Source organism: Scleropages formosus, chromosome 14 (assembly GCF_900964775.1).
Source record: "Scleropages formosus chromosome 14, fSclFor1.1, whole genome shotgun sequence".
In the NCBI taxonomy this organism is placed as follows: domain Eukaryota; kingdom Metazoa; phylum Chordata; class Actinopteri; order Osteoglossiformes; family Osteoglossidae; genus Scleropages; species Scleropages formosus.
Window position 1 is genome coordinate 5,749,824 of NC_041819.1, and position 54,353 is coordinate 5,804,176.

General features: G+C 41.3%; 5 protein-coding genes across 5 annotated transcripts; all 5 read left to right on the forward strand.

Moving 5' to 3' along the window:
* Positions 1 to 10,998: 10,998 nt before the first annotated feature.
* On the forward strand, positions 10,999 to 24,728 carry LOC108920420 (FERM and PDZ domain-containing protein 4-like). The gene is made up of 15 exons (XM_018729160.2): positions 10,999 to 11,153; positions 12,154 to 12,256; positions 12,913 to 12,958; positions 15,404 to 15,508; positions 16,456 to 16,563; positions 17,366 to 17,497; positions 18,098 to 18,217; positions 18,512 to 18,648; positions 19,185 to 19,311; positions 20,072 to 20,161; positions 20,356 to 20,535; positions 20,973 to 21,111; positions 21,279 to 22,274; positions 22,740 to 23,996; positions 24,652 to 24,728. Exons 1-15 carry the CDS (start codon positions 11,075 to 11,077, stop codon positions 24,654 to 24,656), a joined length of 3,624 nt encoding a protein of 1,207 aa, XP_018584676.1. The 5' UTR covers positions 10,999 to 11,074; the 3' UTR covers positions 24,657 to 24,728.
* On the forward strand, positions 24,652 to 25,993 carry LOC108920421 (FERM and PDZ domain-containing protein 3-like). Its single transcript, XM_018729163.1, has one exon. The coding sequence runs from the start codon at positions 24,785 to 24,787 to the stop codon at positions 25,919 to 25,921; it is 1,137 nt and encodes a 378-aa protein (XP_018584679.1). The 5' UTR covers positions 24,652 to 24,784; the 3' UTR covers positions 25,922 to 25,993.
* A 3,776-nt stretch (positions 25,994 to 29,769) lies between these two features.
* On the forward strand, positions 29,770 to 34,978 carry LOC108920492 (ribose-phosphate pyrophosphokinase 2-like). The gene is made up of 7 exons (XM_018729268.2): positions 29,770 to 30,078; positions 31,395 to 31,578; positions 32,276 to 32,374; positions 32,542 to 32,666; positions 33,505 to 33,675; positions 34,013 to 34,172; positions 34,444 to 34,978. The coding sequence occupies exons 1-7, from the start codon at positions 29,957 to 29,959 to the stop codon at positions 34,534 to 34,536; spliced, it is 954 nt and encodes a 317-aa protein (XP_018584784.1). The 5' UTR covers positions 29,770 to 29,956; the 3' UTR covers positions 34,537 to 34,978.
* A 1,436-nt stretch (positions 34,979 to 36,414) lies between these two features.
* On the forward strand, positions 36,415 to 39,940 carry LOC108920458 (toll-like receptor 7). Its single transcript, XM_029258147.1, has 2 exons — positions 36,415 to 36,420; positions 36,764 to 39,940. Exons 1-2 carry the CDS (start codon positions 36,415 to 36,417, stop codon positions 39,938 to 39,940), a joined length of 3,183 nt encoding a protein of 1,060 aa, XP_029113980.1.
* An 8,031-nt stretch (positions 39,941 to 47,971) lies between these two features.
* On the forward strand, positions 47,972 to 49,462 carry LOC108920507 (thymosin beta-11-like). Its single transcript, XM_018729288.2, has 3 exons — positions 47,972 to 48,048; positions 48,938 to 49,050; positions 49,264 to 49,462. Exons 2-3 carry the CDS (start codon positions 48,951 to 48,953, stop codon positions 49,296 to 49,298), a joined length of 135 nt encoding a protein of 44 aa, XP_018584804.1. The 5' UTR covers positions 47,972 to 48,048; positions 48,938 to 48,950; the 3' UTR covers positions 49,299 to 49,462.
* The last annotated feature ends 4,891 nt before the right edge of the window (positions 49,463 to 54,353 follow it).

The window sequence follows — 54,353 nt, forward strand, 5'->3', positions numbered from 1 at the left end:
TTACGCCCTGTGCTGCCAGATTAGGCACCGGCTCACTTTGACCCTGCTGGGGATGAGCGGCTTCAGCCAATGTGTGTGTGTGTGTATATACACACACACCGATATAACATACTGAGGCTGATACAAGAATAATAGACTACTTATGAATTGCTTAAGAAAGCAGAATGGAGAACCTGTGAAAGAGTTATTGAAGTCCGATGCAATGTCTGCCGTCTAAAACGCGGTACTCAACCCCGGCCACAGAGGCCTGCAGGATGAACAGACTTTTGCTCAGTCTGAGCTGCAAATTGCTTTACTGCTACATTATTTGGTGACCTCACCGGGAGTTGCTAGAGACAATCAGGTGCTAACGCAATCTCTAAAACACATAGGATCAGGGCTCGGCACCCGTGATCTCAAGCGTTGCCACATTCTTCTGTTGTTCCAGCTCTGAAGTGCTATGTTACCATTAGCAGTTGAGCGTTAAACACACATTGCATCTATCTCATCGAATCCATCCACTCGCAGCACTATTTCAGGGCTTTCAGCTTTCATCTGGGCAACACAAACAGCGACAAGTGCTCCGCTGTGGAACGTTGGTGTGCACGTAATGCACAAAAGCCTAAAAGAAACAGCGGCATGTTCGGATTTGGCAGAACATCCTTCCAGGCTTGCGGGAGCAGCTGGCTTGCCACTTGAAATTTATAAGGTCTGCTGTTCATTGTTAGTATCACTATGCCAGTCTGTGCCAGCCAGGCACATCTATCAATGGGAATTCTGCCTCAGAGTAACTGAGAGCAAGCAGCTATAAGATTATCACTCACATTTATGTGAACGTTTCCTACAGCGAGTCACACTCATGCTAGAAATGAGTTATACACTACATACTATATAACATAATCTGAAATATGTCTCTTAACATACATGCGTTTCTACCTGAGGAGCACATAAAATGGCCATTTTTGCAACTGCCCACATGTGCCTTTCACCAGGGGCATATCTGCTTGTTGGGTTTCGGGGACAACAAAAGTATTACGAATATTACTTAATGGAGTTATGCACAAGTACTTGGGGGGATATTAAACTTGCGTGAACATTGAGGCAGACGCATCCCGCCGCTGTCCCTCTGATGTTACCCCTGTCCTTTTAACTTGGACCCCACAGAGTAGGTTTAGTGCTTGATGAGCAATTGTTTCTGTCCATGTCACCCCCTTTGTAGTTTGAGAGGTTGGAGATGGATGTTTGTTTTGTATTTTCATCGAGGATGAGCTGTGCTTTCTGCATTTTCAGTTTCTACCAGGAAGGGACTCCTAGGCTGCCAGCCTTCGGTGCTGCCATAGCAACAGATCCTACAAGGAGGTGAAACTCTTTGATTTCCAGTGTGATTGTTGGTTGTCCATGTTTATTTCCAGAATTACCACTTCAGGACAAAATTGTTCTTGGTCTACAATTATATATGGTTTTGCTTATACTATTTTAATTTTGACTATTTATGGTTCGAACATCTGAAATAATGGCATTGCTGCATTGTGTGTAACGGGACTGGCACTGCTGTGGATATCTGGCCATCGAGATACAGACTTCATTGGCTGATGCCAACTGATTGGGGTTTTTTTCATACAACAAGGAATGGAATCAGCTTCCTTCCAAATACTTTAAAAAATGCTTGTAATACACAGGAGAAATGGGGGGGGGGGGAAAAATGAATAAATCAAAGGCAAAATCTTTACTGAATTATTCACTCAAAGAAAGATATCCAGGAAGTTAATTCTACAGAAAGAGTTCTCAAATCAGAATAAATTGCTTAAGTCAAATTATCTGTGCATATGAGGGTAAACCACTTATGTCTGACAATAGCTGGAATATAATTTGCCAAACAATGAGTGAAAGGTCTCTGTATTTTTACTATGACAGAGCTCTAGCATGATACACAATCGGGACAATCGATTTGGCAGGGTGGATAACGGTTTGCCAAAGGGAGTGCAGGCAAGTTGCAGTTGAATCCAATCATGTCACTTCTGCCACCAGTAAAAGTTATTTTCACGCAGAGCTCTCTGTAGAGGGAAGTCGTGATAATTTGAAATATGCATATGATTTTGAGGAACAGTTTCCCATGCGAGTTTAATGGCATAAAATCAGGTCCGGTCCAAGTTAAATTTTGATGCATTCTGCTTTCAAATCCTCTTACTCCACAATCTCTGGTGATTTGTTTTCTTCATGTTGATGAGGATTAAGAGATAAAGTTGAAGGCTTTAGTCGGAATCTGCCAGGAACTTTCATGCTGCCAGGGTCTTTCGTTTAAAGTAAATTAGACTATTGAATAGAGACAGTGAATGAATGACAGTTACAGTGTCGGGTTCCAAATTCACTGTGATTATACAACAGGCAGCAGAGCTATTGACTCTGTGACAATTTATATTTAATTGGGTCTCTACCAGAAATGCGTTTATTTTATAGTCAAAAGAGTTTTGACACAGAAAGAAGACGCGCATTCGTAGGATCAGCTCTTAACCTTTTATTCACTATTTTTAAAGACATTTTATATTTACCGAAGCTTAGTCAATTAGTTGCATAATTTTTTGCTTTTTCCTCTAATATTCTAGTTGTACTTGTTCTTGTACCTACCTACATTTATGTGCTCTATCTGAAGATTTCTCTTTTACTGTATTTGTAAACCTGTGAAAGCACTTTCAGTCTGTCGTCATTATAGGGTTCTGTATAAGATTATTGTATAGCACTGAGCTGTTTAGCGTGCACTTCGGCTGCCGAAGTTTTTTTGTACTATGGAGTTCGTTGCTGAGGTGCAGTTCTCGCCACTTTCTCGATCATTTCAAGACTTTCAGTACATGCTCCCACACACAGCATATATTATACATATGAGGCCAAATGGTCCACAAAGGGTTATACTGATGTCTGCCCAAATGCAGGTGAAATTTAAATAATAACTAGAAAGCCCCAATAAGTAGATAAACCAGCCTTTGAAGTGACAGCAGATGGTAAAGTCAGTGCACCAACTCTGTACAGCCCATTAGAACACAGATTTTGGGTGACATGTATTTTTATGTAAACGGAAAAGCACGGTTACTTCTGCACAGGAGGATCAGAGGCTGATTTTGTGTTTCAAGGGGCAGCCTGCTCCTGAACTGCTCCCACAGCTCAAGATGGGAGCCTCCTCTGTGTGTGTGAAGGTGTGCGTGAAGGTGTGCCTGGAGCAGCTGACTCTCGCTCCACGGTGGTGCAGTTGCTGTATATTCTTCGACAAATACAGCTAGGCTTAAGCTGTAACTGCCTGGGGGGATTTATGTGGGCGGCAAAGGGAAGGGATAGTAAATATATTTTCGGCTTTCTTATACTGAGGACATCAGCTGCCTTTTTGTTGAAATACATTCCTTGCTCCTAAATGACTGGCGTGCACTGTGCTTGTTAGTCTATCTTGTATGACCAAGTCTTAATGCAAAATGCTGATCTCGTGCTCAGTTTTGTTTCCTCGTACGAAGCAGAGTGTAGTCTCATGGGTAGCAGTGTGCACGTCCAGCTCACACTGCTCGTACACGCTGGATACATTTTGTTTGTGTGCGATGCTATGCCTTCGCCATCTTACAAGGCTTTCACGCCGAATTCAAATCCTTCAGCTCACACGGATGTGGGCGATGAGAAAAGAACAATTAAGGAAAGATAATTTGACTTTGGTTCATTGCGCATACAAGACTGTGCAGAAAAGAGGAAAACAAAGTATCACGAGTTCCTGGCCAGCTGCATAGACAGTGCGCTGCGTGATCATTTGTGGACCTGACTGTATCCAGCCTAAGGATTAAGGTCACAATCAGTGACTTAATACATTGAACAGAATTGAACTGAACTCATTCTGGCATTACAGATGTTACTGATCTGAGTGATATTAGAAAGAGGTCCATGCACACTTTAATCTTTAAGATGAAACGAAAGGATAATACCTTAATTGAGGTGTTCTTGGTCTGCTCCTCTTCCAGTATTCCTGAGACAGAGTGACTAACATTGATTTGATCGAGTCGTCCCCTGGGATGGGGAACTTTCTAAGGAACTTGCTAACCAATTTCATGAGTCTAAAATCACTGGAGTGAGTACTGACAATTATGTCTGAGCTTCCAGATAACGTAATTAATTTAACTTATACCGAGTGATTAAACTGTGGTTAAGAGGTTTTGTGTGAAGCTTTTACAAAGAGACAGTGAACTGTTATGCAGTGATTTTGGACAGCTGAAACAATTCACTTCTGCAGCATTTTTTTTCCCAGCACACAGTGACTCATTCAGCTAATATAAGGCCATGGTTTCCATTTCTGCAGAATCAACAGAAAAGCGGATTTAATTAAAATACTTGGTCTTTTTAACCATTATCATGCATGCACCTGCTCACCAGTTTCATTGGTCCAAAAGAACTCTCTGTCATAATTTCTCCTTGTTAGTTGTATTATGTATTATAAAAGTGTGTACACAAGCAAACGAAATCATTTAAGACATATTAAATAAGCACAGATGGGCACTTCTTGCCGCATCGTCACGCTATTTAAATACTTTTGATGGACACTCTAATCCAAAGCACAATTACATAAGTTCTTCCTGAAACATTTTTTCACGCGGCCTTTCAATATGGCTCTTTTCTTGTACGATATATTAAATATGCCTTGTTAATATATATTTATTTAGAGTTACTTGATAACATAAACTGCGAATAAATAACTTCTGGCTGGATGCTGGTTTGAAGAAAGATGATGGGAAAGATGTTCTGGTGGTGGGGATGTGCTCATATAAATGGAGGAGTCTTTGTTGATTTAAGTTTATGTCTCAGATGTCACGGACCTTCTTTGCACCCAAGTAATGGTTCCGTCACCTGTGGCGTCCCTTTCTTGCCTTCCAGCCACAAGACCAAATCGTCAGGTTGGCCACCTCCTTTGCAGGGACCCCCCTATGGATGGGAGATGCCCTCTGGCAGGGAAGGCAGGGATGGTTTTGGCAGGTAAGTGGGATGGGGAGTTGTGGTGGTGAGGGTGGTGAGGGTGGTGAACGTGGTGAGGGTGGTGAGCGGGCGGCTCCTTGCGAAAGCCTTGAGGGGTCTCTCAGATGTATTCCGCGCGCGATTCTTCTCCCACACTCCGCCATCTGTGCGTGCGGCATGCTGATTCCCTCTCCCTTCGGCTGCCGAGCGCAGCCGCGGTGCCCCCCCCACCTCCAAACGCTCGCACGCACGCCGTATTCGGCTGTGGAGAGCTGAGGCAGAGGAGCAGGGCTACTGCTGCCTCTGAGAACGACGGCACAGGGACGCCTTTGATCTCAGCGAGACCGGCAGGCGGCTTTCCGAGATGACGGGGCGGCCGGGGATGTCGGCGCACTCGCCCATCAGTCAGTGTCGCCTTTCCTGAGAGAGCAGAGAAGACCAGGTAAAGGTGGGGAGGGGGGTGGAGGGAGGCTCACGCTCTGTCCTAGCCGCTACCGCCAACGCCGTCCTCCTCGTTTTTAATGTCTTGGTGCGCGCTTACAGAGGGATCCCTATGTAACAAGTGAGCCCTCAGCCCTGCGCCGCTCCATCTGCAGGGATTCGATTCGTCTCACTGCTGTTTCCTGTGCCTGCCCAGCGGTGATGTGCAAGTGCATTCATTCTGCTTCTAAAAATATTGACAGCGAGATAAGAAATCGCACACGCTCCTATTTATTCCCTACTTTTTTCCTTGAGTGCCATGCATTCGTGCTATTGTTTTCCTCTCAGTGTGTTTAGTCCTGGATGGCATTTGCCACAGTGAAAATTGGGAATCATGGTCTTGGTTCTACGGTGTTTGCTTTGGGTTTTTCTACAGCGTTCATGTGTGACCAGTGTGTTCAAATGGTGGGTGGATGGACTGACTTCATGAGTCGCAAAATGGGAAGAGCTCCGGGGTACCAGGCAGATGACAGTAATGCGTTACTGAGAGGAAAACGTTCGAAATTCTAAACATTTTTTTTCAGCAAGAGCCACAATTTTCTACTTGCACCTTACCATGCTGTTGTGTCATATGATGCAACACTGGCAGCTTGTACTGGCAATCCAGAATCAAGTTGAACAGGTGTTTTTTTTTTTTACCTTTCATACGGTGGTGTGGGGGTTGAAATGAGCAGTATGGCAATGCTGCTCACATTTACTGTCCTCGCAAGCTACAGCAGATGAGAGTTTGCACTCAAATCAGCTGAGGCAAGTGACAGTGTGTATCAGGGAGTGGGGTGAAGTTGTGTTCCCCCAAAAGCATTGACTCATGATGACATCACACAGTTCCCGGGTTTCCCTGGACTACAGTTCCTCTGGTGGTTTCTTATTCATACATCTTACACAATGCATGATTCTTCTGGAAATGAGGAGGTTGTGGCTCATAACTTGTAAATTGCTGTAGGTGTGATTATAGTAGGAGTGGCTCCACGACTATGACTCTCTCAAACTGCATAGGCCTCCTGAAACTCAGAAATTATTTTTTTCTTTTTTTTTTTTGCCTTGCATGAAGACTCGACTAGAGAATTGTGTGTAATGCTAATGATTTTTTCCTTCATTTAATTGTAAGTATGTGCAGTGATAAAGGGATTCTGGAAGTGGGATTGGTGTGTATTTCTCACTCTGTCTTATTGAATTGCAAAAGAAGGAAGGGGAGGGTGGGGGGAGAATCTAATTTGAGTTTGTAAGGTGGTGTATGTTAAATGCCATTTGAAAGCTTTAAGGGCAAGGCATCTTCTGAAGAAGGTTTTAGTGAGAACATGATGAAAAGGTTTCACGGGATTGAGCAATGCCCAGAGTGGTGGGAGGTTTAGCGTACCAGAGCTTGTGGAGGAATATTAATAAGAGCAGAGAAAGGAACAGCATTTAGCAGTACACAAGCTCTCAGGCTCTCTTTAGTTGGGTTAACAAAATAGACCAGAGCTGAGCAAGGAGCTATAGTGAGGGACACCAGTTGAGTCACGCAACAATGGCAGAGCATCCATAGTGAGTTTTTTCCTGGGGGTCAGAGGTCCGAGCTGACCCAGGTTGACTAAAGGAGATGGATGTAGAAATATTAAAGGAAAAAAATATTCTTGTTTGTTCTAAACAATAAAAAACTGTTGTCCACTTCTTACCAATTTAATTATTTTAGGTACTTGGCTAATGCTTTTATGACAAGTAAATAATGATATTTCAGCTAAATTTTCAAGTTGATATTTGCTCTCGATAACAATTCAGTTAAGTAGTCAACTGTCAAATGCAACAGCAGGACAACTTCTTTGATTTGAACATGAGTTTTAGTCCTTTTTTACATTACTGTGCTATTTTCTGTAGCTGTACGTTGACAAGTGTTTTTTTGTCAGTCACAAGCATTGTTATGAAAAAAGATTGATAGGTAGGTTGTAAAAAGGTTCCTGTTCTTACATAACATTTGCAGAGACCGCATTCAAATCTTTATTTCTATTTGGAAATGGTACTGTTGGAAATCGAAATTTACAGACATGCTACAGCAATACTTCCATGATGCTGAGATCCACAACATAGCCGTCACCATGACAACAGTGGGCCAGCAGTAAAGACAGTTCCCTGTGTCCCATCTAATATCGCAGCATGCTTGACATAATCATTGCTGATGTAATATAGCCAAGGATGGAAATGTATTCATCACAATGGCCAAAGGCCTCAGTAAAAATGAAGTTAAGTGAAACTGTATTTTTTCTTCATGTGATCTGGGATGTAGGAAAAGTTGCTCAAAATGGGGAGCCATTATTATCTAATGCTGGTCATTAGGAGCTGTCAGAGGCAGGGTTGTCGTCTGCTTGGGAGGGTGGCCATCTATGGCAGGTGGCCGGCCCTGGAGATGGGGGGGCTTCCTGGATGCAGGAGGCCATATGCTTTTTCACTCCACACAATCTGTTGTGCATTTTTGGTGAGTTAGAGCACAAAGTGAAAAGAGCAGCACTCTGCTGGTCATTCAGAGACCACAAACTGAATATGTATCAACATTATCCTCAGGTTGCTGCTAATCGTGTGTCGGTCTCTCCATACATGTGCATGTAGTGAGCAGGACAGCACAGCATGCGTGATTAAAAGAGCCGACAAAATATGTTTGATTCCATATTGATTTATATGCACGTGTCTGTTGCTTTCTGCCTGAGATGGTTTTAAAACTGCTTTATTAAAACCATCTTTTAAATTGGTATATATAGGTTTAACATAGATATAGCACCCTACATGCTCTTGAAAGAATAATTGTATCTTTTCACCATGCAATGGAACATGTGTCAGGGGTTATGGTGAATTACACACTGCCTCCACCACCCAGACCTGCAATTAGCCAGCAGTGTGGGCAAGGCTGGGGAATAGGCAGCAGCAGAGAAGCACGAGAAAATACATGGGGAAAAAATACGAGAATAAGAACTGTAAAATTGTTTGTAAACGCTTCTTTGTCTGACCACAAACTGTTCTTATGAAGGGCATTCGGAATCAATAAAACTGCAGGAAAAGGTAAAAAAGAATGGCTCTTTACGAGTATTTTTCGAGATATATTAGTCTACATATATGTCGCATTTGCGTTGCATCAATACAAACATAACTGGAAAGAGAAGAGGATTCATTTAAAGTTTAAATACCCAAACATTTATTCATCCAGAGGGAATGACGTAAGTAAGTCTATTGGGCGTCTTGTGCATGATGATATTTCTCATTAATTAATGAATTAATTACATAAATCAAATATTTACTAACTGACTCTAATGCTATTTGTTGTTTTTTTAGCCCTTTGACATACTGTATTTTATTAAATTTTTTTGTTTTTGATACAATACACTAATTCGAAGACACAGCATACAGAATGCAGTGAGATATGGTGTGTTCGTGTTCTACTTGCTTCTTAAACTCACATATGGCCGAAGAGGCAAAGATGTAATGTGCATTCGGTGCATGAAATAGGAATGAGAAGAAGACACTGATAGCATTTGCTTTGACTAACATAGCACATTAGTAATTAGCGCTCGTGTTGTTATATAAAAACAGTCAAGTCTGCGTCAGAACAGGGCGAGCGATGCTGCAGTTCTGAAAGGTTTCTGAAAAGAGACACTGGGGGGGGGGGTGGTAATAATGGAAAAATAAACAAGGTCTGAAGGGGTGCTTTTTAATGATCAGAAGACAATGTGGAGGTGGGAAGAGACGTGTGTGTGTGTGTGTCTGGGCTGAGGGATGAAACTCAGACGGGCGATCTGTGTTCTGTACTCCATCAGAGGCAGAGGTCTGCAAGGGTACATGGGGGGTGTTATATTGTCAAAGTGTCAGAATGCAGGAGCATTGATAAGTACTTCCAAAGAGGACTGATTATTTGGTTATTGAGGACAAAGAATATTCCTGCGCCAGTAACTGCCTTTTTGTGGCACGAAAGGATGAGCTGGTTGTCATGGGTGACAGGCAGGTTTCAGAGGTAGTGGTATTAATGGCCTCAGAAGACAGGACACTGCCACATCATCAAAGACAGGGAAGTCAGGGCAGGTTAACTGCGCAGCACAGATATAGATGTCATGCGGACAGTGTCAGCACAGCCCTGATGTAAGCGGGATACGGGAAAGGGATACAGGAAGGAGGAAGCCTCTCGTATATAACACTGGTGAATAGCGCCGATATGTAATTTTTTAAATATGTGTTTGGATTGCAAAATGCTTCATAGGGCTTTGAATGAAAATGTACATTTGACAAAGTTAACTGAAGCTATTACTGATAGTAAAATTGTGGGACATTATTATCTATTGGGGGGGGCGCGGTGGCGCGGTGGCGCGGTGGCGCAGTGGGTTGGACCGGGTCCTGCTCTCTGGTGGGTCTGGGGTTCGAGTCCCACTTGGGGTGCCTTGCGACAGACTGGCGTCCTGTCCTAGGTGTGTCCCCTCCCCCTCCAGCCTTACGCCCTGTGTTGCCTGGGTAGGCTCTGGCTCCCCGTGACCCCAAATGGGACAAGTGGTTCAGAAAGTGTATGTGTGTGTGTGTGTGTGTGTGTGTGTGTGTGTGTGTGTGTGTGTGTTATCTATTATAAATGGCTTTGCTGTAGAAAACCTTACACATTTTAAAAAGTGTGAACATGCCTCTCATCTGCACAGCAATAAAAGACAAATCCCGTCTCATCAATTCCATCGCTGCTGAGCACTTTCTTGTCATCTGGTGGGATACACTGTAAAATCCTGAACTGTGTTATATCTGAAACATTTGATACACAATGCAAAGTACTCCAGGCAGTCTGATAGACATGAACAACAAAAAGGACAATGATGGGGGGAGCACAGTAATGTCAGGAAGATGGCTAGGCCAGAGTTACAGCATTGCAAACCCAGTTGCTTCCAGATGTGGCCATTTTGCAGTAGTTCAGCTGCGATGACATCACAAACTGAGGGCAGGGGGTTGCACAGTGTTTAGAGCTGCTGCTTTACCATTGGAAGATCTGAGTTTGAATTTCACCTCCATCGTTTGTACTCTTGAGCAGGATACTTAATCTGAAATTATTCAGATAGCGTTGCTAGTAGCGCTACTGTCTCACAGCACCTGGGTGGTGCAAGGGGACATGGGTTCGATCCACACTCAGTCAGTGTGGAGTTTGCATGTTCTCCCCATGTCAGTGTGGGTTTTCTCCGGTTGCTCTGGTTTCCTCCCACAGTCCAAAGACATGCTGTTCAGGTTCCCCTATAGTGTGTGAGTGACAGAGAGAGTGTGTTTCACTGATGTATGGATGAGTGACCCATAGTGAGTAGTGTATCTAGCAGTGTAAGTCACCACGGTGAATAAGGTGTGTGGGCTAATAACAGTATATAGAGTTCATTGGAAGTCGCTTTGGATAAAAGCATCTGCTAAATAAATAAAATGTGAGTTCTCCAGTAAAAACTACCCAGCTGTATAAATGCATAAATAATTATAATTTCTTAATGCAATAACATAAAATTGCCAGTTGCTTTGAAGAAAAGAGTGACCCACGTAGAGGGAAATCAACTGAAGATGTCACATTTTGCTGTCTGATCTTTCTCACAGTAACGTGTCACAGAGCAATTCATTGGAGGAGATCCGACTGGATGGGGGCCCAGTAGTCCCTCCTGCACCCCGCAAGGTGGAGATGAGACGGGACCCTGTCCTGGGGTTCGGCTTCGTGGCAGGCAGCGAGAAACCTGTGGTGGTCCGCTCTGTCACTCCTGGTATTGCCACCACCTTTGATCTTTGCACCACTCATAAATGGCAAAGTTAACTCTGATTTCCACATTACTGTGAAAAACACGTTTTTGCTTTGTATTGCACCTTATAATTTTTCACCCGTTCACATTCAATTATCTCAAATTTCAGTGATGGAAAGAATGAGATTTGTAAAGGCCACATGTAACTCTTTGATGTTTTAGATTGTAAATTTTCATTGCCAGCAGCATTCCATTTTCATAGGTCTTATGGATGTAGAATGTAATTTTTTTTTTTTCCCTTCTATCACCAAAAGGCCTCCCAGAAGGAAAAAAGAAAAACAAAAATCAATATTGCAGTATGTTATGCAATTTCAAGACAAAGTAATTAAATAAGAAACTACACCAGAGTCGTAAATAAAATAAAGACCAATTGTTGTTTTGGATGTAAAGAGTGTGGTCCAAGTTATAGACTTCGCTTTTTATCGGGTCCAACGTCTCCCGCTCTGCCTTATTCCCTGCTATACCAAGTACAGAGCCTACACTGCACAACAGACAGTGTGAAACAAACCTAACTTGACATGGATCATTAAAGAATGAGAAAAAAAGTAAAAAAAAAAAAAAAATCATTTCCATACTCTATGTGTGTGAATTTTCAATAACAATGGACCGCTTATATTTTTTCCCATGGGCCAACAGTGCACTCTGCAATACTACTGTATGTCTGCTCTGAATCAGTCCGCATTCATTTAATCTCGTGTATGCACTGAAAGGTATGATTCACTTCTTTAGGACTTCAAAGGTAGCTCTCAAAAATCAGGCTAGCACACGAGTTGGTGACTAACAAATTCTGTTCAGACAGTGATGCAAAGGAGACCACAATAAAATCCCCTCCAAGCGGGAAATGTGAGGCAAGGATTTTTGTTTGAACTCGGGGATTTGTTTTCACTTTTCTTTCTGTTGTGTATATGTGTGGGTGTGCAAAATACATGGACAGCCCTTACTCCGATTCTCTGTCTCTCTCCAGGGGGTCCCTCTGAGGGCAAGCTCATCCCAGGAGACCAGATCATCATGATAAACGATGAGGCAGTCAGTGCGGCCCCCCGAGAGAGGGTCATTGATCTTGTCAGGTAGCTAATCATATCCTGGCATATCCTGACTGGATCACTGACTTAGCTACTGATAATAGCTATCTACAAGTAGCTTATACTTTCGAAGGCTCCATGGACAAAAGAACTCCAACAATACCGGAAACAACATATCAATATCTGGAAAACCATATGAATTATTACACATTCAAGGCTTGTGAAGGAGGTTTCAAAAAAGCATGTCAAAAAGTGGATGGTTTTATCAATATAATAGAATCTTAGGCCGATATTTTTTTTAATAAAGCCTTGAACTATGACATGTAGACAATGCTATGGATGTTGCGTGTTGGAGGCTGGGTTGCATTTCTGTCCCTCAGGCCCTGTGAGCAATCTGCTCCGCCCCACCATAATCACAGCAATAAACACCGCTGGCGAGATGAAGCTCTTAACCATATAGCATGAATAGAGCTGACAGTGCTCATGAATACACATTTCTCCACAATGACATGTCTGCTGTAATTATTCGCCTTAGGACTTACTGTATGTTATACAGTACATATAGATTCTTAATTGAAATTTTTGAGTAAGTCCTATCTCATGAGATTTCCTTTGACATGCTGAGCAGTTGCAGCCTTACTTTAGTTCCCAGTTATTTTTTATGGTAAAAGGGTTATTTTTGCTTGATATGTCCTCTGCAGAAGCTGTAAGGAATCCATCATGCTGACAGTGGTTCAACCGTATCCAGTAAGTACACATTATATCATATAACAAGAGGTACGTCTGAAAACTCACCTCTTCCAGATTCACTTCGCCCATGATCTCTTAAGTTCATGTAAGGTATTAATGTTCATGCACTATAACTTTAAGATCAGGCTCGGATCAATCTTTTCTACTGCTACTCCTGTAATGTAAATGTTTCTCTCAAAAAAAAAAAAAAAACTGTACTTAAGAATCACACATCTGCAACTATGTCTCTTTCTCCTAATGTAATGCGCAAATTGTATCTATGAGATGCGCATCACTTTGGAGAAAAGCATCTGCTAATTGAATACATGTAAATGTAATGTAAATAACGCTGGTTTTCAATGGTTTGAAACTGTCTGTACGAAAACCCACAGGCAGCAAAGTTCAGAATCACTCTAGACTGACCTCTGCCTCCCTCCAAGACACCCCCAGCTCAGATAAAACCAAATCATTTGTGCTTTTTGATGTTAACTGTAAAGTTCCAGCAATCTAGAGTTTCCAGCAGCTTCCTATATCTTATGCTAAATTAGATTTTTTAACTGTCATGTGTCAAGTAAATTGCTTGTCCTGTAACAATCTTTCAGTAAAACACAAAAAAGTATGTTGCAGATGCACAGATCCAGCATAAAGACAAGCCTGGAAAACTACACATGAATATTTAAATAAAAATATTCAATTAATGCATAAAATAATATTTTTTCCATGCTATTTGCATCATATTGAGGCTTGTCGTTTTAATTGCCAACTTCAATGCCTTCTTCTTCTTCTGTTATCCATCGTTACACATGCAACTGCAAGCAATTACCGCTCAAAAGAGCAGCCTGCACTTCGTACATGAGACTCCTGTTCATCTGTCCCACTTCAGCTGCGATTATTTACACTCATACTTTCTCCACATGTCTCGGAAGCATCAGGAAAATATGTGTCTGATCTGCTGCAGTCACACAAATCAACTTTTTTTGGCTCAAAAGTGTGTTGAGGGCAGAAGGCTGAGAAGAGACTCACACAGGAGATTCTTAATTATGACAATTAGGACACTAATGGTTCCCATTAATCAGACAAAATAGCACTATTTGTTGCACTTGGCTCTGAACAGTACCATTAAAATGTGCGTACAGAATCTTGTTAATTACGAAAAATCATGTTAATATATTTGGTATACTCCATTTATTTCACTTTTCACAAATAATATTTATGCTTTAATCAGAAATCCACACACTCATAAAATCTCATCATCCATTATGATGGAAATGATTTATAACAGTTATCTCTAATAGATTTTGATTGTTTGTGCTATTTTTATATTTATTACTTTAGATGCTACATAGGTTTATCCATTTTTTTTTTTCTGAAATTGATTGTTAATTCTAACTAAAAGACTGAAGTTAAGAATAGTTATTTTCCCCTCTGGTTTAGCTTAAGATATCCCATATGTTTCATTGTAAAGTTATATATAACAATCCAGGAAAACAAAAAAGTGGCTGTTTTCACCAAATAACACAACTTTATTCATTTTCAAAGCTGGGTGCTTTTCTTCATGTATCTTCACTTATGCACATCTTCACATGCCTGGCTCTGTATTGCACAGCAAATATGCTGAGTATAATGTCCTGTATTGGGTGTCTGCTACTAAAGGTAACATCACAGTCCTGCAAGTCACCTTAGAGTCTAGCTAATGGCCCAGTGCTAGAGAAAGTACCTCACCTTCCTGAGCTGTGGGTTCATACGTGGGTCTGAATCCAGCTCAATTGGTGTGGACTTTGCGTGGATTTCCTCCCGCACTCAAAACACATCTGTTTCAGATGACTCTAAATTGTCCTTAGTGTTTACTTGTGGGGGGTGCGGTGGCGCAGTGGGTTGGGCCACAGTCCTGCTCTCCAGTGGGTCTGGGGTTCGAGTCCCACTTGGGGTGCCTTATGACGGACTGGCGTCCCGTCCTGGGTGTGTCCCCTCCCCCTCTGGCCTTATGCCCTGTGTTACTGGGTAGGCTCCGGTTCCCCCGCGACCCTGTATGGGACAAGCGGTTCTGAAAATGTGTGTGTGTGTGTGTGTTACATTGCTCCACTATATATATAAATGTGTGAATGATTGTTGGGAGTTTAGTGCAGTGTATCTAACATAGCAAGCCACCTTGGATAAAGGTGTAAACAATAATTGTACACCATGTTTGTGAAACTTTTCTGCTAAATAAATACATGTAAATGCTCTAATGTTCTAAACAAGAAGGAGCAAAAGACAAACGAGAAGGATGTTTGGGATCTGCAAATTAACTTCCCTCTGCTGACTACCAGTACCTGCCATGCTGTGTTGATGGATGATAATTGTAATACATTTGACAGAACCAGGGTGTCCTGACTCTCCAGTGCTGTCATAGGCCGCTTGCTCCGCCCTCCACTGGCTTCTCTAACTTATTTAACAAATGCTTGTTATCTGTGTTCCCTACAGTCTCCTAAATCTGCCTTCATCAGTGCTGCAAAAAAGGCCAAGTTAAAGTCAAACCCAGTAAAAGTGCGCTTCGCTGAAGAGGTCATTATCAATGGTCAGGTGCCAGTAAGTAATGCAGCTTTCCATGGAAATAACAGCATTGCTCAAATTCATTGTCACTGGTCACGTATGTTGTTTAAGCAGCTTCTGTTATGCATCTGTACAACATGTGTGGATAGAATTTATTTCTTCTTCTTCTTCTTCTTCTTCTTGTATTTTGTATATAAATTGTATTTCAATAATAATTAAACAACAAAAACAATTATTATTATTATTATTATCGTCATAAATATCATGGGCAACAGATATCATAGTGCTTAGAGATGCAGCTTTGCATTTAAATGATACTGGTTCATATCCCATCTCCTCCTGTAGTATACTTGAGTAAGGTAATTACCATGATATTGCTCCTCTAGCAATTACCTACCTGTATAAATGGGTAAATCACATTTAGAAATTTTATAAGTCACTTTGGAGAAGAGTTTCAGCAATATAAAGAAATGCATCAAAATTTGTACAGTTAATCACTATGATTTTTAGTGTTAATAATTTGCTAAAGTAGCTTTTCATTTTTTTATTTTTGCATGATTAACAAATCAGTTCAGTAGCCTGAAAGTCATACACCAACAATTGCTTGTATTTGAAGCGGGGAGGTTGCTAAAAATACCATTAGTCGGTAGTAAATACAGAAACCTGTTAAATGACTTCCACGGACTCCACTGAATGCAATGCATTGCAGAATTCCCACCATGGCATCATCACAATCTGCATTTATAATGAATTCTGACTGTACTTTAGTTACCATGACAAAAATAAACTGAATTAATCATTTCCAGTGCATCACAAACCATTTTCAATCCTTGCACTGAATAATGCATGCGCATATGTGAATATGTGGGTGCCTGCATGTGATGTTGTTGGCCATGGGGTGACATGTCAGTGTGAGTGTGCTTTCCTAGACGAGCAGTGATTCCTAATGCACGTGTCTCTTTTTTCTTTTCTTTTCTTTTCAGGACATTGTCAAAGATAACTCCCTTCTTTTCATGCCAAATGTTTTAAAAGTGTACCTGGAAAATGGACAAACAAAGTCTTTCCGCTTTGACAGCAGTACCTCAGTCAAGGTGTGCTCATGTAGAGAACAGTCAATGTCATTGGTGCATTTTTTTACAACAAAGTTATTCCAATGGGTTCTTGTGATTCCTGGAAATTAAGTATTGGCTTATTACTGACAACCTAGCCTACATATTAACCTGCTGTAAGGGTTGTTGATCCCAGTCTGGATATAGAATTGGATCTTTCTTTGATTATTTATTTATTTATTTATTTTCACTTATGAATTAGTATTCTAATCGAGACTGACAAAATGTGCTTGATGAAAAGTAGGGGTGAAATGTAGATAAACTGGATTTACATCAATCAGGCAGTCAGTTAAAGAGTAGCAGGATGGAGCCAGAAGACTTTCCTTCAAACTGGCTTTTGCCAAAGTGCAGTAATATTTAATGACACATCCTCCTCCCATAGCTATATTTTATTTTCCATAAGGTGCATATTGTCAATGTAGACTGTAAACCGAAGAATATTTGTCGGCTGATGTCGTTAGCAGTATAACATCAGCATAACATCACAATATCAGATTCTATTAAATGATACATTATTTTCATGGTATGTGAGACTGGAAGTAATGCGACTACAGGATAACAAGGATAACAAATTGCAAGTCAAACAAGAAGTTTTGGTTTCCAGAGACATACTTTTAGCCTGTTCATCCCTTGCTGCCAGCTGTTCCTACCAATGTCCTTTCATAGAATAATACGTATACGTCAGTCAGCCGTGTGCAGAAGACAAAGCCCCAGAGCTAAAAGAAAGCTCTTGACCGATCCATATATATCGTATTTTGCTAAGACATAACCCTCTGTGTTGAAGGACGTCATCCTAACTCTGCAAGAGAAACTGTCCATCACGAGCATCGAGCACTTCTCCTTGATGCTGGAGCAACGAGCCGAGGGCTCTGCGAGCAGACTGCAGCTGCTGCATGAGCAGGAGATGCTAACTCAGGTGAGACCGCAAATGACGAGCAGTGTGGGTTCTGATGGCAGAGCAGCGCAGATCCAGCGTGTGACAGGATCATGCTGGAATTGCCTGAAACTATAACCAGTAGAAGCTTCTTTGTGAGCTATGACCTCCTGCTGTGCAGCGGCGTAAATCTCTAGGGGAAGGGGGAAGGTCACATATCACAGTGCTTATATGTGTTGAAAAGAGTGTAAGGAACAAATTGTGTATTTCTGGGAGTGTTTGTGGGTGGGGGCATGTGCTCTCAGTCACCCCTTGTCCCCATTCTGCACCCATGCTTCGGTGTCACAGGCAAAAGCAACCCTCCCAAACCTGAGTCTGTACTTGATGATTTGCAGGTCTGTCTGAAGTCTGATCAAATTCGAACCCTTGTGTAACAGGAGAGGTTAGATTGACAACCTCCTACTCAGTATTCTCAAAATGCTCAAAGTGACAACAGTTAAGATAATAGCAAATCTCCTCTGTTCTGCTTAGTATTATCCTTTTCCACTGCTAAACCCACACACACTTTAGTCTCCAGGAAAGTTTTTCATTCAAACGGTGTCTTTTATGCAAAGTGAAGATATCTTCTCGTCTCTTCTCTAGGTGACGCAAAGACCAGGGTCACATAAGATGAAATGCTTCTTCAGAATCAGCTTTGTCCCAAAGGACCCCATTGACTTGCTCAGGAGAGATGCAGTGGCTTTTGAATACCTTTATGTTCAGGTGTGCTCATTAGTACATTTTTAGCTTTTAGTTACATCTGCCACAATTTCAAACCATCATAGAAGCAAGGCAGTATAAAAAAATAAGCATAAAATATGTCACTTTTTATACCACTTGTTATTTGTTGAACAACAGTGGTCAGTAATCAATAATCAAGCAGTTCTTTGTTAGTTAAAAGGACTTTTATTGTTAAAGTAGGAACCAGTAACCATAGCAACTGTCAGTAGAGAAGAGTTAAGCCCACAGACATGTTGGTGTGCAATTCACATCGTTCATGGTCCCGTGTCCTGGCAGAGCTGCAACGATGTGGTGCTGGAGCGTTTTGGGCCAGAACTGAAGTACGACACAGCGTTGCGCTTGGCTGCCCTGCAGATGTACATCCTCACGGTTACCATGAAGCAGACTCAGAAGGTGTCCCTCAAGTACATTGAGTGAGTCCTCCCACACACTCGGTCCAACTCTCGCTTCCTCCCACAAAAACCACGCATTTTAACTCTTTCCAAGTAGCTGGGGGTAGGGAGGGTTGTGTGGAGAGATGATAGACAATGACAATGTCTGAGGTGTTATGAAATTTTTACAAGGTAATCCATTTGCACATGTATCTTTCTTGCTATTAAGACAAGCCCTCAGTTCAGGTCACTGTGATTTCAGTCACACACTTGTTTTTAGCAGGAAAAAAGACCTCATTATGACAGATAATGAAATCTACATTCTTATTGTAGAAGAGGATGATGTTACAATCGGGAACTTCAGAATATTTAATAATTCAGTAATTAGAACGGTAACTGTCTGGTTATTTATCGACTTATTTAAACATGTACATGACATTGTTACTACAAAGTAGGACGTACTGCAGAAATTGTTTTGTCCTTCCACTTTAAAACATCTGTCTACTCAGCATATATCTGAAACTCTGTCAAATGTGATCACTGTCAATAGCAATTCTTTCTTGTGATCCTGTCTCCAGGAAGGAGTGGGGCTTTTCATTCTTCCTTCCACCATCGGTGCTGTCCAGCATGAAGGAGAAGAACATCAAGAAAGCCTTGACGCACATTCTCAAAACAAACCAGAATCTTGTACCTCCTGGCAAGAAGGTAGGTAACAAACCTCTCCCGCAATATTTTTAGATTTCCATCGTACACATAAGGGAAAGACCTCTGCTGGCCTTCATTTTTCTTTTGCAACTGAAATCTTCTACCTTTGTGATCACACTTAAAATGACATTTATACTCACTGTTCAGATTATATTCATGTGCAGTGTTCATAGTCAGAAAATTCTGTTTCCACCCATCTACTGGCGGTTTCTTCTGCTTACATATTTTGTATGATACTCTATGTATAAAATGGAAATATATGATATCCCCCGTTGAGGTCTTCTAATTGAATCACCCTCACTGGACTCATGACTTGCACTGGAAGGTTATCCTGAAGTAGAGGTCACTGCTGTAGAAGTTTGTTTCCTTTCTCTACTTATTGCCACTCAAAATGCTGCCTTTCTACTTGGCATTTAGTTGTTATCATGCATTGGGATAACAGATGGGAGTGTGGAGGACCATGTACATTAAATACCAATATGATCTACTGGTAATTAGCCTGACACTGTATCTGGTAATACACTGATTGTTCGTGTCATTTGTTTTGAATAGCTGTGCCATCAAATTGATAACTTACCACACACAGCCCCGGTTTTCCACACAAGGTCCAAGAATAATTTGTGGTGACTAAATCAGCAGGTTAGCAGGTGCATGGCTCGTGGACTTGTAAACACTGAAAATGTTGCCATGTTTATTGTAGTACATGTGCTTTGAGTCATCTCTCTTCCACTTTTATTACTTTTTTTCCCTTTTATTACAGTTGACAGCTTTACAAGCAAAGGTGCACTACCTGAAATATCTCAGCGATTTGAGGCTATATGGAGGGCGTGTGTTCAAATCAGTACTACTGGTAAATGTGCATCTCTCTTTTTCTAAACCACTGACTCTGGCTGTGAAACCTGAAATGTTATGATGCTGTGTGTGTCTATAAATTGCGTAAAAAATATCATTGAAAAAGATTAGAAACCAAAGGGGTTCTTCAACTGACAGAGACTGCTCTCTCCTTCTCTCTCCTTCTCTCTCCTTCTCTCTTTCTCTCAGCAGGGGGAAAAGCACACAGAAGTTACCCTGCTTGTGGGACCCCGCTATGGCATTAGCCATGTCATCAACCCCAAGACTAACCTGGTGGCTCTACTGGCTGACTTCAGCCATGTCAACCGTATTGAGATGTTCACAGAGGACGAAAAGAATGTCAGGGTCGAGCTCCACGTCCTAGATGTGAAGGTGAAGCATGGTCCAAGACCAGATGTATTTTAACATAGTACATCTTCATGATTTTGCTGCGATGTACGTCACTTTGGACAAAAGCGTCTGTTAAATGAATAAATGTAAATGTCATGAAGTTTATTTACCAGCAATCGATGCTATAAAAATCCCTTATTTCATTATTGTTTAGTAACTGACAACATTACAGTAATATCACTTCAATGGGCAATGTAATTTTTATAAATTACCTCTGTCGTTCAAAAATAAAGTGTTAGCAGCTATGGTTGTGTCCATTAACATGTTAAACACTTCAAAGAGAACACCTGGCAGGTGAATCCAGAAAATACTCCATTTTACAGCTGTGATCCATCACTTATGTCCTTTAATCTGTTGTCTTTTATGTCCTGGGAGGGTACCTGAAGTATATTCTGGATGATCTGCTGTGTCTTTCATAGCCCATCACCCTCTTAATGGAGTCTAGTGATGCCATGAATCTGGCCTGTCTGACCGCTGGTTACTACAGACTACTTGTGGACTCTCGGCGCTCCATCTTCAATATGGCCAACAAAAGTAAAGTGGGCAGTGTGGACAGTGGTATGTGCATTCATAGAAAAATTAGCTGAATATTTGCAGTTTAATAGATCAGTATCATTATGATTACAGTATGATAGATCAATTATTGGTGATGCTTCAAGATAGAGATGTGTCTGTTTCCTTTATCTCCCAAGATAGCTTTACCTGTCTGTATAATCTTGTTTCAGCCCAGGAAACCAGGGCGAAGTTTAGTACCCAAGGGATCGAGTGGACATACAGCACTTCTTTTACTGGCTGCGAAGATCCTGGTATCCAGATGCATCAGAGAAGCACCCAAGACAATGACTTCTCAGTTTGTACTGGAAATGAAAACGAGGTCGCCCCTATTTACATCACAGAAGTCCAACAGTCCCAGCATGTTATGCAGGCTGGTGACAGAGCAGAGAGAGGCAACAGGAGTGTACACTCCCAGCCCTTTCTTTCTGTGCCAAGAAGTAAACCCCAGGACTCTCCCAGAAGTGCCAAGGTGTCTTTTATATTTGGAGATCCTCCTTTAGATAGTATTAACCCCCAGAACCTGGGTTACCAAAGGTTAATGGATGAAAGTCCAATTTTAGATGAGCATGGATCCATGTATCTGCAAAACACAGAGGACTTCAAGACCATGGATCCATCTGGAGATGGGGAAAGTTTGCAGTATGGTTCCCACCCAGTTTATGGGAACATTGGTGATGCAAAGATGTTTGGGAACACTGAAGGCATTGAGGAGCCCCTGCTGAGGGATATCTGTTATGCAGAAACTACGGACGATGCAGAAGATGAGGATGAGGGCAGTTGCGAGGAGGATAGCGTAGTTGGGGAGATGGGCAAGACAACTTTCCTCTCACTCTCAGGCTCCAGTGATGACATCATTGACCTGACTTCCCTGCCCCCACCAGAGGGGGATGATGAGGAGGACAATGATATTTTACTGCATTCCCTCAACTTAGCTATTGCTGCCCCACCTCCTGGTTTCAGGGACAGTTCAGATGAAGAGGGTACCGAGGGAAAAGGTCCTGGACAAGGAGAAGACATTCCTGTGTCTCTGATAGATGCTGTTCCAACACAAGGGAACGTCGGAAATGAGAAGGCCCTGGATGATGCTGTAGTCTCTACATTGCAGGCGCTGGAGGCACTGGCTGCATCTGAAGATCAAGCTCACTCGCAGTCAGACAGTACTACAGGTTTTTACACTGTTTTAACATGTTGCTAAATACTACATTCACGCATGTTTACTTCCCATAACACCCAGTGCACCCACTGAATTTTTTCTATTTTCTGTGTTATTTTTAATTACACAACAAAGTCATTTTGGCTCGTTTTTAATGAATTGCAATAAATAATAATTTTTGGTCAAAACAAAAATTTATTAGTAATTTAATGGAAGGGGGTGCGGTGGCACAGTGGGTTTGGCCTGTGCCTGCTATCTGGTGGGTCTGGGGTTTGAATCCTGCTTGGGGTGCCTTATGATGGACTGGTGTCCTGTCCTAGGTGTGTCCCCTCCAGCCTTGCGCCCAGTGTTGCCGGGTTAGGATCTGGTTTGCCGCAACCCTGCTTGGGACAAGTGGCTTTAGCGTGTGTGTATTTTAATGTATGTAATGTTTTTTAGATGTGACTATTAATACGCATTCTTTCTTTGTTGCACACAGGTGTAGCAATTTCTCGGGCCTTTAGCCCAGAATCCTCTTCAGATTCTGGGAACGAGACTAACTCATCTGAAATGACAGAGAACTCTGAGCAAGCAACTGCGCAGAAACTCTCAGAAAACAACATGCGCCTGTTTGTTGCCACTACCGAAGGGTACCAGCCACTTCTGGAGGAGAAAACAGAGTTTCCTATATCTCCTTGCGAGGGTGACCATGCTCTTAAAATGCCCGTTGGCCTTTCTGGGCGCCAAGAAGCTGAGTCTACGGCTGTGCCTTCCAAACAGATGCTTCATTCTGAGAACATGGAAATGGAGCCAGAAACCATGGAAACTAAATCAGTTACTGATTACTTCAGCAAAATGCACATGGGCACTGTGATGACATCCTGCAACACCAAACAGAAGCTGGGTGAAATGGACCCCAGGATGCCGTTCGATACAAATACTACTGGAAAACGGCAAGTTAAGATGGCTGATGGTAATGAATCAATCACGGCAGCAAAATACAACACCTTCACAGCCAGGGATTCTCACCGCATGAGCCACTTTGATCTTGAGCGCACATCATTTCGTGAAAAGAATTATAGATGGCAGCCAATGTCTGAAAACAAGATGGCAGAGAATCTGGCCTCGGCATCCACAGGCAGTCGCCCTCTGTCACGTGGTACTCAGGTAAGCAGGGCTGAGTTGCAAGAGGCGGAGCTGGAGGGAAATGAGAGCAGAACGTCAGCCAGGGGAAAGGAAGAAGGCCTCACACCAGAGACCACGTTCTCTTCGGTTAAGGATCCAAATGACCCACATCAGGTAAACTCCTGCAGTGAGGATCAGACACAGGCCAAAATGCCTCCTACTGAGCACACAATCACTAGGCTCTGTGAGTACCACCTGGCCAAACGGATGTCCTCCCTACAGAGTGAGGGCCACTTCTCCCTCCAGAGCTCGCAGTGCTCCTCCCTCGATGCTGGCGGTAGTACAGGGAGCAGTGCTGCCGCCACACCAATGGATTCTCCTCTCTGCACTGCTGATACAAAGCACACACTCTGTGATTCCTCACTGAAAAGCCTTGGCTATGCGGGCCCAGAAGACAAAGCCCACAGCACTCCAAGCCATGGCCCCTCAGGGAAGGATCTACACCCTAATGCAGATGCTACTCTTCTCCGGAAGATGCTGCCTAACTTACACACAACCCCAGGCTCCGAGCCTGTTTTTGGGGCCTTGCGAGAGGGGGGTCACCGGATCCCTAAGATTAAAGAAACTACAGGTATATCTAAAAGAAGTGACATTTTGCATGATGTGAATGTGAAGCATGCATGCATTCAAAATAACTCAAAGGAGTGGAATGAAGCCTATAGACAGTTGATGACAGTAAGTCAGGTGCACCAAAGTGGCAACCTGCAAAGCTTTAGCATAGGCAAGAAAGACAGTAAGAAGCATGCCAGTTATAATCCTTTGTGTCCAGACTTGGTGAAAGGTAAGAGCAATACCTTTTCAAGATACCCCTGCATGCTGCCCCCTCTTGCACCTTTTGAGAACATGAGTCTAGCGCATCCAGCTGCAGCTGCCTTGAGAGTAAGTAAAGGTGAAAGCATATTCCACTCTGCCACCTTGCCTGCTAAGTTGAAGAGAGAACCTAATTTGCATGCCCAGAGATCCATGAACAGTCTCGAAGTAAGGCACTGTAATGAAAGGAGAAGCTCCTATTCTGGTCCTGAAGGCAAATTAGAGCGCAGTTTTGATCCCAAAACATTTCTGTATCTGTCTGAGAGGAATGTGCATGAGCAGATGAGCAGACCTCCCGCCAGAGCACATGGCAGTGAGACCCCGGGTGAGGAGCACCCATTCGAAGCTGACTGCAGAACAAAACATGTTGTCAGGGAGATGCTTAATGATTCTCTCTGTTTCTCTACTACCTCTAGTTTAGCTTGCACAGAGACACTGACGGCAAGAGAAGGAGACCCGCCTTCAGCTTTGCCCAAACAGGTCAAAGCACCTGCTCTGCTGCCCCCATCTAACATTAGTGCAGATTCCAATGTGCCAAAGCAGGAGTACATGGACATCTCTGGAAAGACTCATGTCCCAGCATCCCCTCAGAGTGTGCGCCCATGCCAGCCTTGTGTGGGCAGCACTGTGTACCCCCAGAGACCCCGGACACTGAGTCGAAGCTCTAGCAGCATTACTGCAGGCTCTGGGAGCTTCGACACACTGTTCGAGAAGACCAAAGGCACAATGGGAGGTGGCTGTGTGCAGCCTCTACAATCATCTAACTCCAAAGTACAGAAGAGAAAGAGATTGTCCAAGAGCTATTCCCAGGGCTCGGTTGACTCCTGTTCTGCCTGCTGGTCATCGAGCAGCAAAGACTGTCGGAAGGCCTACACTGAGCCAAAGCCCGACACCAGAGCCTGGAGGTGCCGAGGACCCTTCAGCTACTGCTTCTTCAAAAACAGTGACACTGCAGATGAAGACGAAGATGATGCCGAGAGACTTAGTCAGCTTGGTCCCTCAGAGTCACCCTCAGTGACCCCAAGAACGACGCGGCTGCTGTCCATAGGCATTGCTCAGTGGGAAACAGACAATGCTGCACCGGAGGACACTAACACTCTGGAGGCCCACAGAGGCCAGCATCACGTAAATACCAAACTGAGGGATATGAGCTTCAGTTCCAGGCTGGCATGCCTTGACACACTTAAGGGAAGGAGCTATAACTTCCCCGCCAGCTTCTCAGCTGCACGGAGGGACGCGAACGAGCTCATCGCTCTGGTTCGGTCTGGCTTGGGCAATGAGGAGGGCTTCCAGTCAAGTGTCCCTTGGGCCAGCCTCAGCCAATACCACCAGCTGCTCTCCATCGAGGCGAAAAAGCTGAGCAGTGCTTGCAGAAAGGTGGCATTGGTCCACAAGAGTCCAGAGGAGATGCTCCAGGCCATGGCGTGTAGCTTCCAGGTGCTTTGCTGCTTGACTGAAGCTTGCATGTGCCTGGCAAGGGGGATGAGCACCAGGAGCCAGCAGACAGAAGTGCTGGCGAAAGTAGATGAAGTTGTATCAAACTATATTTGCTTGCTAAAAGCTGCTGAAGCTGCTTCTGCCAGCTCTGCTACCGAGCACAGCATTAAAACACTTGCACGGCACTCCACCACCATGTCTGCTCTCGTATACGCACTAACACGTTCGATCAAAACACTTATTAAGTAAACTCTCTTTTTAATGTAATTTTGCTAAGCCATACATGAAGCTATGGGTTTATACGACCCTCACATTGTGACATGCTGGAAAATAATCTTTGTCTTGTAAATATTTTGTTATATATGTAATAAAAGAATTATAAATGCTATATGAATTAAATTAAGACGAGAATTCCTCTTGCACTGGAGGACAAGTCTTAGGAGAGCGAAGTGTGGTCCTTCATGTAATCTCTTATATGTTGCTTCATTAGAATGCTTTGACTTGTTGCAGAAGAGTGAAATCACATGAACTTTTGGGTTTAACATATTGTACACCTTACAATTATTTAAATCACTAATGATTTTAAAAATAAAGTGATAACAAGCTTTTTAATAATGAAACCATTCATTTTTATTGTTATGATTACATTTTTATTCAGTGTTCATCAAAAATGCATCACAATTACTTTTAATTAATTTTAAATATTTAGGCAATGTTGTTGCCTGAATTTTATAGACTGATTTTCTGTTCATCATAAAAACCCTCAAAGAGCAAACTTTTAATTTCTTTTTCTATTGATTAATTATTTTAGACATTGAAAGTACTTCAAGCTGAATTTCATGTTGCCTTTTAAAATACCTTTTGTAAACTAGGCTAAATACCTTCTTATCCAATTTTATTTATTTATTTATTTATTTATTTATTTATTGTTTGTTTGTTTGTTTGTATGTTTGTTTGTTCTTAATGAGTTACAAGGCAGGTGGGTTTCGCTGTTTCATAAGCTTTTATGTATTATATGTAATGTTGGTGTGAAATGTATAAAACTGAGATGGAATATTTTTGCCATTTAATCCAATTACTTGAGCCATGAGTTGCACATTCAACTGTGATTAATATGTAGTGAAATGTACATAAATGTACAGTTAATATCAATGGCACAAAGTATATATGATCCATAGCAGTTCACTCCCCATGCTTGCTATTTGCACCCATTTGAATTCAAGTTTGTAGACCTCCTGTGCTTTGTTTTAATTAGAAGGCTGGATATCCACCCAAACAACGCGTACTATAGTTTTGTAAAATCAAATTTTATAGTTTTATATCAATAGTCATGTCAGGAAAAAAATGTGGATAATTTATATTTATTCTAAAATATGGAAAATTAATAGCTCTTGTTACTGAAAACTAATTCCAGTTACTATTTTTTAAACTATTTGGTTTATATTTGGTATGAAGACTAATAAAGGTAGGAAGGGTTATGGTGCTGTTTAGTTATTCATTGTCAACTTGGAACAATTATATTCATTTACAGTGAGTTGAATGAATAACTACTTTTATGACATGTCAGAAAATTTGGATATATCTGACAGAATTAAACCTGGACACAGACTTCCTTTAGGATGAAAATATACTGACTAATATCAATGATTTGCTTTTTTTAAAACTTGAATATATGCATTGTTTGTCACTACATACATTTGCTTACACTTATGCTGTCCCTTTGTGACAACCCTTGTCATCTGAATCCACATGTATTTCGGTTTCTGGGTCATGGTTACATAAACACTGCCCTGCAAATCAAATATTGGTTTCTTCTACTGCTTCAGCATCACATGGTGACTACTGGAATGATTCATATCTCATTTTAAGGAATACAGCCTTCACTTTGTACTACAGCAACAAATACATTCTCAGCTCAGAGGCAGCTCTTTAGGGAATAAGATTCTTTATCCTAATGCATTTCTCACAACTTTCAGATCTACACTGGGCCATAACATGTGTCACTTCAAAACCATATGACTATTTGTAATAATGTTAGACTGGTGATGAATCTTACTGAGTCTGAATGTCTCAGCTCTTTAGAAGCTGAAATATTTTTGGTAATATGAATTCTGGCTTTCATACACAGCTCTTAGGAATATTCTCATTTTATTATGCCTCCTGTGGTGGTGTTATACTACGTTAAACACAAATGTCACATTTGTTGGTGACAGCTTTGTTGGATAAGTCATTTATCAAAAGAACGCACTTTTATTTTCTCCCTCCTTTTGGACAGAGAATTGAAGACTGAGGACACTACACATATACATTTACTATGTTTAAGCTGTAGCTTGCAACGGTATTTCTGGCCCCACTTCAACTGTAATGTATTAATACCAGTATACATACACACAGGTATACAGTTTTTACTCCTTGCTACTGGCACTAAACACAGCAGCAAGTTTTCAAAGCTGTAAAATCTTACATGCATTCAAGGTACTTTGGTGGTCACCCAGATCTTTGTGATGGTGCAAGAGATGGCATCAGAATGAATGTGTGTTTAAATTAATGTCTTGCATTTAAGCTTCATTAATATTAATTTCAATATGGTAATTTAATTTACTTTTAATCATATGCGCTGTCTTTGCAGCTAATATTTTTTCACTGTATATTGAAAGTAGAGATGTTCTTTTGCAATAATTTTGTATTTTTACCAGTAAAGCAGCAAACCTAGGACAACATTCATTTAATCTCCCTTTCTGCATACAGACTATATTGGTTGGATGATATACTGTGTACAAATTCTGTCTAAAATACACTTAAACCTATTAAATGTATCTTCCATGTTTTGGATTACACATCTACGCAGAAAAACCATCAGATTCATGGGTTATATTTACTGCACATAATACTGAAAAGATTCCTGAAAATGTAATGAAAAAACAACAAAAACAATACAAGAGTACCCACTGTATTCTATTTTTATTTTTAAGTGGAGGGAGACAACTTCTATACTGAAAAATTATTCACATTTCCATGTACACAAAATAAAGTTAGTCTGAGTCCCTGATCTTTTCACAAAAGTCCCACACAAAGGTCCCACAGTCTAGTGAAATACGTCAAGCATAAGGAATCAGCTGACTTTCTCCCCAAGCAAATGTAATTTTGTTCATGATTTCCAACCCGAGGGACAAGCCCAGAACTGAAAAGGAAAAAAGAAAAATGGACTCAGATCCTCGAATTCATTCTGCTAGTAATATAAAAACTGTGAAAATAACCACACTTTTTTTTTTTCCCATAAAATCAGTCAATTTTCTGTTTTTGTATTTTTAACTGTACATTTTGCTCAGTAGTACACCTGAATATTTAACTGATGCAATTTAAGTGAAGGAGATAAATTAAGCAATTCAGCATAAGGTTAAAGATATCACAGTATGCAGTAATACCACACATTAACATCCTTTTGGACATTTTTATTTTTCAGTAATTTGATTTTATTACGGCATGCTAGCAGATATATTAAAAAAAAAAACAGCAATATTAATAAGTAAGTAAGTAAGACAAATGCAATGGCTCTAAAATCCTAAAGATTTTTCATAGTCCTCTCGTCCTCTGTACCCTCTTGTCCTGTGGAAATACACTGTGGGCACAACTGAAGATACTAAAACAGAACATAAAAAAATAATTTCATAATTACATTCCAGTGCAACTTTGAAAATTTCACTATTTCAGAGCTGAAAAGGAAAGCAGCTGAAATTCATTTCAGAATTTTTTATTTTTTTTTTCAAAAGTGAATCTCCTAAATGAGAAGCAGTTCTCTATTTTGAGATTTGATTTAGCAGGTCTGTTGGTTATTTGTTGTATAAATAAAAGTGTTATAAACAAAGGTGCTACATTTAAATTATTATTATTATTATTATTATTATTATTATTATTATCCGATTACTCAGTAGTCCTGTGAGATGTCGGAGGAAAAACCCGCAAAAAGCAGTAAAAAAGCATAAAGGAAAGGTCTGGTGCGGTGACCCTGCGGGGGGGCTGGGCGACATCCGACCATAATCAATGCACTAAGAGTGCGCTAACTAATCTCCACTACTAGTAACTGCAGTTGAGCTTATTTGATGAGCGTGACAGGGGTAGGGATGGACATGATGTGGGCACATCCCTGAGCGTACTTAGAACCTCCACGTCAAAACGAGTCGTGGAGGAGGGGAATAAGAAAAGAGTTTTATTTTTATTCTTTTTAACCGGATTGATTCCTACTTCGGACATCGCCGGCGGTGCGTCATTTCTCTGACTCCCACCATGCCGAACATCGTGCTCTTCAGCGGCAGCTCCAACCACGACCTCTCGCAGAAGGTGGCCGAGCGCCTCGGACTCGACCTGGGCAAGGTGGTCACCAAGAAGTTCAGTAACCAGGAAACATGGTGAAGTAACGCCTTTTCTCTCTCAAGTCAAGCATCGCTTGAAACGTACGTTTCTCTAACCACGTGATGTGCACGTGTGGGTAGCCGACGGGACGCTCCTCAGTGAACGTGTGTGTTGGCGTTCTGTTGCTGCCCGCGCGCTCTGCCATCTTCTGCGTTTTTGAGTGGTCGCGTACACTTTGTGGACGGTGCCTTTCTGCGAAATTCTAAGTTGAAATCACTGCGCAAAAGTGAGCGCAGTACACACTCGTGATCATGGTCCTCGTTTAACACGGCAACAGCAGACTGGTTTCCACAGTGAACTGATGTCATGTTTACTGAATGAGAAACGCTGCGAGTTAAGGGCTGTACCGCAGGGTTCAGCAGCAATGAGATGGCGGAGGTGTGTCCGTGTGCCCGCGCGCTCTGCCCCAATCCCGGCGCTAGTTGTGTGTGTGTGTGTGTGTGTGTGTGTGTGTGTGAGTGAGAGAGAGAGAGAGAGAGAGAGAGAGAGAGAGAGAGAAGCGAAACCAACACCTCCCGTCACTGCATGATGTTTGCTAAAATCATCTTGTTCTATTTACTGTACCGCTCCTACTGTGCCTTATTCTGTAATTAAGAAACCCTCTGAAGGGCTGATGGGAACGTGTGCTAATGGATCAGAACATGTACATTACTTTGGTTTTGGCCTAGAACCTACAATAACATGATCACCTATAAAAGTTTCATTATGTGGTCACAAGTGCCTAATTTGTATTAATTATTTCGTAATTCAGGGTAAATTACTATGATCACTGGTGCCAGAGTAGTAGTGACATGGTAGGTCTTGAACCAACAACCTTTAGGTTACATAACTATGTCCTTATGTGCTACACTACCTACCAGTTTTACAACTCAGTGCAGTCACTTGACAAAAACCATGGTGCGAATGACTGGGAGGTAATCAGAATAATTCTGACTTGAATTCCATTTAATAAAGTCTATCAACAGATCCATTTGACAATGTCACAGAAATCACTTGTCCTATGTGGTATTTAAATTTGCTTAGACTTCAAGTACACAAATGTTACTGTTTAGAGTATGTGTGACACGGGATTTAAGCCAGGTTTAGAATGTATATTTAGTAACTTGTGTGCATCTAATCACTGCATTAGCAATCAAAGATGTATAAGTGCTTAGTGATGACAGTGAAATAAAGTGGCGATGAACTTGGCTGCACAATACTGCAGTTCAGTAGATGACGATTGGGTGCCATGCGTTCTGTGTGTCAACCTTAAAGTACAAATGAACAGTGGGCATACTGGGACCTTTTAACCATCTGGCATACCTTCTCTCAGCGTGGAGATTGGGGAGAGTGTCCGTGGTGAGGACGTGTACATCGTGCAGAGTGGCTGTGGGGAGGTCAATGACAACCTAATGGAGCTTCTCATCATGATCAATGCTTGCAAGATCGCCTCAGCCTTGCGTGTAACACCCGTCATCCCCTGCTTCCCTTACGCCCGTCAGGACAAGAAAGACAAGGTAGTTTCCCTGCGAAGGTCTACCTTCCACAAGTTCCTTCTGGAGCTCCTAGTGTAGGGGCATAGCAGTGTGCCTGAAATGAATTTAAAAAAAAGACCAAGAAAGTGTTTCCTCTAAATGCGTTCATTGAAGGTTATCAAATGCTTGAGACATTAATCTCTAGAAGTTACAATTGCCATCATCCTTATTGGGGAAATTGTCTGTGAAGGAGTCATGCTGTAGCATGTAATGACAATTTAGTGTGTATAGCACCAGTCAACTTTTTTTTTTTTTCTCCACTGGTTTAAATGAACCTGTCTGGGTGAAAAATACAGGACTGACTGTTTAAATGGAAGCTGACCTTAGAGGCCAAAACTTGAAATATTAATATTTGGAGGAGGTTCCAGCAAGTGCAGTTAAACTTTTGACTTGTACTGTATTTCATATGGTGTTTATCAGTTTGAATTCTTACTGAAAATACTCCAATTAAATTTTGTGTTCAGCGTTGGACTTCTAACTTAAACCAAGTTAAAAGCAAAACCTTTACTTCAGTTTCAGCACATTGGGCACATCAGCCTTTGAGTTTCTGTAGGTTCAGTACTGTATATGTTTCACTTACCTTTACAATTCACTTCTCAGAAGTAAGTTTTGTTTTTAAGCAGATGCAGCATTAGCCTCACCAGCAATGTGATAAGCTGGCTGTGCTGTGACTCTTCAGAGTCGTGCCCCTATCTCTGCCAAGTTGGTGGCAAACATGCTTTCTGTGGCGGGGGCAGACCATATCATCACCATGGACCTCCATGCCTCCCAGATCCAGGTGAGCTCACTTGTCAGTATTGCCATAGTAACCAAGTATACAAGTAACCTGTTTTGTGTGTGGTGCAACCATAAGGTAATAAGTTATGAGTGGCTGCACTGTGCATATGTCATGGACTGATTAGAACAAGGTTTAAATACAGCCCCTCTTTTGTTGGCTGTCCACAGGGGTTCTTTGATATTGCTGTGGACAACTTGTATGCTGAGCCTGCAGTTCTACAGTGGATTAAGGGGAACATTCCAGAATGGAAGAACTGTATAATTGTGTCACCAGATGCAGGAGGAGCTAAACGGTACATCTTGACTTTCAAAAGCAGTAATTCTAAATGGGCAAGAACTGCTCCTTATCCTAATCCGTCTTCATTGTGGGTAATAAACTTTACTGAAGTTTCATTAAGCATTTTTCGGCCTCATATCCCCAAAATTTTTAATTTATACAAAATATATTTCTTATAGAAAATAATAAATAGTATAAACATTTTTTATACAATAATATAAAATATATTATTAGAAATTTTGGGGGGCGCAGTGGGTTTGACCAGGTCCTGCTCTCCAGTGGGTCTGGGGTTGGAGCCCCACTTGGGGTGCCTTGCGACAGACTGGCGTCCCGTCCTGGGTGTGTCCCCTCCCCCTCCAGCCTTACGCCCTGTTTTGCCGGGTTAGGATCCGGCTCCCTGCGACCCCGCATGGAACAAGCGGTTTCAGACAATGTTTGTGTGTGTATTATAAATTTTAGTTTTTAATTTTGAAACAATGGGTATGGGAATTTGCATGGACAGCGCTGAAGTCTTGTGTGGTTTGTCAAACACATCAGAAGAGACTGTACATAGAACACTGATTGTACATAATGGAGCTGCACTGCTTGTGTGGAACTCCCTATAGATGTGCTCTCCTGAGCTGTGTATGAACTACTGCACTTCAAGATAAACTACAAATAATGGTAACTTCTGGGAGAAAAGAATGCAAATGATGAAGTTGTTTATGCCTAAAAATGGATTGGATATGTTGAGGTACATATATTCAGGTTTTTTTTTTTTTTTTTTTTGTACATGGCTATTTAGGCACTTTCAAAAGTGAACTGTTTGTATTCAAAACCCAAACTGGCTTGTTCTGTGAATTTATGTATTTTAGTGTAACATCAATTGCTGACCACTTGAATGTGGAGTTTGCCCTGATCCATAAGGAGAGAAAGAACTCTGAGGTGGAGAGCATGGCCCTGGTGGGAGATGTGAAGAACCGTATTGCAATCCTGCTTGATGACTTGGCTGACACATGTGACATCGTCTGTCTTGCTGCTAACAAGTGAGACATCTGGGTGGAGTGGTGCCATGTTTAAAAGTCTTTACTTGCTGTAAAGAATCTGCCCCATATTTGACTATTATTACCATTGAGGGTAAAGTCTTTATTCAGCAGGATGTTTGTGCTGGGGCATGATACAATAACAAACCCAGATCGTGTGCAGATCATCACTACTCCAGGTTTCAGCGGTAGATGCAATGTATCACACTCGTCCTTCATGGAAGTTAATGCAGATGTTTACATTCAGTCATTGCCGGAACATCAGACTGTTAAATGCTTGAATGGTTCCTGAATGTTCTCCAACTGTATTCTAACCATGATTTTGTGTGTCTTTCTGAAGACTAATTTCTGCTGGTGCAATTAAAGTCTATGCCATCCTGACCCATGGCATTTTCTCGGGCCCGGCCATCTCCCGGATCAACAGCTCACCTTTTGAGGCTGTGGTGGTCACCAACACCATTCCCCAGGAGGACAAGATGAAGCTGTGTCCTAAGATCCAGGTGTTTCCTGCTTACTTGCTAATGTACAGATCCACCTTATTTCAGATGTTCACAGAAATCCAAGTTATGTATTAGTACATGTCTGGTGGGGGACACTTTTTAGCTTTGATCTTTCCAGTTCAATAGTGAGTTATGCACATGTCTAATTTTCTCTCGTAAGGATTCTAAGATGAGTCTACTCCAAAGTGGTACAATTAATTTTACATGTTTTGCCCAGGTGCTTTTTTTGGTCCAAGTATATAGCAGTAATTATAACATTTGTACCTCACAGGTCATTGACATTTCCATGATCCTGGCTGAAGCCATCAGAAGAACCCATAATGGCGAGTCTGTGTCGTACCTTTTTAGACATGTGCCCATGTGACTCTAGGTCAGGTTAGGCAGTATGTTCTTAGCCTAATCTGCTGGCAAGATGGAGAGCTCTCTGGCTGTATCATGTCCGGTATGTCCATATACAGGACCACCATTGTATCCATGGATTTCTTTTCCAGTTTTGACCTATTAAACTGAGATGTAAATTGCTCTATACTTCAATATTTTAAAGCTCAATTACAATTGAATTAATGATGCCAGTGCAGTACAGGATTTGACTCAAACTGCCAAGTTTAGCTAGGCATCTGAAATGTGCCATTTTAATCCGTAATATCACTTATTTTAGCACAAGGTTTTGGATATCACTTGAGTGCCCTAGTTTAATTATGGACACTTAAGTCCAACTGTTTTTAAATTTCATCTTTGGGTTTTGTTCATGTTTCTTGCCTTCATGTCATTATTTTCTTCTTCTCCCAGCGGTATTAAGTGTTATGTTAACACTAAAGTTCATATTCTTTTCAGGACATCCAACCAATGTGAGTCACCTTTCAAGTGTTAAAGAATTGCAACATTTTCAGACATTTAGTAAATATATTGCCTTTAGTTGTCAAATTTGCTGTTGACTGTTGTATGAAGTGTTTTACATTAGAGCTCATGCAGGATTTGGGCTGTTACATTCTGTGACTATTACAATGATGAACGCTGAAATGGCTGGCTGATACTTTTTTTTTGCAGTTTATTAAAGATGTTGCCTTAGGTGAGCAGTAAAACCCTCCTCTTAATCTTTCAGGCAGGAGATTCCCTGATTCCAGATATCTTTATATAAATAAAGTTTTGCTAATCACTTGTGTAGTTATTTAAACTTTGGGGATGGGGAATGTTGCACTTCTACAGGGCAGTTTAAGGTCAGGTAATGTGAGTAGTTGGTCACATATCAAAGCTAACAATTTGTAGTGGTGTATGTAATATATGCATGCATCACTACTGGTATTACACATGTATACTCTACATAGTAACTGTAAAATTAGTATTAATATGAAGTCAGCTTTGGTGATGCTGTGAAAGATCATTCATGCATTGCATGACTGCGCATGTGGAAATTACTGAACTGCAGTACCCACAGGGTTTCATTTTCGTTTATTGTGAAACAAAACTTTAGCTGAAACAAATGCATCTTTCACTCACTGTATTGATATAACTATCTTGAAGTTTTACCTGGAATTATACAAAATTCTTGATCAGGATCTTTATTAAAGTGCTACATCTTAAAATGGGGTCATATGACAAATGTGATAGATCTAATATGTGATTGTTCATCTTGCTCTATAGTGGAATGCTTCAGAAGTTTATACACACACACACACACACACACACACACACACTGGCTGAAGCTGCTTGTTCCAAGGGGGGGGGGGGGGGGGGGTCATAGCGAACTGGAGCATAACCCCGCAACACAGGGCGTAAGGCTGGAGAGGGAAGGGGCACACTCAGGATGGGATGCCAGTCTGTCACAAGGCATCCCAAGTGGCACTCGAATCCCAGACCTGCCGGAGAGCAGGACTTAGCCAAGCCCATTGTGCCACTGCACCCCCTTCTCAGAAGTTTATACATGAACAAAAAGCTTATACTCATGGAATTCACTTTAACTGCAGTGCTTCCAGTTACATGCATGTGTGTTCATGATTGTTTTTGTCTATACAAGCTCTGGTTTTCTGTAGCTGAGAAAATGGGGAAGTTTGCCTATATATAGATACTTTCACTCACAGTATTGTCCTGCTCACTATCACACCCCCGAGGACCCTTCAGTGTTTCATTTACAACAGTTTGCCTGAACACTTCAACTATCCTTTGTGGAATCATTAAGACATAATCCTACACTTGGTGCGCAGGTGTGAAGGCCATCCCTCATTTCGTTCACATCATTCTCAACATGTTGGTAAGTACAATTTCCACTATAACTGAAAAAAATGCTAGAATGTTGGGTAAGATGGTATGAAGAAAAGGTTATGCAACACATTTCCTTTTTTGTTGACCTTACGGGCAGTTATGATTATTCATCTAGGAGTGATTTCTTTCAGAATGTGAGTTTTCAGATTTTGTAAGCACTTTGTCATTGCTTTAGGTTTATGTTGATATGGGAAGTTAGATCTATATAAGAAGATAAATTGGATAAGATACAAAGGCAGTGTGAGGTTAATATCAAAACATATTGACTTGAAAGAAATAGATCTGCTCAGTAAAAGATATGTCACGAGAAGTTAAAACTTCTTTCTTCCTAGGTGACGGATTGTGCACCTCAGACAAAGGTGCTTGCAGTCCTCATCCTCTGTTGTATCTGCATGCTAACAGTTGCTAGCAAATACCCGAAAAGCCTTCCCTGTGATGTTATTGAAGAAAGGAACAAGAGCAGGGTCATGGTAGACTGTACTGAGAGGGGGCTCACACACGTTCCTAAAGAAATCCCTAGGAAGGCAACCAACTTGACCCTCACAATTAACCACATCCCCCGGGTCCAGCCAAACTCCTTCCAGGGATTGGAAAACCTCACAGAGATTGATATGCGCTGCAACTGTGTTCCCATCAAGATTGGGCCCAAGGATCGTGTGTGCTCCCAGAGTGTTACGATAGAAAATGGGACTTTTTGGGAGCTGAAAAAACTCAAGGCTCTTTATCTGGATGGGAATCAGCTCTCAAGTATCCCTAGAGGTCTCCCTCCGAGCCTCTCTCTGCTCAGCCTTGAGGTAAACCACATCCATTCCATTTTCAAGGAGAACCTCTCAGAACTGACCAGCATAGAGGTTCTTTATTTTGGGCAAAATTGCTACTACCGAAATCCTTGTAACAGATCCTACCATATTGAAGATGGAGCTTTCTTCCACCTTAAGAAGTTAACTCTGTTATCACTCAAATCCAACAATTTGTCTTACATTCCCCACAATTTACCTTCAACTTTAAAGGAATTGTATCTTTATAATAATAACATCCACATTGTAACTGAGAAAGATTTCCAAAATCTCACACAGCTGGAGATACTTGATCTAAGTGGAAACTGTCCACGTTGCCAAAATGCCCCTTTCCCATGTGATCCCTGTCCTAACTTCTCTTCTCTCAATATTGATCAATATGCCTTTCGAAGTCTGAGGAAACTAAAGATTTTGCGCCTACACAGCAACTCCCTCCAGTCTGTGCCTTCACAGTGGTTTGAAGGTATAGATGGACTAGAAGTATTAGACCTCTCAAGCAATTTTTTGGCTAAACACATAGCAGTTGCCACCTTTCCCACAAATCTACTAAGCCTGCAGGAATTGGACTTGTCCTTTAACTACGAGATGATGAAATATCCAAACTCACTCAGCCTCAGTAAGGCATTTTCCAATTTGAAATCATTGAAGGTTTTCAGGATCAAAGGGTTTGTTTTCCAGGAACTTAAACGGGAGGACCTTGACCCTTTATTTGATCTCCAGCATCTTGAAATAATAGACTTGGGTACTAACTTTATTAAAATTGCTAACCTTAACATATTGTCTGAACTTAAGAGCTTTCATATTATAAACCTTTCAGACAACAAAATATCTAGTCCTTCATCTGCCTCTGATGGTGACCATGTAGCAGTTGCTGTATCCTCGATGCTCTCACAGGTCTCTCCCATGGTAAAAACACCCCTGTATTACAATGGGGAAGTGAGAGAAATACACTATTTTCGGTATGATGAATATGCTCGCAGCTGCAAATACAGGGAAAAAGAAGCCGGTTTGCTAAATCCATTTACTAAAAAACAGTGCGGCAAATTCGGAAAAACACTGGATATCAGTCGGAACAATATATTCTACCTAGATCCCAAATTTCTTAATCTCAGTGAGCTCAGGTGCCTTAATCTTTCAGGCAATGCTATGAGCCAGACTCTGAACGGTTCTGAATTTATATACCTGACTAACCTGCAATATCTTGATTTTTCATACAATCGGCTGGACTTGCTCTATTCTACCGCATTCCAGGAACTGAGAAACTTGGTTGTTTTAGACATTAGTTATAATTATCATTATTTTGATTCTGAGGGTGTAACTCATATGCTGAATTTCACAAAAAACTTACCAAAGTTAAGGATACTCCTAATGAATCACAATAAAATTTCCACCTCTACTAACACAGAGATGGTGAGCCATTCCCTTGAGCGTCTTGAGTTTAAGGGTAACCGTCTAGATATGTTATGGAGAGATGGTGACATAAGATATGTCAATATCTTTCGCAATTTAACCTCCCTGAAAAATCTTGATATCTCCAGTAATAACTTAAACTTCATCCCTAAGGAGGTTTTTTCAGGTTTGCCGGAATTGCTCTCTGAGTTCTATTTAAGGAACAATAAACTGAAAAGCTTCAGCTGGAAATTGCTAAATAATCTGAGTAACTTGAAGGTCTTAGACCTTAGCGGGAACATGATAAAAACAGTTCCAGATGAACTTTCCAGCTGCACCAAAACTCTCGTGAAACTAATTTTACGAAGGAATGAAATATCAACGCTTAGTCAGCATTTCCTGAAGGGTGCCTTCAGCCTGAAATATCTGGACCTCAGCTTCAATCAGATTCAATATATTGCACAATCCACTTTCGGGGATGATACCGTTAGTAACCTCAGTGTTCTCCTCCTTCATGGCAACAAGTTCATGTGCACTTGCAAGGCAATTTCATTTGTCATGTGGGTTAACCATACTACAGTGAACATCCCAAGACTGGCAACTGATGTTACTTGTGCAGCACCTGGTACCCAAGCAGGCCAAAGCATCATCTTCCTGGACCTGCAGGCCTGCCAGCACAACTCACTCTCCATTATTTTGTATATCTTACTTACTTCTCTGGTCCTTGGCCTTCTCACTCTCTCTATCTCGAGCCATCTGTTCCTCTGGGATGTATGGTACATTTACCACTTCTGCATAGCCAAGCTCAATGGCTACAAGCGTCTGTCCTCTCAAAGTGCCATCTATGATGCCTTCATAGTATATGACATAAAAGACCCTGCTGTATCTGACTGGGTACTACACGAGTTAAGGGTCCACCTAGAGGAGCGAGGACAGCCTTGTTTGCAGCTGTGCCTGGAGGAGCGTGACTGGATGCCCGGCTGCCCATTAATTGAGAGCCTCTCCCAGAGCATCCAGCAAAGCACAAGGACAGCATTTGTCCTCACCAACAAGTTCCTGCAGAGTGGCACTTTCAAGACTGCTTTTTATCTGGCCCACCAGCGCCTCCTGGATGAGAAAGCGGATGTCATCATTATCATTTTCCTTGAGAAGCCCTCTCGATACTCCAAATATCTGAGACTGCGAAAAAGACTTTACAGGAAGTCAGTGCTGGAGTGGCCCACCAACCCTCAAGCACAACCTTACTTTTGGTTCCGGCTCAGGAGTGCACTGGCTGCAGAAAGTCATAAACAATACAGCCAACTTTTTCAAGAGACACTTTAGAACTGCAAATTCTGTAAGTAATAAGTATCTGGGTACAGTAACAAGACAGAAAAGGCTTGATGGAAAATAAATATGAAAAATAACATGCTTGTGTTGTACAACAGAGATGGAAGTTATACCCAGAAGGCAAGACATACATTGGAGAGACTTTCCCTCAGCATAGTGAATGAAATATGATAAAAGGAATATCTGCGATTTGTTTAATTAAAATAATATGTGTAACCAGCAACTTGAAAAAATGTTTTTTTGTATATATTTCATTATTTTTCATTATATTGTATATATTTCATCATTTATATGTAATATTATGAATTGTGAATTTCCCTGCAGGGACGATTAAAGTATTATCCTATCCTATCTGCGTAGTAATAAAATAAACAATTAAAGAGTTTATTTGAGCAACACATTTGATAAATTTTTAATGTGATGCTTTTCTATAGTAGTAATGAAAACTGTTTTAAAAAGCTATACAAATTTAACTTTTAAAAGTTGAAATGAATCAGAGTTTTGGGATATGAGTAATAATTATTTCACGTGCCCAACCTTCCCCTTGGTAGATTTAAACAACTAAAATGTGCATGGTGTGAGGAAGTACTGTTTCCACAGTCTAATTCTTTTACAATAAAAAATTGTTACACTAGCTTTTTATTTTATTTGCAGTTCACTTAACTAGAAATATTTTGTCTGTTAACTCTGCAGTTATCTTATATATTAAATTAAAGCAATCTCTGGTTCGACAATAGCATTGTAGATGTAGTTGGTTTCTAGTCATAAAAATAAATGAGCGATTACTCATTACTGCAGCACTTAAAATGAAGAAGTGAATCAAGAAAACTTCCTTACAAATAGAAGCGACACGAGTGCAGTACAAAAGCAAACGTGCCCCAGTAATTTTTTTGTTTAACACAGAGACCTGGAAGCAAATGGGAAGGAGCCCATTGAGTTTGTTGTCTTATGAAATTCTTCCGTTAGGAACACAGCATTAAAAGCCATATGTCTACTTTGGTGCAGGTGAGGGATTAGTTGGTACAGTATAAGCTCTGAGTCAGTGTAGCAGTAGCCCTACATACTTTAGCAGTCAACTTCCTCTTTCTCCTCCGACATATGGAACTGCTTGCTTTAGTGCCTGTGCATTAAAAGCAGTGAAGTTACACTACAAATACAACTTATAAAGAAGACCAGTGGTCATCGCATTAATATGGTAAGCATGAAAGATTTTATGATATAGCTTTCCGCTGTGATGATTTGTCTGCTCTTAATGTATTCATTATTTCACTGGTGACAGTTGCACTGGTGACCGTTTCAAGTTTCGCTGCCTCTTGATAGCCAACACACTTGAACGACTTCAATCTCCTCTGCTGAAAAGGTGGTAAAATTGTATGAGATTAATTATAGTTTAGGTTGAAGATATAAGCATAATTTATGTTGGATTGTTGGGAAACTGTGTTTTAGTCTATGTTTATGATCAAGTGTCATCTACATAAGTGTCAGACCATTAAAAATAGTTTTAATGATTTCAAATATTCGCTTACAATAATAAATGTGTGCTATATAAATGTAGTATATATAATATTTACAATACAGATTTTGTTGTATGCTCTGTGTTTGGGTATGGGTTTGAACAAAGTTGAGTCTGTCTCAAAAGCTGAATATTATCCTTATGTCCTTTCCCTGGTGTGCTCCAGTTTCCTGCCACAGTCCAAAGATGTATCTTAGGTCAATCTGTGATTCTAAATTTCCCTTCTGTGTGTCTGTGTGTTTGAATGAGTTTGTCAGATTGCTCTGCAGTGGACTGGCATCCATGAAAAGCTGTACTGTCCTTCATGCCCTATACTTCAGGAATTGTCTCCAGACAACCACAACATTGCAGTGGAAAGGTGGTTAATGATAACGATGGATAGATAGATGGATGGATGGAATCCAAATTGTATATGTTAATTTGTTTATATAGTGTACAAAAGTTTATACCATTAGGCAATTACCAAAAATGGCAACTACTGTCAGACTGTGTGATAAAATCTTTAGTGACTACAATAACTATTGTTTTTGCAGGCTCCTTTCAGCTGCTGGCTCAGGCTGTGGCTAATTTACTGCAGTGTCTCACTGCTTGAGCCTGTGAGGTACAGCTGGATTCCAAGGACAAATCCTTGTGATATAACAGCAAAAAACGGCAGCATTGTCTTTCATTGTGAGAAACGTGGCCTGCAAGAGGTCCCCGTCGGGATCACGGATAATGCCACCGAGCTTCAACTCGAGGAAAACAAAATCACCAACATTTCCAAGAAAGCCTTCTGTGGCTTAAGCAAGTTGAAAACCCTCAATCTCAACTGGGTTAATAAACATGAAGAAGTGTCCATTGCAGAGGGTGCTTTCTTTAATTTGACAGGTTTACAAGCGCTAAAACTTGATGGTAATTGGCTTGAAGATGTACCAGCAAAGCTCCCACCCGGACTGAAAGTGCTGTATCTACAAAACAACAGGATAAGGTCAATCAGAAAGGAAAGCTTCTCAGCGGTAGAAAACATCACACAAATCTATCTGACAAAGAACTGTTACTATTGGATGCCTTGTAACAGAACTTTTCAAATTGACAATGACAGCTTCTTGGCTTTGACTCACTTGCAAGTTCTGAGTTTGTCATACAATAATTTAACTCATGTCCCAAAAAGACTACCACACTCAATAGAATCGTTGTTCTTGGATTCTAATAAAATACAGCAAATTGCTGAAGAAGATTTTGAGGGCCTGACTAATCTTAGAATTCTTGACCTGCAGGGCAACTGTCCAAGATGTAACAATGCTCCTTATCCATGCACCCCATGTCCCAATAAATCCATTAAGATTCACCCCCGCACCTTCACCAAACTGGTCAGATTAGAGCAGTTGCATCTTGCAGGAAACTCCCTTTCTGTACTGAATAGTTGTTGGTTTGAAACTTTGACAAATCTGAAATCCCTTTTTCTCTCATTCAATTTCTTAATGGATGCTATAGCTGATGGCAGTTTTTTGAGCCACCTCCCACATCTTGAGAAGCTCGATCTGTCCTATAACTATGCCCTGCAGAAGTACCCTGAAACACTTAACCTTTCAAGCAGTTTTTCCAAACTGGTTTCCCTTAAGTATCTGCATATAGAAGGTTATGTTTTTAAGGAAATCAAATCTTTCACCTTGGCTCCTCTTTATAACCTCACAAACTTGACTGTTTTAAACTTAGGGACAAATTTCATTGTTAATGCAAAGCCTTCTGTGTTTGAGAAATTTCCCCATTTGAAACTTATATATCTTTCGGAGAATAGGCTTTATCCTGTACCAAAAAATGGTGAATTAACACAGTGGACTGGGAGCCATTCCCTTTCCCGTGTCCACATTCCCATGTCCAAGCAAGCACCAGTGATGTACCAGTCAACCACCGGAGACTTCGATTTTTCCATAGGCCACTTCCTTGTCAAACGCAAATGCTTTAATGAGGGTCGTGTGCTGGATCTCAGCTCCAACAATATATTTTTCATTTCACCACACCAGTTTGAAGGCTTTGGGAACATTTCCTGCCTCAACCTTTCAAATAATGGCTTTGCATCTGCTTTGAACGGAACTGATTTCAAAGCATTACCATACCTGAAGTATCTGGATCTCTCCAGTAACAAGATAGACTTGGCCTATGACAATGCCTTTAAGGAATTGAAGCATCTGGAAGTTTTGGACCTCAGCTACAATTCCCATTATTTTCGTGTGTCTGGCGTGACGCACAACTTAAACTTCCTACCAAACCTCCCTGAATTAAAAGTACTCAATTTGAGCCATAACGACATCTTCACTTTAACGAGCAAGACAATGAACAGCACTTCTCTTCGGGAGTTAATGTTTCAGAACAATAACCTCAAAAAATTATGGAAAGACAAAGATCATACATATTTTGAAATTTTCAGATACCTTGTTAACTTGACACATCTTGACATATCTTACAATGAAATTGAAAAGATACCTTTGATGGTCTATAAAAATTTACCACAGTCATTAGTTAAACTAAGTATAAGCCATAATGCTCTCAGAACATTTGAGTGGAATGAACTGACTCTGTTTCAAAATCTTCAGGTTCTGGATCTTAGCCATAATTTTTTGACCTATGTACATGGAAATTTTTCTGCCATCACCCATAGTCTTACCGTACTTAAACTATGCAATAATAAAATAGCACAGCTGTCCGATGGTTTTCTAAAAGATGCAAAAAGCCTTACCACACTTAATCTCGGTAGCAATAAACTAAGCATTATTAATCAGTCCACTTTCCAGTCTGGATCAGAAAACTACTTGGAGAAGTTATTCCTACAAAATAATCCATTCCGTTGCACCTGTGATATTTTTGAGTTTATCCTTTGGTTAAACAAAAATGATGTTGATATTCCTTACCTTGCTACGGAAGTCTTGTGTAAAATTCCACAGGAGTTGAAAGGCAAAGGTGTGATCCACTTTGACATTGAACAGTGTGTAAATAATAGTGTGGCATTCCTGATTTACTTCTTTACTGCCAGCTATGTGGTCTGCTTTACGGTCATAGCTATCATGACTCATTTGTTTTACTGGGATGCATCCTACATGCTTCACTACTGGAGAGCAAAGTTAAAGGGCTATCATCATCTTAAATCACAAGAGAATATCTACGATGCCTTTGTAACATATGATACCAAAGACCCACTTGTCTCAGACTGGGTTCATAACCACCTCCGAGTTCAGCTGGAGGAATGCGGAGAGAGTGCTCTGCCCATTTGTCTGGAAGAGCGAGACTGGACCCCTGGGACCGCCTTCATTGATAGCCTCTCCCAGAGCATCAGGCAGAGCCGCAAAACTGTGTTCGTGCTGACTGAGGCCTATGTCCAGAGTGGGATATTCAAGATGGCCGTCTACCTGGCCCACCAGAGGCTGCTGGACGACAACATTGACGTGATTGTCCTGCTGCTCCTGGAGCCCGTGCTACAGCATTCACTGTTCCTCCGGCTACGCAAGCGACTGTGCGGGCGAAGTGTACTGGAATGGCCCAAGAACCCATCGGCAGAGCACTGGTTCTGGCAGAGCCTGAGAAACACCATCATCATGGACAACCAGGCAATGTACACTAAGCTATATGCCAGATACTTCATCACTAAATAGGAGGTAAGCCCTGGTGCTGCCAGAGTTGCTGCCTGTGGAGCCCAGACCTTGCCCATAATCTCACAGTAGGATGGAAACCAGAGCATCCTTCATGTTCAGTTTGGTCATTTAAAACCGCTGCAGTGTTATAGCTAGACATGAGCAACGTGTTCTCCTTTATTTAACATTTAGCAGCTCAGTCAGTTGCTTATTAGCTTCAAAGAGTTCGGCATTTCATATTTAGATTTTTTTTGTTAGATTCTATTATGTAATAAGTATACAGTGCTGCAGTGTAATAGAAAAAAGAAGCTTTTTTGTTACTACTGAAAATTTTCCTTTTTTACTACATATTGCATTATTGTTCTGTCTGTTTCACTCCTGACACAATGTTTCAATAAACTTGTATTCATTCAGAATGATGCCTCTTCTCTTGCAGGTATGGTTATCTTAAGTAGCATAAGACATTAAATACAATCTTACAAATCCACCAGTCAATAAACCTTTGAACACATGATATAGTTTAGATGAACTGCCACGTGAAGGACAAACTGGTGACCAGCCACTGGGCACTTGATATTAGGGATGCAATTAAAACATAAAGTCGTAAAAGCAAACACAATTACTGGAAAAAGTCTGCACTGCAAGCATATGAGTTGTATAACCTGAGAATGGGATGATTAATTCTTTTGGCTTTTCAGCACTTTCTTCATAATAATCGGTTTACTCTCACATGGCTATCAATGTTTCAGGTAAACTGACAAAAATAGTTAACAGTACACTGCAAAGATATTTTCAGTACAGTCTTGCAATCTATGCTTTTTTAAAAATATACATCTTGGAGTGAATACAGCGTTGGAGGACACAAACACATGAGTATCATAAAGTGGGTAATCTAGGATTAGCAAACGTGTAAATGACACTCTGAGGTTACCTACAATGTTCTGTTTATTAAAAAATTAGCTGCTTCCTCTTTACACATTGTATTCCCATATTAGCGTGTGAGAAATGTGCCTGCCAAGCATGTGCTTCCTCACACAGCTTAAAACCCCAGAATCTGCGTTTTTTGGTTCCTCTTGATAAACTTGCCAAAAGTCTCTGAAGTTACTTTAGCTCTTGACAATTTCCTCACAAAACGAATAGCTCTCTTGCATTAAATGGAAAATAGGATTAAAACAGAGTGAGGTCAATGCAATATCTAATTACTTATAGTTATGAGTATGCGTGTGTTACAATATAATCCTGCTTTAGTGTGTGTAGGGTAGAGACTGGATGGAGGCGACAAGGGTCCGAGGAGTTACCACTGAATATGCCTATGAGCTCCCAGCGCCTCCGCTGACCAGGTGCATCTAGTGTATATTTACATTTCAAAGCATGTTGTCAATTAAAAGCACATTTTATTGAAAGTTAGGTGCATGTAAGTGCTCTTATAATTCTTCAGTGCTTTTCTAAGAGGGAAGTCCATGAAAGTGCCTGAAGCAGAAGCTGGAGGGGTATGATGGGATACTGAGGTTTCATTTCTGTTGTATTTACATATATCTGTCAACATATATATTCAATGAATTTGTGATTAAAAAACTTTTTTGTTTTACATTGTACTGTGACGGTGTCTGGATTACGCTGCAAACTGCGTGGCACTGATCATAATTTAACGGCACTGGAGACGAAGTTGCCTTGGCCACGCGTCAGCGCCGTAACTCATGTCAAGTGTCCTCTGTGGAAGCGCATAGCTCTGTGTTTGGTGAATGATGTGTGAAAAGCGAGAACATCTGAGTCACGAGGCAGACAGGAGGTGGGTCAGCTTTTGGAAAGTGGGCCTCACTGTGAACCTCAGAAGGACAGGGACAACACTCTGCTGCGGGTGAGGAATAGCTATCTGTCATTGCAAACTTTGATGAATCGCAACAATGTTTGGTTCAGAGACAAGAAAAACGTTTTGTCAGCTTGAGAAAAAACCCTGATCTGTTTCAGTATTGACACCATCCATTGTGCACTTTGCCCTGTATGGACAAATGATCTGTGATGACTGGTATACCTCCCCCAACCCCTCCCCCCCCAACTCCGCCCCCTTGAATCACCCCTAGTGATTCCATGATAAGATAGAGACTCCGGCAACCCTGACAAGGAGCTGGATCAGGAAAGGAAAAATTATGTTTTTTTGAAGATTACTGTCACATCCCACTTGTGGAAGGGCACCCCTGAGGAGGTGAAATGGTATATGCAAATCAGGTCGTATGCAAAATTTTGTAATTAACATGAGGGAATGATGGGTAATATAAGCAATTGTGCAACCACTGACAGGGAAGTCTCTCATGGACATTTCAAGTATTTCAAAGGAGTATGTTCTGCAGGTATAAAGTTTCCTCCTATTGTAAGGTCGCATCTAGGTCTTTTGGCTTAGCTCGAAGTGTTCCGTAGACTATAATTAATATATCCTTAAGTGTTTTTGTTGCAGCTTCTTCCAATAAATGTTTAGTTATGTCTTTTTGCTTCACTCACAGGGCCCGAAACTGTGCTTTTTGCATTATTTTAAATGGCTACAGTTATATTTAAGAATTCACGGGGTGTTTTTATTTCCTTATTTTTGCACATTACACAAAAGAATGTAAAGACGCAAACATCCAGTGCCACGCGTAACAACACACTGTCCACACCAGCGGTAACTGCTCACTTCCGCGTTCAACCACAAGATGGCGTCATTGACATAGTTCTGAAACACCGAGCACACACAGTTACGTGTTTACAGATTACTTGAAATAGCTGAAATCTTGGATATATGTGAATATTTTGATGGGATATTTGTTAATATACACATATATTTTGTCTTATACAATAAAAGCTGAACTAGTCCCTTTTAGGGTGTAGTGTGGTGTGACGTCACGACGCTCATTTGCATATAACGGAGTATATGTTTCTTGCGCGCGTCACTCCGCGCCAGTTCGCTGCTGCACGAGGTTGCTTAGTTCTTGAGACGTCTAACAACTCTGGTGAGTGACAAAGGGCATTTCTTCACATCTTCTATTTTTAATTAAATGCCAATTTGTTGTGCATAGCATAGAAACACAGAAACTTTCTCTGCCAGGAGCGGAGGAATGGATTTGCCTATTTCAAATATCGAGTTCATAGTATAGTTTGATGTAACAAAAAAAAAATAATACAATAGTATTTTATTTTAGTTGCCATCGCATCGTATCTGTGGTGCAGCGTGGAATATTAACCTGCACGATCAGTTCGAGAAGGGCTTGGTGTAGTTTCTGTGGAGGTCTTCAGAACCCCTGGGTCCTTCCCCGTACTGCGGCCGGGATAAAAAAAAAAAGCCCGTTTTTCAGGGTCGCGTCGCCTCTCTCTCTCTCTCTCTCTCTCTCTCTCTCTCTCTCTCTCTCTCTCTCTCTCTCTCTCTCTCTCTCTCTCTCTCTCTCTCTCTCTCTGTGTGTGTGAGAGGGAGAGAAAGACAGATTGTGACTGTGTAAGAGAGATGATGCTCGACAGGGCGGTGGCTCCTTCTGCTGCAGCCGCGCTTTTTTGTTGGCGCGGAACAATAAACGGTCTCCGAGTCCCTCGAAGCAGCCAGATTCTACTTTTCGCTCCATACACCTGAAAAGATGACGTGCGTCGCGAGACAATGAATGGCAGTGCCGCATTGCCAGCATGAGCATGGCTCAAATGTGGAGATGTAGCGTTTCGGTGCGGTTCCCCATGTTCCCCGGCTTATTTAACTGGTGTGAATTGGGGAACTGGGAACCTGACCAGGTCCGTCAGCTCTCACTCAATCACTGACACCAGGCTTCTGATCCCCTTTTCTTCCAAACCTGACATCTGGCAACGTGTGGGTGACTTGATCTTACGTGGAAATGCTCTTGTTCTCATTGCCTCCAGACAGCCTACAATCATGTCTGACAAACCCAACCTGGAGGAGGTCACCAGCTTTGACAAGAGCAAGCTGAAGAAGACTGAGACCCAGGAGAAAAATCCTTTGCCTTCGAAAGAAAGTAAGAGTGCAGCAAAAAAAAGTGAAGATGTTAAAATGACAGGTTTCCAAATTGCACACGTAGCAGTTCTAATTTAGATGCGCCTGAAGCATACCCACTTTACTGTCTTTGAATGAAACTGTAAAATGTTTGCTAATTTTTGCATGGAAATATGCTTTTTTGGAGACCTGATGCACTTGGTTCTCCCTGTCTTTGTCTGTCTTGTGTGTGCAGCAATCGAACAGGAGAAGCAGGCAGGCTCTTCATGAAGGCCGAGCGGCTGCCACCACGCACTGTACATTCCACAACCATTGCCTTCTTTCTCCTTCACTCCTTTTAAGCTGTATTACTCTGTAACCCAAACCTAAGTTGCATTGTGATTGGACGAAAGCAGATGACTGTGCAGCACCTCCGCCCATCCCCCCCCCCCCCCCATCAGTTTTTTTAAAAAAAAAGACCTTCCTCATTCCCTCCCAGAATCCTAGCAACAACAAAAGAAAACTACTGACTGGCAATGTGTGTCAGACCTGTTATTCATCCCTGTGTCCCGGTGCTCTCCGTTCCCTCCCGTCTGCTCCCAACTCCCACTTCCGCATGGCACCGCGGGAAGAAACGGGGCGCGTGACCAACCGCTGCCGGGACCCACGCTCTCCACACCAGAGCCGAGCGTGGCTGTAGGCGACGTGTGAAATGCTTTCAAATCGAGTGGCATTTTTTAATTATTATTATTTCAATTCTTGGAATGCACAACAATTTGTTTTTATATGCAAATAAAGTTTTAAAACCTGTGATTTGTTGTGGGATCGTCATGGAATTTAATTTTCCTAGACACAAGAAGTCATGCAGGTAAAGTTACTGATTCTTTAAGGACTAGAGCAGCACAAAGAGATAGTGCATTAAAATGTATATTTGCTTGCAGCCTTATGGGATTTTTAGCATCCAAACACTGAAATTTACCTGTACTGTGTTGCATAAGATGCATTAATATTTCATCTTCCCTGGATTGGTGTCCTGTCCAGGGTGTTCCCCATGTGGTGTTGCACTCCATGTTTCTGGGTCAGCTCTTGCAAAACTGGCCTTGACTTGGTTAAAATGTTAAGTTACGTATTTCACATACATCTTTTTCTAGTTCTGCTTTGATGCATGCAGTTTGTTTCTTCAGTGGGAATTAAATTGCTTATTTTTCCAAGTTTGATTGCCTGTTCTCTGGATAGAATTGGCGACACTTCGAGATTCACTGGAGCCATTGAGCTCATGTCCTATCATGCCATTTCCCTTTCAGCTTCAATGAAGAAGCAGTGAGACAAGTCTCAGTGACTGTCATGAGAAGCTGGTACGAGTCACTGTGGAGGAAATCTGGTCATCCGACACTTGTTCACTCTGTGTCCACACTACCTCTCTTAAGTGGATGAGAATATGGATCCCTGGTGTGTGTCAGGCTCTTGCCACCATGCCAGATGACCTAGAAAAGCAGCCAGGTCCAGCTTAGCATGGCACACTTCTTGAGACAATATGGTCCTTTTTTACCAGGATGGTAGGTTGCAAAAGTAGCTATGGTCACAGAGGGTCTCTAAAAGGGAAGTCTTTGTTACAGGTGAGCTGTGCGACCAGTTCACTTCCTGTTCTGTTTCTGTGTCCCTCCTGTGCTCATTTAGACACGGAAACTCTCCACCTCGTCTTTGTTACCGTTACCGATCACTATTAGGACTCTAACGGTCTCTGGAAAAGTTATTGATTGGAAAGTCTCAAGCGTTTATACCACACTGCTGCTCTTTGCAAAATGGAACCATAGTCATTCACTCCATTTGCAGCCTTCTTAAGATGTTATTGCCTTAGAAACACAGCAATTAATATAATTACCATTCCATTCACCGACTGTCTTCATAAGCGGTTAATGAGCCGAAAGATATTTGTTGTGTTAAATCAATACTTAAACACATTCCGCACCATTATGTATTTTTTTCTTGCCTGGAAGAGATGACTAATTTTAGTCATTATAGCACGAAGATGCAGTATTTCTAGGAGCAATTGGCTTTGCAATGTTCCTGAGATTAGCGTGATTTCTAACTGGTCCTGAGTTCTGTGTTCACCGAATATGATCTGCAGGAAGTGCAGGAAACATCTGAATTTTCCGAGTCATAAGAATACGAAACTGCTCATGGATTTTTAAGAGTAGAGACATGTACACGTTCGCTTACGGTATGTGACACATATAGAATGTCTATATGTGATGTCAATATCAGTATAACTAACACTGATATAATGGTACATGTTAGGATAAGTGGATTCCTCGTAATCTGGTTACTCTTAGTAACACGTTAATCTGCTCAATGGCCATTGCATTTGCCAGTACCTTAGCGCTGTAAAACCTACTACAGTGGCCTCATTCTGCAATTCATACTACTGTACATGGGCTTCTCTTGCTGTACATCAGGCCAGAACTGAGGTCTTATCCTTTATTCACTAAATCTCTGTTCAATAAACATTCCCGCAAACACGCACATTATCGAAAACAAGCATCACTTCAGAGAAAATTTTATTCCCTCAAATTTTCCTTGGGAATCTGCATTTTGAAACCACGGAAGTCTCATTGGATTACGATTTATCCAACGGCTATGAACAAAACAGCCATGACTTTGGGTTAGTCCAAGGTGAAGTTTCTTTCATATTGTAGGTGCACTTCTTTATTGAAATTCATGTATATTACAGCATTTCTCTAGTGCATCCAAAAGAAACATCTCTGTCTAGAGGCATCTGTGTGACAGCTGTTGGTTAATTCTCTCCAATATTCAATCTGTAATTCATATTCATGTGTACAATTCAAAGACATGACCTGTTTATAGCTTTACAGATAAGGGGCTAATCATGTGTCTTATTGAGACAGTTTCCCTAACCCTTAAGATATGTTTAACGTTGTGTTTTTCAGCATGAAAAAAGCAATCGCCTGACATGTCAGTACTTCCTCTGTTTCCTTTTTCTCAGACTACTGATCAGATGAATTGGATTTATGCTACAATTTCATGCAGTGGCAGATGTTATGATTTGTGTTACGAGTGATCCTGATCCTCAGACAGTAGCTTTGGGTCTTTGGTCCACCTCTTTTCCCAGTAACTTTAGCTCAAGTTAAGATATTTTTGTAACATCATTTAGAAATAAACCAAGAAAGTGATTGCAAATACCTCCAACAGTTCATCTCAAAAATCAGCTTGATTCCTGTTGGTATGTGACATATGACCAAAAGTTCCCTGAAAAAACTTTGCCATGTGGTACACCGCTGTAAAGCACAGCGCGGAATAGAACTGTTGCTGTACGTGTCCCACATACGGAACATGCACCGACATCCTATTGGACTTTGTTCACTGCTTCCAGAATTTTCCCCGGCAGCTGCCCCTGCAAGGCTTCCTTCCTGTCGGAGGCACACGGACATTGTTTGCAGCTCTCTCTGGGGAGGCTACCAGCTGGAACAAAGCCCACTCAGATGATCAGCTGACCAAGACACTGCCCACCTTCTCCCCCAGCTACCCCATGACCCCTCCCTTTCAGACAGTAATAACAATCCTTCCTGCTGGGGGTTCCAAAAGAGGCTGGTGCTGACCTGCCACTTCGTATGTACATTGTGTTCACACTGCCGAAGCTCTTACAGTCACCTACCTTTCCATACTAGGGTCCCCTCCAGCCTTGCACCCTGTGTTGCTGAGTTAGGCTCTGGCTCGGGACATTTGGTTGTAGACATTGTGTGTGTGTGTGTGTGTGTGTGTGTGTGTGTGTGTGTGGTTATGTAAAAATGCCTGTCTGCACAATATTTCTTACATTCTCCCTGACTAACATTTAATTAAACCTACATTTAAACGCAGAAATCACAAAGAAAACATTAGAAATATCTAAATAAAGACCAAGTTCACTTACAACTGTTCAACTAATAATAATACCAATTATCTCCACCCTTGAGGAAAATCCATTTTGTTAAATCCTTAATAGAAGAAGATTCTCAGTGAGAATTTAAAAAAAAAAGAATCTAAACATCATGAGTCATTTAGATACATTTGTTTACAGTTATTATTTCTATCTTTTAAATGATCCATTTTTTTCAGGCCAGTAAAGCTTCAGTTACAGACCCAGATTTAACTTCAGATCTTGACAGTTGATGATGCAGTGCAGTGAAGATGTCAGAGTAGGATGCTGAGAAGGAGCACACCTTTCTGTGACCTTGTGATCCTTGAATAACAGCATTACAGTCTCAAAAGAGCGTTCGACACTCACAGTCTCAGAGGTGACTTGCTAGCACAGTCCTGAGGTCACAAGGCCCAATTCGCTGCATCGTAGCTGTGAAACAGAGCAGGTCTTCCCCGTTCACATCAGACGGGTGGAGGTGTCCAACACGATTCCTCCATGTGTCTGGACAGACAGCCACTCCAGCACTACTTTGAGCAGACATCTGAACCACCTCTGCTGTAAAGTGTAATTGGAGGTGACGGACACAGGCGAGCGGGCTCTGGGTCATCGGCTTTAATGTGTGGACAATGCCACCGTCCATTCAGAGAGCAGGGGAAGAGGCAGAGCTACGACATAAAGCCAAGATTTATATAGGTTACTACTGACTTGTGCTTAATCTTATAGAAGCTCATTTGGCTTCAGCAGTTACCAACTCATACGGTTCAGTTTGGCATACTGTCTCTTTGTCTCAGCATTTGAGTTTATTCAAATAAAGAAATAAATCATCCACATGGACAAGCAGGTTTTCTGTAGATGCATAAGGGAATATTGCTACTGAAAAGATGCAAAAATATTTACCAATATTTTGCACGTACAAATAAAACCGATATTTGCTTCTTGCTGAGCAATGAAGCAGCTGCCGTGAATATGAGCTCATTATATTGAAAATAAGTTCGTTCTTTCATGGTTTTGCATTGACAAATATAACTGCAGCTATTGTTTCCATGGCAACCTGTCAGCACGTTGACTTTAACCTGAGCATATTAAGAGGAGCTGGTTGACACTTCTGTAGTTATTTTCCTGGCTTTCTTTGCTTAGATCACACCATCATCTCAGAACGCTTCCCTCAGCCATGCATGAGTTTGTGTGTCATTTGTGCACCTGGGTTCATTTGGTAAGTGTCAGTAAAGGCTGTAATCAGGGCATGGAACTGTATACTTAAGTACCTGGCATTGCAATGTGAAGCAAATGACCCACCACTGCGACTGCAAGTCTACAATGTTTTCGTCAGAAACATCACAGATCAGCTAAGCCTGCAGCTAATTATGACCAAGAGTAACTGAGATAATAGAAACTCCTATTGAAACAGAGTTAAAGAGGAGCTAAGAGAC

Bases quoted from the DNA above. Each gene is read 5' to 3' on its own strand.
- LOC108920421 (XM_018729163.1), top strand. From the start codon at position 24,785: ATGGACATCTCTGGAAAGACTCATGTCCCAGCATCCCCTCAGAGTGTG.
- LOC108920507 (XM_018729288.2), top strand. From the start codon at position 48,951: ATGTCTGACAAACCCAACCTGGAGGAGGTCACCAGCTTTGACAAGAGC. The intron at 49,051-49,263 runs GTAAGAGTGCAG...TTGTGTGTGCAG, and splicing joins TCCTTTGCCTTCGAAAGAAA to CAATCGAACAGGAGAAGCAG.
- LOC108920492 (XM_018729268.2), top strand. From the start codon at position 29,957: ATGCCGAACATCGTGCTCTTCAGCGGCAGCTCCAACCACGACCTCTCG. The intron at 30,079-31,394 runs GTGAAGTAACGC...ACCTTCTCTCAG, and splicing joins TTCAGTAACCAGGAAACATG to CGTGGAGATTGGGGAGAGTG. The intron at 32,667-33,504 runs GTACATCTTGAC...TATGTATTTTAG, and splicing joins GATGCAGGAGGAGCTAAACG to TGTAACATCAATTGCTGACC.
- LOC108920420 (XM_018729160.2), top strand. From the start codon at position 11,075: ATGAGACGGGACCCTGTCCTGGGGTTCGGCTTCGTGGCAGGCAGCGAG. The intron at 19,312-20,071 runs GTAGGTAACAAA...CTTTTATTACAG, and splicing joins TTGTACCTCCTGGCAAGAAG to TTGACAGCTTTACAAGCAAA. The intron at 22,275-22,739 runs GTTTTTACACTG...TGTTGCACACAG, and splicing joins GCAGTCAGACAGTACTACAG to GTGTAGCAATTTCTCGGGCC.